Source organism: Ranitomeya variabilis, chromosome 4 (genome assembly GCF_051348905.1).
Source record: "Ranitomeya variabilis isolate aRanVar5 chromosome 4, aRanVar5.hap1, whole genome shotgun sequence".
Taxonomy (NCBI): Eukaryota; Metazoa; Chordata; class Amphibia; order Anura; family Dendrobatidae; genus Ranitomeya; species Ranitomeya variabilis.
This window is the reverse complement of record NC_135235.1, coordinates 731,714,483-731,786,571: the sequence shown is the minus strand read 5'-3', so window position 1 is coordinate 731,786,571 and position 72,089 is coordinate 731,714,483. Positions and strand designations below refer to the sequence as shown.

The following is a 72,089-nucleotide window of genomic DNA, read 5'->3' as shown; positions in this document are numbered from 1 at the left end:
AAAATGAAAAAATTGAGGCTAAAATAATTTTTTTGTGAAAAAAAAGTACTGTTTCATTTTTACGGATCAATTTGTGAAGCACCTGGGGGTTTAAAGTGCTCACTATGCTTCTATATAAGTTCCTTGGGGGGTCTAGTTTCCAAAATGGGGTCACTTGTGGGGGAGCTCCAATGTTTAGGCACACGGGGGCTCTCCAAACGCGACATGGTGTCCGCTAAAGATTGGAGCCAATTTTTCATTCAAAAAGTCAAATGGCGCTCCTTTCCTTCCAAGCCCTGCCGTGTGCCCAAACAGTGGTTTACCCCCACATATGAGGTATCAGCGTACTCAGGACAAATTGGACAACATCGTTCGTGGTCCAGTTTCTCCTTTTACCCTTGGGAAAATAAAAAAATTGTTGCGAAAAGATCATTTTTGTGACTAAAAAGTTAAATGTTCATTTTTTTACTTCCATGTTGCTTCTGCTGCTGTGAAACACCTGAAGGGTTAATAAACTTCTTGAATGTGGTTTTGAGCACCTTGAGGGGTGCAGTTTTTAGAATGGTGTAACTTTTGGGTATTTTCAGCCATATAGAACCCTCAAACTGACTTCAAATGTGAGGTGGTCCCTAAAAAAAATGGTTTTGTAAATTTTGTTGTAAAAATGAGAAATCACTGGTCAAATTTTAACCCTTATAACTTCCTAGCAAAAAAAAAAAATTGTTTCCAAATTGTGCTGATGTAAAGTAGACATGTGGGAAATGTTATTTATTAACTATTTTGTGTCACATAACTCTCTGGTTTAACAGAATAAAAATTCAAAATGTGAAAATTGTGAAATTTTCAAAATTTTTGCCAAATTTCCGTTTTTTTCACAAATAAACTCAGAAATTATTGACCTAAATTTACCACTAACATGAAGCCCAATATGTCACAAAAAACAGTCTCAGAATCGCTGGGATCCGTTGAAGCGTTCCTGAGTTATTACCTCATAAAGGGACACTGGTCAGACTTGCAAAAAACGGAAGGTCATTAAGGCCAAAATAGGCTGGGTCATGAAGGGGTTAATAGCAGCTCAGATTAGAGACCGGGTCAATGCCACACAGAGTTCTAGCAGCAGACACATCTCTACAACAACTGTTAAGAGTAGACTTTGTGCAGCAGGCCTTCATGGTAAAATAGCTGCTAGGAGACCACTGCTAAGGACAGGCAACAAGCAGAAAAGACTTGTTTGGGCTAAATAACACAAGGAATGGACATTAGACCAGTGGAAGTCTGTGCTTTGGTCAGATGAGTCCAAATTTGTGATCTTTGGTTCCAACCACTGTGTCTTTGTGCAACACAGAAAAGGAGAACGGAAGGACTCTACATGCCTGGTTCCCACCGTGAAGCATGGAGGAGGTGGTGTGATGGTGTGGGGGTCCTTTGCTGGTGACACTGTTGGGGATTTATTCAAAATTGAAGGCATACTGAACCAGCATGACTACCACAGCATCTTGCAGCGGCATGCTATTCCATCCGGTTTGCGTTTAGTTAGATATGGAGATCCTTGATGGCCATAAATGGATCAAATCTACTAGTGGGTGAAAATGTCAAACCCTTAGATAACAATTGTAATTCAGTATTAGAGAAACAATGCTCAGATAAATTAATTACCTTTGGTCCATTTTTTTGTTCTTGTTTAGACTCATATGTTCCATGTTTGGCTGATGGTAACTTATGATCTCCTTTCCGTTTGTTACCTCCAAATCTCGTTTTCATCGATTTAAAGGAGTACTGTGAACTGTCAGATGATTCACCAACTGAAGACACTGATGACATGGATGCTGATCTTCTGCTTCGCACTCTAGTATTACAGTGCCGCCACCTATATACCTTATTTTGTTGATAATCAGTAGTATCTCTAGCAAGTTTTTTCGCCTGCAGTGTTTTTATCTGAGTCTCCCACTCTTCCGATTTTTTTGATAGAGATATATTAAAAGCAGAGAGAATCTCAGGAGTAGCATCACGTTTAAAAGAAGTAAATAGCTCATCGATCTCAGTTTCAATTGCAGATATAGAGTCCTTATTGAGTTCGATCAATAATTCCATGAATTGATTAGACCCCTTACTGCAAACATCTTCCCATTTGGATATAAACCCTTTGTTGTCAACCGGGAATGACGGAAAAATTTGGATACGAAGGCCGCGTGGGATATACTTCTTTTTTATATAATTTTCCAAGAATGCTCTGTTCCACCAAATTTTTGTCCTTTTGTGCATTAACCGCTGTATTTTCAATTGTAAAGTGCTCAAATCATTCGGTTCACCTGACCCCATGCAATTAGACTCACCAAAAACTTGGGCTACTTGTGATAGCCAGACATTATCTCTGGCCTTGAAATCCATTTTTGCAAAGAATATCCAAATCTGTGAAAATACACAGTAAACAATATCACATCATATTGATTATGCCAGCGTAAGAATACCTTCAACTATGACACAATAGTTAGAGCACTAAAAAGGTAATATAATGGTATCCAAATCAACACTGATAGAAAACTTGTTCAACGTGAAAGTAGATATAAACATACAAAAAAGCCACGCATCTCAGAACGATAGTAGAAAACTTTATTAGACAACATTAAAAGTCAGATTAAAATCTTATAGTGTTATGACCCCAATGGCGAGGGTCTCAGAGGAATAAGCAAGTCTGCGAAGTACAAAAAACCAGCTCATAGGGCAGTGGTAACTGGGTTGACCATATATCTACTCCTAACGCCAACACTAGAAGTAGCCGGGGAACATGCCTACGTTGGTCGCTATATGTCTCGCGCCAGCCGGAGAACTAACTACCCCTAGAAGAGGAAAACAAAGACCTCTCTTGCCTCCAGAGAAAAGACCCCAAAAGTAGGATACAAGCCCCCCACAAATAATAACGGTGAGGTAAGAGGAAATGACAAACACAGAGATGAACTAGGTTTAGCAAAGAGAGGCCCACTTACTAATAGCAGAATGTAGTAAGATAATTTATATGGTCAACAAAAACCCTATCAAAAATCCACGCTGGAAATTCAAGAACCCCCGAACCGTCTAACGGTCCGGGGGGGGAAAACCAGCCTCCCTAGAGCTTCCAGCAAGGTTAGGATACAGATTATGTACAAGCCGGACAAAAATGCAAACAAAAACAAATAGCAAAAAGCAAGAAAACAGACTTAGCTTAATCTAGCAGGAACCAGGATCAGTAGACCAGAGCACTACAGATTAGCTCTGATTACAACGTTGCCAGGCATTGAACTGAAGGTCTAGGGAGCTTATATAGCAACACCCCTGACCTAACGACCCAGGTGAGCATACAAGGGATGGCAGACATACCCAGAGTCAAATCACTAGTAGCCACTAGAGGGAGCCAAAAGGTAAATTCACAATAGTACCCCCCCCTTAGTGAGGGGTCACCGAACCCTCACCAAGACCACCAGGGCGATCAGGATGAGCGGCGTGAAAGGCACAAACTAAATCGGCCGCATGCACATCAGAGGCGACCACCCAGGAATTATCCTCCTGACCATAGCCCTTCCACTTGACCAGGTACTGAAGCCTCCGCCTGGAGAGACGAGAATCTAAGATCTTCTCCACCACGTACTCCAACTCGCCCTCAACCAACACCGGAGCAGGAGGCTCAGCAGAAGGAACCACAGGCACAACGTACCGCCGCAACAAGGACCTATGAAATACGTTGTGAATGGCAAACGACACCGGAAGATCCAGGCGAAAGGATACAGGATTAAGGATTTCCAATATCCTGTAAGGACCAATGAATCGAGGCTTAAATTTGGGAGAGGAGACCTTCATAGGAACAAATCGAGAAGACAGCCATACCAAATCCCCAACGCGAAGTCGGGGACCCACACCGCGGCGGCGGTTGGCAAAACGCTGAGCCTTCTCCTGTGACAACTTCAAGTTGTCCACCACATGATTCCAGATCCGCTGCAACCTATCCACCACAGAATCCACCCCAGGACAGTCAGAAGGCTCCACATGTCCCGAGGAAAAACGAGGATGGAAACCAGAGTTGCAGAAAAATGGCGAAACCAAGGTGGCAGAACTAGCCCGATTATTAAGGGCAAATTCAGCCAACGGCAAGAAGGTCACCCAATCATCCTGATCAGAAGAGACAAAACACCTCAAATACGCCTCCAGAGTCTGATTAGTTCGCTCCGTTTGTCCGTTAGTCTGTGGATGAAAAGCGGACGAAAACGACAAATCAATGCCCATCCTACCACAAAAGGATCGCCAGAACCTGGAAACAAACTGGGATCCTCTGTCCGACACAATATTCTCAGGAATGCCGTGCAAACGAACCACGTTCTGGAAGAACACAGGAACCAGATCAGAAGACCAGAGCACTACAGATTAGCTCTGATTACAACGTTGCCAGACATTGAACTGAAGGTCTAGGGAGCTTATATAGCAACACCCCTGACCTAACGACCCAGGTGAGCATACAAGGGATGGCAGACATACCCAGAGTCAAATCACTAGTAGCCACTAGAGGGAGCCAAAAGGTAAATTCACAACAGTAAATTTCTAAATTGTTTTTGTCCCTGAGACCCTGTTCATCTGGAGACTCCGCTCAGCAAGTGAAAATTGTTATCTCTTTTTTACGGGGCGACCCTCAGGATTGGGCCTTCTCGCTGGCGCCAGGAGATCCGGCATTGGCTGATATTGATGCGTTTTTTCTGGCGCTCGGTTTGCTTTATGAGGAACCCAATCTTGAGATTCAGGCAGAAAAAGCCTTGCTGGCTATGTCTCGGGGCCAGGACGAGGCTGAAGTGTATTGCCAAAAATTTCGGAAATGGTCCGTGCTGACCCAGTGGAACGAGTGTGCATTGGCTGCAAATTTTAGAAATGGCCTTTCTGAAGCCATTAAGAATGTTATGGTGGGTTTTCCCATTCCCACAGGTCTGAATGATTCCATGGGCCTGGCAAACTGTTATGACCCCAATGGCGAGGGTCTCAGAGGAATAAGCAAGTCTGCGAAGTACAAAAAACCAGCTCATAGGGCAGTGGTAACTGGGTTGACCATATATCTACTCCTAACGCCAACACTAGAAGTAGCCGGGGAACATGCCTACGTTGGTCGCTATATGTCTCGCGCCAGCCGGAGAACTAACTACCCCTAGAAGAGGAAAACAAAGACCTCTCTTGCCTCCAGAGAAAAGACCCCAAAAGTAGGATACAAGCCCCCCACAAATAATAACGGTGAGGTAAGAGGAAATGACAAACACAGAGATGAACTAGGTTTAGCAAAGAGAGGCCCACTTACTAATAGCAGAAAGTAGTAAGATAACTTATATGGTCAACAAAAACCCTATCAAAAATCCACGCTGGAAATTCAAGAACCCCCGAACCGTCTAACGGTCCGGGGGGAGAACACCAGCCTCCCTAGAGCTTCCAGCAAGGTTAGGATACAGATTATGTACAAGCCGGACAAAAATGCAAACAAAAACAAATAGCAAAAAGCAAGAAAACAGACTTAGCTTAATCTAGCAGGAACCAGGATCAGTAGACCAGAGCACTACAGATTAGCTCTGATTACAACGTTGCCAGGCATTGAACTGAAGGTCTAGGGAGCTTATATAGCAACACCCCTGACCTAACGACCCAGGTGAGCATACAAGGGATGGCAGACATACCCAGAGTAAAATCACTAGTAGCCACTAGAGGGAGCCAAAAGGTAAATTCACAACATATAGCCAATAGTGCTTTTTGTGAGCCAAAAATAGCAACAAGAGGCGTCACCATTAGGTGGGCAAAATAATTATAGGACGTAATCACAGGACATACTACAATAAGATTAATGAGGATAATGAATCATAGACAGTGGGGATGAATATACACGTGCAAAACAGTGCCTACTCAAATCCAAAGTGGATCCTCCAAAGCTATGGTCTATAAATCCCCAATATGCAGAAAATAACAGGTATGGACTCTGGACCATGAGTTCTCAAACAAGCATAATATAAAGCCTAGAGGTAGAAATGCCTAGAACTAAGTCTCAACTACCAGAGTTCACAAATCCCTACTATACAACTTTAACCAATCCATGTAGTCAGTACAAGAGTGAATAAAAATAGATAAATCTTACCAACACCTGTATGGAGACGCCACAGCCCCTATGCGCATTTCGGCAAGGTGCCTTCCTCAGGGGGAGTGGCATCACAACTAAAACATGCCCGTTTTATATGGGTAATGGCCAATGAGAATAGAGTGTCATTGGGCACATGACCAGAAGTGGGGCCGCAAAGGATGCCGGTATTTGTAGTAAAAACTAGGCTAGATAGTTTAGCAGCGGCACATGTGACCCGGCATGTCCCCGCCCAACGAAGTCAGCGAGTACGTCATACAAATAAGGTGTCATTGGGCACATGACCGGAAGTGGGATCGCGAAGGATGCCGGTATTTGTAGTAAAAACTAGACTTAATAGTGAACAGCAGCATATGTGACCCGGCGTACCCCCGCCTAGCAAGGTCAGCGGGTGCGTCATGAGGATAAGGTGTCATTTAGGCATATGACCGGAAGTAGGATCGCAAAGAATGCCGGTGTTTGTAATAAAAACCAGGCTTGATAATAAGCAGCGGCGCTTGTGACCCGGCATCCCCCGCTCAGCGAAGTCAGCGAGTGCGTCATGGATGGAGGCGGAACGCCAAGGAGATGCCACCAGGAACACGCAAAAATAGCGTGAACGTGGAGCCCCCCCCCAACCTCCGCCCCCAGCCACTATTAGACACCGTCGCCGGCAACGTCAGCAGGAGTGCCAGTGCACATGCGCACAGAAATATCAGAGGCCGATATATAGATTATAAAGAATAGACAATAAATTAGAAAGCAAGCACCATCCCATAGTCATATCTTAGAGGATCTACAGCATAACCACATATCTGCATTGACTAGTGTATATTATTACAAAAAACACCACAATTATAACTATGAAACAAAGTGAATATTATAGACAGATATGTACACAACTCACCGTAAATAATAAAAAAAAAAAAAAAAGGGGAAAATGTGCTAGACCAAACAAAATACCACCAACCATGATGACACCAAAATAAAAGTGAGAAACAGTGCGTAGATAACAAAACCAAAGACTTTAATAAATATTATATAATATATAGTCATATCATAATAGTGCATATAGCCATATTATGTGCATATACACTCACCGGCCACTTTATTAGGTACACCATGCTAGTAACGGGTTGGACCCCCTTTTGCCTTCAGAACTGCCTCAATTCTTCGTGGCATAGATTCAACAAGGTGCTGGAAGCATTCCTCAGAGATTTTGGTCCATATTGACATGATGGCATCACACAGTTGCCGCAGATTTGTCGGCTGCACATCCCAAAGATGCTCCATACAAGGCAGGATGGATCCATGCTTTCATGTTGTTTACGCCAAATTCTGACCCTACCATCCGAATGTCGCAGCAGAAATCGAGACTCATCAGACCAAGCAACGTTTTTCCAATCTTCTACTGTCCAATTTCGATGAGCTTGTACAAATTGTAGCCTCAGTTTCCTGTTCTTAGCTGAAAGGAGTGGTACCCGGTGTGGTCTTCTGCTGCTGTAGCCCATCTGCCTCAAAGTTCGACGCACTGTGCGTTCAGAGATGCTCTTAGGCCTACCTTGGTTGTAACGGGTGGCGATTTGAGTCACTGTTGCCTTTCTATCAGCTCGAACCAGTCTGCCCATTCTCCTCTGACCTCTGGCATCAACAAGGCATTTCTGCCCACAGAACTGCCGCTCACTGGATTTTTTTTCTTTTTCGGACCATTCTCTGTAAACCCTAGAGATGGTTGTGCGTGAAAATCCCAGTAGATCAGCAGTTTCTGAAATACTCAGACCAGCCCTTCTGGCACCAACAACCATGCCACTTTCAAAGGCACTCAAATCACCTTTCTTCCCCATACTGATGCTCGGTTTGAACTGCAGGAGATTGTCTTGACCATGTCTACATGCCTAAATGCACTGAGTTGCCGCCATGTGATTGGCTGATTTGAAATTAAGTGTTAACAAGAAGTTGGACAGGTGTACCTAAGGCTACGTTCACATTTGCGTTGTGCGCCGCAGCGTCGGCGCCGCAGCGCACAACGCAAACAAAAACGCAGCAAAACGCATGCACAACGCTGCGTTTTGCGCCGCATGCGTCGTTTTTTTCATTGAATTTGGACGCAGCAAAAATGCAACTTGCTGCGTCCTCTGCGCCCCGACGCGGGCGCCGCAGCGACGCATGCGGCGCAAAACGCAAGTGCGCCGCATGTCCATGCGCCCCCATGTTAAATATAGGGGCGCATGACGCATGCGGCGCCGCTGCGGCGCCGCTGCGGCGCCCGACGCTGCGGCGCTGGCCGCAAATGTGAACGTAGCCTTATAAAGTGGCCGGTGAGTGTATGTCAAGTGCACTATACGCATGCACAAAAGTGATAAGAAACGGTGACTAGGATCGAAATATCCTCGAAGAGGAACATCGATATACAAGCAAATACGATGTGAAGAAGAAGAAAGTGAAGAGCGGTGCTAAATCATATACCAAATAAACGTTCATAAATTATACTAGATGGCAGCCCGATTCTAAAGAATCGGGAGTCTAGAATCCATATATACTTTATTTATTCAAATGTAAGAATAATACAATTAATAAATAATAGTAAGAAAGAACAAAAAATGGCTGCACTCACCAGCTCTTGACAATTCTTGTTATTTAAGGTACAGCTACACAGGATCCATGAACATGCTTATGAGGGGAGTGATGAAAGACATCAGACAACAACTTTGCGTGTTGTGGCAAATGCCACAACAACGGTTCTTTGCTTAAGAACAATAATGTAAATAATAAATAATATGTATCAATAACTATGTATATTGGTATGTTCTATGACATTTTAAAATATTTCATTATTATGTGGAAAAGCTCTTAGTACCCATACTGGCGCATACTTGTGTGCCCATCAGGTATTTTCACAGTAATTTTACATCTGATGGGTTGGTATGAAACGTTTTTAATCATCTCTTGGGCTTAGCTAAGCCTTCATTTTAAATAATTCTAATAAGTACAACAGAAATAAAAGCCTTTTTGTGTATCCAAATTTTTTGTGTTTATTTTTACAGAAGTGTAAAATTTAAGAAATCAACGTTCATAGTACACCAATGGGCTAATATAAGCATGCCCATCAACCACGTCACGGTAGCCTTTGAACTGATGGGTCCTAACTAACTGATTCCTATTTCTTAATACTCAAACCTCTTTCACATCTGCATGTTTCTGATATTTGCAGAAGTAATGTTAAAAACAATACAACTTCCACACTTGGCACCAAAGAACTGACCTACAACACACTTTCAGCAAGTGCCATGCAATGTAGATGAAGCTTGGAGTTAACTTGCAGTAAATGCGGCAAACGCGGCTTCGACAATTGCATTAAATGCAGCCACAACAAAAACACTGGTAAGTGGAGATTTTGTGGCGAAAACTGCAGAAACCACATGTGCCGCACCTGCCGCAAGTGAAGTACAAATTCCGTATACATTGCATGCAACTTACAGCAAGAGTGGCGTGGGTCAGCCCTTAGGCAGGAAGTGCAGAAATAGCCTTTTTTCCACCATAAATTCTCCAAATAGCAGAAAAATGTTGATGTGAAAGCAAAATCTCTATTCTTTCCCTATCTATCTAAATATGTACCTATCTATATATCTATTTCTATGTACAGAACACACCTGGAGATAGAGATGTGTGTGAACAGCCATCCCACCCGTCTCTTACCTGTTCACAAAAACCTCACCCTTTTTAAAAACAAAATGAAATCTCTCAGCAGCTATACTGCTGGAGCTTCAAATACAGGTTCCTATCACCAAATACAGGCATTTGGATGATACACATCTTACATCTTGTACTTAATGTGTGTTCTACTTACCTATAAAAATATGTATTGATATATCATATTTCTAAATTTATGTAGATATGATATAGAGTTATTAACCCTATATGCTAATGAGTACGTATGTTATATACGTATTTCCTACATAAGTACTTAAAATCTATATGTCTATGGCTACACTAATTTTTTTTTTGTTTTTTTTCCTTATCTCTATACATAGAATTTGCCTATTGCTGTCTATGTTATTAGAAAAACTGAATAATGAAAAAAAAGAAAAGTAACTTTAAACTAAAATATTTTTGTAGATAATATTACGTGTGAACACTTTAGTACTATCAGCCAATAATTGTCCTTGAAGTGGTGTATTAACCACTTTAACCCTCACATTGCAACATTGCTTCACCCTGGAAAAAGCAACATACAATTGACCATGGGCAAAAGCAGGTTCTGGTAGATAAATGCCAACTCGATGGAGGGTCTGGCCTTGAGATTTATTTATGGTCATTGCAAATGCGGGCTTGATGGGAAATTGTCTCCGTCTTAATTTAAAAGGTAATCCAGTCTCTGATGGACACAAATCAATTCGTGGAATGAATACCACATTTCCTGCTGCTGACCCACTAATTACTTTAGCCAGTATGATATTGACATGTAAGGCAGTGACAATGAGCCGCGTACCATTGCAGAGACCTTTGTTCGTGTTCAGATTACGTAATAACATGACAATGGTGCCAATTTTAAGTTTCAGCCGATGTGAAGGCATTCCAGTTGGTGTTAGTGAATTCAAAAACTCAAGTGGGTATTGATCGAGGTCATCAGCTTCAGCAGGATCGATGGAATCATCACTGATATATTCAGTATAGTCACCTATCAATAAATCCATGACTTGGGAATTGACTTTCTCAACGTACTCATTTTTTGGACATAAAATTGCATGAGATGCAGCTGTATTTATGCTTTCGGTGTCATTCACATCAATGCAAAGATTATCTCCAAAAATTTCACTTATTAAAGAGCCAGTGCATACCATGTCTGGAGGAATTTCAATTACATCATCTCCAAGGTTATGTTCATTAGATAGTTCACCATTTCCCAGTTGAAGCAACCAACTGCTGTAGTGAGGATCAATGGAGCGCATGTTGTTAATAAGTGGCAGGCGAGTAAAATGTTGCCAGTGTTGTGAATATTTTATACAGCTCTCTACAACATCAGTTCTTGTCCCATGAGGGATGAAAGGAAGACATTGTCTAAAGTCGCCTCCAAAAACAATCACTTTACCTCCAAACGGTGTTTTTTCTTTGTGAGCTACATTTGTTGTCATGACATCACGTAAAACTCTATCAATGACATGCAATGCATATTTGGATAGCATTGTGCACTCATCAATAATAAAAAGTTTAGTGCTGTGCAAATCTTTTGCTGCATCGGTATCATTCTTAATCCTGGAAACAGATGTTTCATTCACAGGAATTGGAATCCCATAAAGAGAATGAATGGTTCGTCCACCTTGTAGCAAGTTGGTGGCAATTCCAGTAGTGGCAGCAGGTGACACAATGTCTCCTTGTCCTCTTAGCTGTTGTAGGAGTAGATGATATAGGTACGTTTTTCCGCTGCCACCAGGACCATCAAGGAAAAAACACTTTGCTGTAGAATTAGTGTCTTCTAAAGCTTGAGTGATAGCATCAAAAGCAAAAAGTTGGTCCTCATTTAGAGTAGCTTTCATTTCAGTAGCTGCTGATAACTCATAATCTTTATCATACTGTGGGAGGAGGTGTTGTTTCTTGACTGGACGTGGCAAATTAAAATCAGTATAAGTTTTGCCATGAGCTTTAAGAACATGTTGGACATCTGTCATAGCATAGCCTTCACAATTGACACACTCCAGAGTGTCGGAGTGGTATGCATAGCAGTAGTCTTCTACAAAGTGTTCCTTAAATTCATCCCATAAGTCCCGAGGTTTAGCTGGAGGGCCAAAAATACAAATGTAGGCAAACATGTCACGTAGCTGTGCTGGCATGTTGAGAATACTGGCATCAAGTAATGTATTTCTCCACAGACTATCATCAAATAGTAAACCAAGAGCTAATGCCGCATCTTTGAAGGTTTCATGTGTGACTCCGTGTACAGTTTTTATGCTGTCAAAACTGGTTGCACCTTTGACATGTAACAATAACAATCTTAAATAGTAGCGTTCTTGGTCTTTCACACTGACAGTATACATTCGTCCAATCACAGAACCACCTGCTCGCTTTCTAACTTCCCAAGAACCTTCTTTCCAAACATAGTTTTCGGGAATTTCACGGTATAAATAAATATGAGCATGATGGTCGTTCTGATTAAGCTTGAAGTAGGCCATAAGTGTAGAATTTTGATGGAGCTTTTGTTTGATGTTTCCAATAGAGTCATCCTCATGAAAATAGAGTGGCTGAGAATGCGGTAGATGTACAGCAAGGCGAATGATGCTATGAGATTGTTTATGCATTGGATATGAGAATATTCGCCAAGCTGCCTCTGGTGCACTGACATATCTTGAATCCATGAATTGGTGTGTTTCATCATGTTGGATGTTAGTCTGGCAGATTTCAAGATTGGCTTTATCATGTCCTTTGTAGATGTATTTAAATAAATATTTCACAGCCTGAATGGAACCACAAACTTCGACATTTATATGGCACTTGTATTTTAATAGCAGGAACGGATTATATGGAACCACCCACGAATTGTCAATCATGTTAGAATGGTGTTGAAAAGATGGGCCAAAGTGTCTGCGATAAGTAGGATAGGCGTCCTTAGCTATGATGGTTCTTGGTTGCAAATCTTTAGGGAAACCTTTTGTACACTTCCCCAGATCCATACAGGGAGAATTTGGGTTGTGTTCTCCACACGGACCATGAATCATATGTTGGAGAACAATTTTATGGAGCTGAGGGTAGTGGGTAGGATTGGGAATTTCAGCCCACACTGTATTGTCTATGTCCTCCTCAGTCCTTAATTTGGAGTTGCTGTCCAGAATAATCAAAATGTGAGCGTGTGGAAGGCCACGTTTTTGAAATTCAATTACATAAACCATAGCGCAAACTTTCCCAAATAATCCGTTGTTAATGTCTTTTAAGAGTGCTTCCAGTTTTATTTTGAAAACACGTGCCACCAAATCAGGTCTATGTTCCACACGCTGCCAAGGTTCCAAATTCTCAGTAATCTCATTCCATTTCGGATTACAGGTCATGGTGATGAATAGATCAGGACGACCATATTCAGTCACAATAGCCATGGCATCCTGGTACCGCTGCTGCATATTCCTGGGACTGCCTTCAAACGAAGATGGTAAAATGACCGTTTTTCCAATGGGGATGCCCTTCTCAATGGATTTTTTCTGGAGATGTTCCTGGAGTACACAATAATCCTCTACTTTCAAATCCTTTTGGTGTTGACGGATATAATTTAGGCGATGTGCCTCGATTTTCACATAAGCATCCACTAAGTACTGCTGAGTGAGTTTGCCACCATTCAGGAGTGGATTAAACTGATTACGGACAGACAGCACATAGCAGTAATATTGCAGTTGTGTAACTCTGCGTGGACTTTGCCCTTGTTGCTTGAGGCCATCATGCCAGCCCTGGTCTCCATAAGGGAAAAATAAAGGATAGAGTAAAGCATCTAAATTACTGTGTAGAATGCTGACCTGTTGTGTTCTTGGCGCCAAAGGATTTTTGGGGTCCGGTTGTAAATGTATTAAAATATCACGATTAAATGGTGGCTCTCCATTGTCATTTTCAAATACGACAGCAACTTCATTGACAGTTGGATTATTATATCGGCGAGGGTCTTGATTCCGATCTTGTTTAAGGGCCATGATGATATTTGGCATGAGAGTGCCATTAGCTTCAGCTTTAAGATGTTCTTCATGTTCCACATCTCGTAACATTTTGTAGGCAGCAACAAAGGGATTCACATTGTCTAACTGAAGAGCAATTATACTCATCAAAGTGGGATGACATTTTTGATTTTGTTCACAGTTTAAACGTTGTTCATTCGCGGTAGCGGTATCCAAAATATACAGTTGGGCATAAGCTGGAACTTGATCATCACTGGGATGTAGGGTTCCAGTACGATGATATATTTGTCCATGTATACGGAAACAGTAAGGGCCATGTCCAGGTGGAGGGGATATATTGGCACCCATGGAGGCGAAAGCAAATGAGCTGTTAATACTACGAATATTTTCCATGAGATTCTTACTGAACTCACTCTCCCCTGTCAGCAATCGTTTAAAGACCTCGGGATATTGGGGTATAGGTATATGCACTTTACTCTTGTGACAACACAGAGTAAAATTTTTATCTGCTGGTATCTCAGCATTAAAATGTAATGCTTGACAATGTTCACATAAATAGTTCATAGGACCACAGGAGTGTTCTACTATGGTACTGTCATCATTAGTAAAACCTGTAGGATGTTGAGGTACAGGTTGTGGTAACGGAGCATTGGAATGTTTCTTTAAGCCAACATATATAAAGCGTGGACCTGGTAGAGGATCTTCACTGTCCACAGATTCAATCACTGAGGAGTTGGAAGGTGTATCGTGGTCAGGGTTTATTAATATGGAGGTGCAAGTGGTTTTTTTGCGCCGTTCACGGCGTGCACCAGCTGCATTTGGTAATGGTTTGTTTGTTGCCTTAGAAGAGTCAGGTGTGAAGCATGTCTTATAAGCAGACTTAACGGTGTACAGGCGACGGCATTTATCATTTGGAGTGTAAGTAGGACAGTGTTTGCGCTTACGTGCAGATTTACCAACGGTTAAAGGAGCTTGAGGCTGCACACATTCTATGAATGGAGACAAAGAAGCTGTATTGTGGGCAGAATCTATGACTGAGGACGTGGAAATATTATGTTTGCAACGTTGAGAGCGTGCAGCAGCAGCTTTATTACTTAATCGATTAGTTTTGTCCTCAAAAGACTCATTAGTAATGCGTTTATTGCAAGCAGCATTAACAGTGTCCAGGTGCTTCTGTCTGTCCTCTGTAGTCTCGTTAGCACGCTGTTTGCGCTTACGTGCGGCATCGGCGGCTTTTCGCTCTGCGTCATTGGTATACTTATTATCAGACCTGATGTTACGTGCGCCATCAGCAGCTTTGGGCTCTGTGTCATTAGTATACTTAACAGTGTCCAGGCGCTTGCATCTCTCCTCTGTACTCTTGTTAGCACGCTGTTTGCGCTTACGTGCAGCATCGGCGGCTTTTCGCTCTGCATCATTACCATACTTTATATCAGACCTGATCTTACGTGCGCCATCAGCAGCTTTGGACTCTGTGTCATTAGTATACTTAACAGTATCCAGGCGCTTGCATCTATCCTCTGTACTCTTGTTAACACGCTGTTTGCGCTTATGTGTGGCATCGGCGGCTTTTCGCTCTGCATCATTACCATACTTTATATCAGACCTGATCTTACGTGCGCCATCAGCAGCTTTACACTCTGTGTCATTAGTATACTTAACAGTATCCAGGCGCTTGCATCTATCCTCTGTACTCTTGTTAACACGCTGTTTGCGCTTACGTGCGGCATCGGCGGCTTTTCGCTCTGCATCATTACCATACTTTATATCAGACCTGATCTTACGTGCGCCATCAGCAGCTTTGGGCTCTGTGTCATTAGTATACTTAACAGTATCCAGGCACTTGCATCTATCCTCTGTACTCTTGTTAACACGCTGTTTACGCTTACGTGCGGCATCGGCGGCTTTTCGCTCTGCATCATTACCATACTTTATATCAGACCTGATCTTACGTGCGCCATCAGCAGCTTTGGACTCTGTGTCATTACTATACTTAACAGTGTCCAGGCGCTTGCATCTATCCTCTGTACTCTTGTTAACACGCTGTTTGCGCTTACGTGCGGCATCGGCGGCTTTTCGCTCTGCATCATTACCATACTTTATATCAGACCTGATCTTACGTGCGCCATCAGCAGCTTTGGGCTCTGTGTCATTAGTATACTTAACAGTATCCAGGCACTTGCATCTATCCTCTGTACTCTTGTTAGCACGCTGTTTACGCTTACGTGCGGCATCGGCATCTTTTTGCTCTGCATTATTAGTATACTTTATATCAGACCTAATCTTACGTGCGCCATCAGCAGCTTTGGGCTCTGTGTCATTAGTATCCTTACTATTAGAGCTCATGTTGGCTAAGCTAAACAGCTTTAAGCGTGGTGGTGGCAAACAACAGGTTAATAAGAGGCAGTGTCAGGTAGTAGGAAAATAGCCAGTTAATAATAGGCAATAGTTCTTTGCAGGAATACAGATATTAATAAATAGGCAGTTTATATTGCAGAGAAATTGCTGGGCAATAATGGACAATGTCCTTATGTGGCAAATAATAGAGCAATATACCCAGTGTGGCAAAGAAGAGGTTAATAAACGGCAGTCTCTCAGTATAACAGTCAGTGAATAATAGGCAGTATATGGAGAAAACACCAAACAAAAGTTCAAAATTGGTGTGAAAATGTCACTGAACCACTTCACAACTAAATATATATAGTTTTGGTAAATGGTATTATCATTTTTTTGACGAAATTCGGCAGGAGCTTGAAGAGCGACGTCACTGGGACCGCCTCCACGCAGTAGAAACTTGCTGTGAGGTAAAAATTCAAAAATCACACCAAAATGGCGGGCGGAGTGTGTCACAGTACGGCACATTTCTGATTGGTTGCCGCCTGCCGCGAGCGACCAATCAGAAAAGTGCCACGCACCACGAAGGCATATATCTTTGTCCACCCTGAGCGGGTGTAGGACGCTGGTGACGTCACTTATCTCCGGACATTATCTCCGGACAAAGCCACGGAAGTTGGCACAAATTGCCGGAAGTAGTATTCTAGGCAATTATATATTAGATTTTAATGTTATCAGTGTTTACCTTTGAACGTTTATATTGTATTGTCCTGTCACCAGCCATGTGTACGATTATCGGCCGAAAGCCTCTCTGGAACCAATAATCACCCCATGTAAAGGTATCTTTATAAGTTAAAGATTCAGAATACTATGACTTTTATCATATCCTGAACAGTCAAGTTTTTTATGAACCGTTAAGGTTTTCTGGTTGAAGTAAAAAAAACTCTGAGTGTTTACAGTTTGAAACCATAAAATGTTGAAAAATTATGTCATTCTTGAGTATATCACTCAATGGTGCTCATAAACGTGTCAAATTTGATCTATAATATACTTTAATATACGTTACTTTAATCTTTAATATACTTAAGAACAGGGCCCCAGACATCACACAGGGGGTCTGAAACACCGCACAGTGGTCCAAAATATCGCTGTGCTCTGCCTGGGGCCCCATATGCTGCCTGGGGCCCCTGTGCTCTGCCTGGGGCCCCATATGCTGCCTGGGGCCCCTGTGCTCTGCCTGGGGCCACTGTGCTCTGCCTGGGGCCCCATATGCTGCCTGGGGCCCCTGTGCTCTGCCTGGGGCCCCATATGCTGCCTGGGGCCCCTGTGCTCTGCCTGGGGCCCCTGTGCTCTGCCTGGGGCCCCATGTTCTGCCTGGGGCCACTGTGCTCTGCCTGGGGCCCCATAGGCTGCCTGGGGCCCCTGTGCTCTGCCTGGTACCACTGTGCTCTGCCTGGGGCCCCATATGCTGCCTGGGGCCCCTGTGCTCTACCTGGGGCCACTGTGCTCTGCCTGGGGCCCCATATGCTGCCTGGGGCCCCTGTGCTCTGCCTGGGGCCCCATATGCTGCCTGGGGCCCCTGTGCTCTGCCTGGGACCACTGTGCTCTGCCTGGGGCCCCATATGCTGCCTGGGGCCCCTGTGCTCTGCCTGGGGCCACTGTGCTCTGCCTGGGGCCCCATATGCTGCCTGGGGCCCCTGTGCTCTGCCTGGGGCCCCATATGCTGCCTGGGGCCCCTGTGCTCTGCCTGGGGCCCCTGTGCTCTGCCTGGGGCCCCATGTTCTGCCTGGGGCCCCTGTGCTCTGCCTGGGGCCACTGTGCTCTGCCTGGGGCCCCATATGCTTCCTGGGGCCCCTGTGCTCTGCCTGGGGCCCCATATGCTGCCTGGGGCCCCTGTGCTCTGCCTGGGGCCCCTGTGCTCTGCCTGAGGCCCCATGTTCTGCCTGGGGCCACTGTGCTCTGCCTGGGGCCCCATAGGCTGCCTGGGGCCCCTGTGCTCTGCCTGGGGCCACTGTGCTCTGCCTGGGGCCCCATATGCTGCCTGGGGCCCCTGTGCTCTGCCTGGGGCCACTGTGCTCTGCCTGGGGCCCCATATGCTGCCTGGGGCCCCTGTGCTCTGCCTGGGGCCCCATATGCTGCCTGGGGCCCCTGTGCTCCGCCTGGGACCACTGTGCTCTGCCTGGGGCCCCATATGCTGCCTGGGGCCCCTGTGCTCTGCCTGGGGCCCCATATGCTGCCTGGGGCCCCTGTGCTCTGCCTGGGGCCCCTGTGCTCTGCCTGGGGCCCCATGTTCTGCCTGGGGCCCCTGTGCTCTGCCTGGGGCCACTGTGCTCTGCCTGGGGCCCCATATGCTGCCTGGGGCCCCTGTGCTCTGCCTGGGGCCCCATATGCTGCCTGGGGCCCCTGTGCTCTACCTGGGACCACTGTGCTCTGCCTGGGGCCCCATATGCTGCCTGGGGCCCCTGTGCTCTGCCTGGGGCAACTGTGCTCTGCCTGGGACCACTGTGCTCTGCCTGGGGCCCCATATGCTGCCTGGGGCCCCTGTGCTCTGCCTGGGGCCACTGTGCTCTGCCTGGGGCCCCTGTGCTCTGCCTGGGTGTAGGACACTGGTGACGTCACTTATCTCCGGACATTAGCTCCGGACATTAGCTCCGGACATTAGCTCCGGACATTAGCTCTGGACATTAGCTCCGGACAAAGCCACGGAAGTTGGCACAAATTGCAGGAAGTAGTATTCTAGGCAATTATGTATTAGATATACATAATCATGCCTATTCGTACACAACATCATATGCGTGCATATATGTTGCGTACAGCATATATACACCAAAGGGTATACACCAAAAGGTGACAGACACAGCGTCTGTATTAAAAATATACCACAGAAGGATTTATCAATATCAAGAATAGTAAATATTATGCAAATAAGAGGACATCATATACAATAGAGGATTGTGACAATATACGTGCGAAAACACAAATGAGAAGCATATGAAAAGAGGCATACTGCAGTGTAAGTTATAAGATAAAAAGTAAATGATGCAAACAATACAGAGAAATGTATAAAACTATACACAAACATATAGAGTCCATTAGAAATGAAGAACATGAGCATTAACAGATCAACATGTGCAACGTGGTCCAAGCTTCCATTATTGTCGCTGAATACAATCCCATAGGTAGACATTTGGTTCTGTGACAATTACTCATCCGATATTCCTGCTTCAATATGTTGGGAAAAAGATGTATAACAACGAGGCCATGGTCATACTAAAAGGGCATGTAAAGTAGCACAAATTAGTATAAAGGTAAAAACATATAAAAAACATAAAAACCAAACATAAATTAAAAACAGAAAGATGCCAATATTAAAAACTCATATACATATAATATATATATATGTATATATATATATATATATATATATATATATATATATATATATATATCTAATATATAAAGCTGAATGTGTGTGTGTGTGTATGTATGTATGTCCGGGATTGGCATCTGAACCGTAGCAGCTACAGCCACAAAATTTTGCACAGTCACACGTCTGGACCCCGAGAGCGTCATAGGCTATGTTGTGAGGTGAAATTTTAACCCCGCGCTTTCCAATTCACCAAACAATTTTGCCCCTATCTACATAATGGGGAAAAAGTGAAAGGAAAAGTGTTGGAGGCGTCGCAGCTACAGGCACAAAATTTTGCACAGTCACACGTCTGGACCCTGAGAGCGTCAAAGCTATATTGTGAGGTGAAATTTTAACCCCGCGCTTTCCAAGTCACCAAACAATTTTGCCCCTATCTACATAATGGGGAAAAAATGAAAGGAAAAGTGTTGGAGGCAAATTAACAGCTGCCAGATGTGAACAAGGGGGACTTAAAGAATGACAGCGATGGCACCAAAGAGTATATACTGTACAGTTGCTAAGGTGGGGCCCCAACATGGGATAATCACACCACCACGGGGATATGAACACACACACAAAATGCGCCACACACTACCACGTGCTCGAACACATATACCACCCTCAGTGCACATTTCACCACACATACACCAACCTCGCCACATAAAAGTAGAAACACAAAAGTCGCCGCTCAAAACTCGCCACGCGCAAAACTCTCCACATGCAAAACTCGCCACACGTGCAAAACTCGCCACACGCAAAACTTGCACACGCAGAAAAATTGCCACACGCAGAAAAATTGCCACATGCACAAAAGTTGCAACACATGCAAAAGTTGCCTCACACAAAACTTGCACATACTCAAAAGGCACCACACATAAAACTCGCCACGCGCAAAACTCGCCATGCGCAAAACTTGCTGCACACAACTTGCTACACTAACCTGTCACATGCAACTCGACACACAAAAAGTTGCTACACGCATGTCGCCACACAAAACTCATCTCACAAAAGTCCCTACATGCATGTCGCCACACGCAACTCAACACACACAACTTGACACACGAAACTCGCCCTAAAACACACACAAGTCTGGTATCCTTCAAAAATAAAAATCTGATTAATAAGCAGACAAACTACAAGAGCAACAAATGTACCATATAGGAATCCGGCAGCTGTCAGTCACATGACCAGTCTATTATGTGTATGTGTGAGCTAATATATACTGCCAGGGGGTGGGCTTACTGTTGGCTGGGGATTTATCAGGCTGCCATTTTAGCTTACAAATACTGAGGTAAAAATACTGACCAAATAACGTGTGAACGAGGGCTAATACAGGAGGAGATGGCATACAGCTATATACTATATACAGGAGATGACACACAGGTATATACTATTTACAGGGGAGATGACACACAGGTATATACTATATACAGGAGGAGATGACACACAGATATATACTATATACAGGAGAGATGACACACAGGTATATACTATATAGAGGAGGAGATGACATACAGGTACATACTACATACAGGAGGAGATGACATACAGGTATATACTATATACAGGAGGAGATGACACACAGGTATATACTATATACAGGAGCAGATTACCTACAGGTATATAGTATATACAGGAGGAGATGACACAGGTATATGCTATGTATAGGAGGAGATGACATACAGGTATATACTATATACAGGAGATGACACACAGATATATACTATATATAGGTGAGATGACACACAGGTATATACTATATACAGGAGATTACATACAGGTATATCTAATATATAAAGCTGAATGTGTGTATGTATGTATGTGTGTATGTCCGGGATTGGCATCTGTACCGTCGCAGCTACAGCCACAAAATTTTGCACAGTCACACGTCTGGACCCCGAGAGCGTCATAGGCTATGTTGTGAGGTGAAATTTTAACCCCGCGCGTTCCAATTCACCAAACAATTTTGCTCCTATCTACATAATGGGGAAAAAGTGAAGGGAAAAGTGTTGGAGGAAAATTGACAGCTGCCAGATGTGAACAATGAGGACTTAAAGAATGAGAGCGATGGCGACAAAGAGTATATACCGTACAGTTGCTAAGGTGGGGCCCCGACATGGGATACTCACCACACACGGGGATATGAACACAAACACAAAATGCGCCACACACTACCACGTGCTTGAACACATATACCACCCTCAGCACACATTTCACCACACACACACACCAACCTCGCCACATAAAAGTCGAAACACAAAAGTCACCACTCAAAACTCGCTACATGCAAAACTCGCCATATGCAAAACTAGGCTCACGCAAAACTCGCCACACGTGCAAAACTCACCTCATGGAAAACTCACCTCATGCAAAACTTGCACACACAGAAAAATTGCCACATGTACAAAAGTTGCACCACATGCAAAAGTTGCCTCACACAAAACTTGCACATACTCAAAATGCACCACACATAAAACTCGCCACGCGCAAAACTCGCCATGCACAAATCTTGCTGCACACAACTTGCTACACTAACCTGTCACATGCAACTCAACACACAAAATGTTGCTACACGCATGTCGCCACACAAAACTCATCTCACAAAAGTCGCTACATGCATGTCGCCACACGCAACTCAACACACACAACTTGACACATAAAACTCGCCCTAAAACACACACAAGTCTGGTATTGTCCTTCAAAAATAAAAATCTGATTAATAAGCAAACTACAAGAGCAACAAATGTACCATATAGGAAATACGGCAGCTGTCAGTCACATGACCTGTCTATTATGTGTATGTGTGAGCTAATATATACTGCCAGGGGGGAGGGCTTCCTGTTGGCTGGGGATTTATCAGGCTGCCAATAGCAACCAATCACAGCTCAGCTTCTATTTTGCTACAGTTAATTAACCTGAGCTCTGATTGGTTAATATAGGCAACAAAGACATTCTCAGTATAACAAAGCTAATATATGTTGTGAAATGCTTCTATTTGCTTAGTTTTTGCCTTTTAATAATTACATTTCTATCTATTTGTTTTGTGGTTTTTGTGTGCAGAATAAATTTTTGTTAACACATTCTATTTTGCTAACAGCAGTCATTAACCCGGGCGAAGCCGGGTAGTACAGCTAGTATATATATATATATATAAGTTAATTGCACGAGGTCAGGAATCTAAATGAACGGAGCGAAGCTAAGGGATTCGTTAAGACCATTAGGATGAAGGGTGCGTAGGGTCCAGATCCACTTAGCTTCTTTTTGAGCTAAACAGCGGCTAAAATTACCCCTACGAAGATTAGAAATAATGTGGTCAATACCTTTGACTCGAAGGCCAGATGGATCACAGGCGTGGTGTTGCTTAAAATGTCTTGGAATTGTCTTTAGTTGTTCCAAATCATCTACTTTAGCTGCTGCAATAATATCGCGCACATGTTCCCGAACTCTAATTTTCAAAGCACGTGTAGTCAGGCCTATATAAATTAGAGAACAGGGGCAGGTAGCGTGATAAACTATCGTTTGTGTGGAACAGTTAATTGAGTGCGTAATTGCAAAGGTACGTCCATCAGATGAAAGAAACTCCTTGGTTTTTTCAATATTGGGACAAGCGATGCATTTCCCACAAGGGCTGCATCCCCATACATTGGTCCCATTTTTACCCTTATAGCCGAAGGCCGGAGGTTGGTTAGTCGGTAAATAGTAACTTCTAACCAAATGGTCACGTAAGTTATCACATCTACGAGCAGTGACAACAGGTCTCTCAGGTAAGTACTGTCTCAATGTCTTGTCTGCCAATAGCACTGGCCAGTGTTTCTGCATGATCTCATACATCATCTGCTACTGTGAGTGGTAGCGTGTCACCATTCTTGGAGAATCCATTTTTGGTTTTGTTTTTTTTGAGAACATCAGATCATGACGATTGGCGTTTTTTGCACGGTTATACGCATGTTTGATGGAGCGTTTGCTGTAACCTCGTTCCCAGAACCTATCTCTCATTTCTTTTGCACGCTCTTCAAAATCGAGATTTGTGGAGCAAAGGCGTCTAAGCCTAAGGAATTGGCCAACCGGAACTGACCTCACCACATGTGTTGGATGAGAAGATGTGGCGTGTAAAATGGAGTTAACTGCAGTTTCCTTCCAGAACATATCTGTCTGCAGTAAACCCGTATTGTCTTTCTTTACCAATACATCCAAAAATTCAATTTGACATGTGTGGTATTTATAGGCCAATTTGATATTGCAGGAATTATTATTAAGATTGGAAAAAAACGCTTCCAGCTCAGATGGAGTACCTCGCCAGATCAGGAAAATGTCGTCGATGTACCGGGCCCAAAAAATGACCCGGTCCATCGACGAGCCCTGATCCGACGAGACAGGTCCCTCTCCCACAGCCCCAGGAACAGGTTAGCATAGGAGGGCGCACACGCCGCCCCCATGGCTGTTCCCTGGAGCTGTAGGTAGAAGGACACGTTAAAAATAAAAAAATTGTGGGTAATAAGAAAATCCAAAAGTAGCAACAAAAATTCTATCTCCTCATATGAAAAATTGGTCATGGAAAGGAAATATTTAGCGGCTTTTAGGCCATCATGATGTCGGATACTTGTGTAGAGGGACTCCACATCACACGTGACGAGAAGCATGTCCCCGTCCATGTGTATGGAGTCCACTCTACACAAGAAATCCGAAGTGTCCCGTAAAAAAGAAGGAATGGTTTCGACGAGAGGTTTAAGAAAAGAGTCAATATACTTGCCAATATTTTCGGTTAAACCCCCCACCCCAGAAATTATAGGCCTACCTGGAGGGTTTCTGATGTCTTTATGGACTTTTGGCAAGAGGTATAAAGTTGGAACAGATGGATCCTTGATACAAAGAGTGTTGCATGTCTCTTGGGTAATGACCTCTTTATCCACCGCTGACTGAAGAATTTTGCTAAGAAGATCCCTGTATGAAGACATAGGATTGTAAGTAAGCTTCTTATAGCAAGACAGATCTCTCAGTTGCCGGTATGCTTCACTCTCATACATTTTACATGGCCACACCACCACATTTCCCCCCTTGTCAGCGGGTTTAAAAACCACATCATTAAGTTTTTTAAGACGTTTAAGGCCAGCACGTTCGGAGTTGGTCAAATTGTCCCTATAGATGTTTTTGGGTATCTTTTCAAAGTCTCCTGCAACAAGCTGGACAAAAATTTCAATGTTAGAACACACTGACAAGGGGGGGAATTTTTGAGATTTTTGTTTCAAAGAAGATGGTAAAATACCTAAGGGTGGTAGGTCATGTTCTTTACTGAGTTCTTCAAGAATCCGTAATGCCTCTTGTTCATCTGGTAAGGGAAAATTGCGCCTTGTGTCCTCGTTGTGGAACCATTTCTTAAAAATCAGAGACCTCGCAAAGATATGGAGATCCTTGATGGCCATAAATGGATCAAATCTACTAGTGGGTGAAAATGTCAAACCCTTAGATAACTATTGTAATTCAGTATTAGAGAAACAATGCTCAGATAAATTAATTACCTTTGGTCCATTTTTTTGTTCTTGTTTAGACTCATATGTTCCATGTTTGGCTGATGGTAACTTATGATCTCCTTTCCGTTTGTTACCTCCAAATCTCGTTTTCATCGATTTAAAGGAGTACTGTGAACTGTCAGATGATTCACCCACTGAAGACACTGATGACATGGATGCTGATCTTCTGCTTTGCACTCTAGTATTACAGTGCCGCCACCTATATACCTTATTTTGTTGATAATCAGTAGTATCTCTAGCAAGTTTTTTCGCCTGCAGTGTTTTTATCTGAGTCTCCCACTCTTCCGATTTTTTTGATAGAGATATATTAAAAGCAGAGAGAATCTCAGGAGTAGCATCACGTTTAAAAGAAGTAAATAGCTCATCGATCTCAGTTTCAATTGCAGATATAGAGTCCTTATTGAGTTCGATCAATAATTCCATGAATTGATCAGACCCCCTTACTGCAAACATCTTCCCATTTGGATATAAACCCTTCGTTGTCAACCGGGAATGACGGAAAAATTTGGATACGAGGGCCGCTTGGGAAGGCACCTTGCCGAAATGCGCATAGGGGCTGTGGCGTCTCCATACAGGTGTTGGTAAGATTTATCTATTTTTATTCTCTCTTGTGCTGACTACATGGATTGGTTAAAGTTGTATAGTAGGGATTTGTGAACTCTGGTAGTTGGGACTTAGTTCTAGGCATTTCTACCTCTAGGCTTTATATTATGCTTGTTTGAGAACTCATGGTCCAGAGTCCATACCTGTTATTTTCTGCATATTGGGGATTTATAGACCATAGCATTGGAGGATCCACTTTGGATTTAAGTAGGCACTATTTTGCACGTGTATATTCATCCCCACTGTCTATGATTCATTATCCTCATTAATCTTATTGTAGTATGTCCTGTGATTACGTCCTATAATTATTTTGCCCACCTAATGGTGACGCCTCTTGTTGCTATTTTTGGCTCTCTAAAAGCACTATTGGCTATAAGATTTTAATCTGACTTTTAATGTTGTCTAATAAAGTTTTCTACTATCGTTCTGAGATGCGTGGCTTTTTTGTATGTTTATATCTACTTTCACGTTGAACAAGTTTTCTATCAGTGTTGATTTGGATACCATTATATTACCTTTTTAGTGCTCTAACTATTGTGTCATAGTTGAAGGTATTCTTACGCTGGAATAATCAATATGATGTGACCGCAGAGTGAAGGCAAAAGGGCCAACAAGTGCTAAGCATCTCTGGGAACTCCTTCAAGATTCTTGGAAGACCATTCCCGGTGACTACCTCTTGAAGCTCATCAAGAGAATGCCAAGAGTGTGCAAAGCAGTCATCAAAGCAAAAGGTGGCTACTTTGAAGAACCTAGAATATAAGACATAATTTCAGTTGTTTCACACTTTTCTGTTAAGTATATAATTCCACATGTGTTAATTCATAGTTTTGATGCCTTCAGTGTGAATGTACAATTTTCATAGTCATGAAAATACCGAAAAATCTTTAAATGAGAAGGTATGCCCAAACTTTTGGTCTGTACTGTATATATATATATATATATATATATATATATATATATATATATATATATATATATATACAGTGGGGCAAAAAAGTATTTAGTCAGTCAGCAATAGTGCAAGTTCCACCACTTAAAAAGATGAGAGGCGTCTGTAATTTACATCATAGGTAGACCTCAACTATGGGAGACAAACTGAGAAAAAAAAATCCAGAAATTCACATTGTCTGTTTCTTTATCATTTTATTTGCATTTTATGGTGGAAAATAAGTATTTGGTCAGAAACAAAATTTCATCTCAATACTTTGTAATATATCCTTTGTTGGCAATGACAGAGGTCAAACGTTTTCTGTAAGTCTTCACAAGGTTGCCACACACTGTTGTTGTTATTTTGGCCCATTCCTCCATGCAGATCTCCTCTAGAGCAGTGATGTTTTTGGCTTTTCGCTTGGCAACACGGACTTTCAACTCCCTCCAAAGGTTTTCTATAGGGTTGAGATCTGGAGACTGGCTAGGCCACTCCAGGACCTTGAAATGCTTCTTATGAAGCCACTCCTTCGTTGCCCTGGTGGTGTGCTTTGGATCATTGTCATGTTGAAAGACCCAGCCACGTTTCAACTTCAATGCCCTTGCTGATGGAAGGAGGTTTGCACTCAAAATCTCACGATACATGGCCCCATTCATTCTTTCATGTACCCGGATCAGTTGTCCTGGCCCCTTTGCAGAGAAACAGCCCCAAAGCATGATGTTTCCACCACCATGCTTTACAGTAGGTATGGTGTTTGATGGATGCAACTCAGTATTCTTTTTCCTCAAAACACGACAAGTTGTGTTTCTACCAAACAGTTCCAGTTTGGTTTCATCAGACCATAGGACATTCTCCCAAAACTCCTCTGGATCATCCAAATGCTCTCTAGCAAACTTCAGACGGGCCCGGACATGTACTGGCTTAAGCAGTGGGACACGTCTGGCACTGCAGGATCTGAGTCCATGGTGGCGTAGTGTGTTACTTATGGTAGGCCTTGTTACATTGGTCCCAGCTCTCTGCAGTTCATTCACTAGGTCCCCCCGCGTTGTTCTGGGATTTTTGCTCACCGTTCTTGTGATCATTCTGACCCCACGGGGTGGGATTTTGCGTGGAGCCCCAGATCGAGGGAGATTATCAGTGGTCTTGTATGTCTTCCATTTTCTAATTATTGCTCCCACTGTTGATTTCTTCACTCCAAGCTGGTTGGCTATTGCAGATTCAGTCTTCCCAGCCTGGTGCAGGGCTACAATTTTGTTTCTGGTGTCCTTTGACAGCTCTTTGGTCTTCACCATAGTGGAGTTTGGAGTCAGACTGTTTGAGGGTGTGCACAGGTGTCTTTTTATACTGATAACAAGTTTAAACAGGTGCCATTACTACAGGTAATGAGTGGAGGAAAGAGGAGACTCTTAAAGAAGAAGTTACAGGTCTGTGAGAGCCAGAAATCTTGATTGTTTGTTTCTGACCAAATACTTATTTTCCACCATAAAATGCAAATAAAATGATAAAAAAAACAGACAATGTGATTTTCTGGATTTTGTTTTCTCAGTTTGTCTCCCATAGTTGAGGTCTACCTATGATGTAAATTACAGACGCCTCTCATCTTTTTAAGTGGTGGAACTTGCACTATTGCTGACTGACTAAATACTTTTTTGCCCCACTGTATATACATATATATATAGATAAGGGTGCATACAATAGTTCATAATACATAGAAACTAATCTCATATGCAATATACTATAGAGGTAGAAAAATTGGAGCGCCTAGGAGATAATTTTATAGTACATAGCAGAAAGTAGCAAGCAAAATAGATTATGAGTGCAACCCCAGATCGATCAGCTACATTGTAAATACACAGAGGATATAGCCAGAACTAAAGAAGGGCATATAGATTCAAAAGAATTAAATGCAGTGAGAACAAAACTTTACCAGATAGATAGTGGGTCAATGCAGGTAACAGTTGCTGTAAAAGATGAAAGAATAATAATGATTGCTATGAGTCACACAGCCCCGGTCGAATCTGTGCAAACCAAAGCTCAATGCTTGGTAAACAGGTGGAATCAAACAGCCATTCACCAATATAGTCCTGTGCAGAGGGAGCAAACCATGCTGAGGAAGAAGCACAGCCATGCTTGTGAAAGGGCGCTGAGTCTTCCGGTTTTGTCCAGTCACATGATGCCGGCATGTGTATGTCACCAGAAGTGACGTGAATGATGACAGATGTCGCCACTGGGCGCCATATTGGTGATGAACAAGTAACACTTCCTGCTGTTATATTGTTTCTATGTTTGTTCACATATTATTAGCGTGTCTATATCATCAATGGTGACCTAAACAATGGTGAGTATCGCCCTTAGGTATTATACTAGTGAGAGACCAGAGGGAACGAACAAGTATAGTAAGATTGTGAAGGAAGAAATTAAGAAAGAATCTCCATTTTGTGCTTTTCGACTCCATTTTGTTGTTTTGATATAAATTTTGTTAGTAGGCTAAAGGTTATAGCTGTTATGAGATTTTGATGAGACCTTGATTGTTGCAACCTCGGTAGAACATGAGACTGAGGGTGTATTGTTCTACAAAACTTTGACGCACAGATTGTTCCTGTATTCTTATAGGCTAAGAACCGTGAGCGTGTTCTTATGCTGATTGGTTGAAGTGTAATTTCTATGACTGTGATATAGTCATGCAGAATAAACGGGGGCCAGAGATCAGCTCGATCCCCCATACAGAGACACACGTCTCCGTCTGGTCATTTTCAGTTGCCGGCAACACCTTATATATTAATTTGGAAATCACTGGGTTAACCGTGAAGGATCACTTTAAATCCTCCCTCAACAGTTGGTGCCGAAACCCGGGACCTCTCGCAGGAACGCTTCTGCCCCCCGGAGGACAACAAGACAAAGGACCCTCGGACCGGACGCAGGCACTGGAAAATTGGGACTGATCATCCCCCACAACAACCACGGTAAGTTGGCAGTTATACTGTCCAGACTGACCATTTGGTGTGGTTTTCCTGTGTTTGTTGCTGCAAAGAGGATCTGAGGTTTGTCCCCGGAGTGGGATGATTCTTGGGTGGAATCATATAGAGGTGTAGTTCCGTTGGAAGCCCAGTGCTCGAACCGTACCTCATAAGGGACGGACACCCTGGATTAACCAGTGATGTAATTCTCTTTACAGTCAAAATACCCTGAATTCCTGATCACTGTTAGAATCAGGCGCGGTGAGGTGATCGAAGATTGGGTAGGATGCGTAACTCAGGAATACATAGATATATATGTGTATGTCCAGGGGCGTCCGGAGGGGTTAAGTCTGAGACGCCCTCCTCCTTTCACTGAGTACCGCGATTTGCGCGGTGAGGTGATCGAAGATGGGTAGGATGCATAACTCAGGAATATATTGATTTAAATATTTCCAGGGGTATCCGGAGGGTTAAGTCTAAGACGCCCTCCTCCTTTCACTGAGTACCGCGATTTTGGGTTGTCCCAGAGGGGGACAGGTAAAAACCCCAGTGGAATAGACTATAAACGGCCGCTCTGGTAACTATACACGACTAAGTAGGGGTATTTCGCTTTAAAGGAGAATCAGTCCGTGGAAGAAGAAGACTTTGAATTGTGTGATAAAAATTAGATATTGTTAGCCCAAAGAAGGGAAAAGAAATCTGTCAGGAATGCAGGGAAAATATTCTCAATCTGGTATGTGAATTGTGCGATGAAGATTTTGTAGAAATTAATTAAGTCTGAGAACTGCTGTATTTCCGTGTCTGTGTTTGTCTTTGGAATATCCGATGGGCGGGGGGAGTTATACAGCTGCGTTATGGTTTTTTTCTGTGCTGAGGAATGTTGTGATTCCTCCTATCTCCGTGTTTCTGGTAGGGAGGGGCAGCAGCAGGTCGCTGCGCTCGAGTCTCTCTGTGTTTTCTTAGTGTTGTACGCGCTGGTAGATCCGTGAAATATTGTAAATTGAAAGTGAAATCTGGTTGTGCCCCTCAGTCCTAAGGCACCAATATATATGTTGGGTTGTCAGAACTTAGTGCGCCTCCATCCTGTGATCCGGCTGCGTGGATCTGTGATGTATGCGGAGTTACTAATTGTCAGTGTAGAGAGGTCTGTTACAATTGTGAAGCAAGAAGACCCGGAGTTGTAGCCCCCACCTTTCCCTTGCTAAACGCTGACAGCAATTCCCCGCCCCAAATACAGCCCCCTTTCACAGCTGCAAGGACGCTCATTATCAGCGGTTCATGTAACAGATTCTAGTTTCTGCCCTCCTCCCGTGGTACACAAGTCCAGTCTCATACTAAAATATCCCTTTTAACCCTGTCTGGGAATCTCCCTCCCCAGCCCCATGTCAATTCTCAGATCAAGAGCTTGTTTTAATTAGAGTAGATGACAGACCCAATAAATATACTCTTATAAAACCTATCCCTGTGGGACCTTTCCCTGAAGTTACTGCTCAGTTCGTAATCTCTTCTATATGTTCGGTAAATTTACTGGGGGCAGATTTATTATTACAGTTCTGCTCCAGGATATAATTCCAAGATGATGGTCAGATGGTCCTCACATTATATAACCCCTATGCAGATGAACACAATGAGGAGATCTGTATCCTACACGCCCTTCCCACGGTTATGATGGTCCTGATAGACCCAGATTCTCCCCCAATAATGCCTGTAGAACCAGTAAAAGTGTTTCTCAAACCTGGTGCTCCTTTTTCTAAAGTCCATCAATACCCTTTGAAATATGATCAGGAGCAGTGTCTCAAGGGGCAAATACAAATGTTATTCAATAATGGTGCCCTGATACCCTGTGTTTCCCCATGTAACACACCCTTGTTTCCCGTTAAGAAAAAGACCCCACCCGGCCAACCCCCTGTGTACCGGCTGGTACAAGATCTACAGGCATTTAATGCAGTTACTGTTCCAGAAACTCCGGTGGTGCCTAAGCCACATACTCTTTTGTCCCAGATATCTCAGGATGCTGCTTGGTTCATGGTTATCGATCTTGCCAATGTCTTCTTCAGCATTCCATTACACCCAGATTGCCAGTTCTGTTTGCATTCATTTATCAGGGATGACAATTGACGTGGACAGTTATGCCAAAGGGGGGCCAGTCATAGCCCAAGAGTGTCAGGCCTACCTTGCCACTTATGGCCCCTTGCAACCAGGAGAGGCTATGGCCACCCCACACGATGTATATAGTATCCTTAACCAAGTACAACCTGGCCACATGTCCATGGCTAGACAGCTGCGACTTCAGTGTGCTATTCTCATGCCTACTAATGTGATTTTAAAAAAAAAAGGTGCACTGTCCTGAACCCCGCTACTTTTCCCCTAGTTCCTATGGATCCAAAGGGGGGAGGAGTAGGTGACATGAAAAAGGACACAAAAGGACACTTTTTCTTTCTAGAATGGATCCAGAGGAACAAGATCAGGTTTCCAAACCACATGATTGTCTAGAATTGATGTCTCAGGAAACGGCTGGTCTCTAGTGTGCCTATTCTAATGCTGATTTTGAGCTTTTTGTAGATGGATCCCGTCACCAAGATGACCAAGGACGCTTCTGTACCGGATATGCTGTGGTCTCAGAACATGAGGTAATCAAGGCAGAGTCAATGCCAGCTCATATGTCTGCACAAGAAGCAGAAGCTCAAGGCGCTTACAGAAGCGTGCAAACTAGCAGAAGGTAAGACTGTAAATATCTACACTGATTCCAGGTATGCTTTTGGCATTGCACACGGTTATGGGCCTATCTGGAGAGCCAGGACTTTCCTGACAGCAAATGGCCACCCCTTTAAACATGCTGAGGCAGTCCAGCAACTTATGAATGCACTACAGCTTCCCACCCAAACAGGCATCATAAAGGTAAAGGCACATACCAAAGGCACTGATGGACGGACAAAAGGGTAACACACTGGCAGACCAGGCTGCCAAGAAAGCAGCAAGCACTCCTGTAGCCTCTCAAGTACATCACCTAGACACCCCACCATCTCCACTTGTGTTGAAAGACATCTTAGCCCGGTTACAAGAACAGGCAAGTAAGGAGGAGAAAAATAGGTGGCAAAAGATAGGGGCTTGCTCTGATACCGTCACTGGGCTATGGGGGAGGGGTGAAAAGGTCTGCCTACCACAGGTACTGTACCCAATGATGGCACAGGTTCTGCACGGGAATGTGCACCACTCGAAGACGGCCATGTGTGACACCCTACAGAGACAATGGATTGCCCCCGGGTTTTCCACCTGCGCAGAAAGGCAGGTACAGAGCTGCATGATATGTGCCACACATAATCAGAGTAGGACAGTGAAAACCCCATCCAAACACACTCCCCGGCCCTTTAACCAATTCCAGAGACTGCAGAATGATTATATTCAGTTACCCAGGGTAGGGATGTATGAGTATGTGTTGGTCTGCATTGATTTATTTTCAGGTTGGCCAGAAGCCTACCCAGTTGCCAAAGCTACGGCTAAGACAACGGTGAAGAAACTGATGGCTGAGATCATATGCAGGTATGGAGTTCCTGAAGTCATTGAAAGCGATCGGGGCTCTCATTTTACTGGAGAGATCATGTCAGAGGTAATGGCAGCACTGGGGGTAAGTCAAGCATTGCATACTCCATCCACAGAGCAGTGGAAAAGTGGAGAGACTAAATGGAACTCTTAAGCTTAAATGGCAATGGCAGAGACTGGTAAACCATGGACAGAATGCCTCCCTCTAGCTTTGTTTTTAATAAGACATACCCCAAACAGGAAGACAGGACTGTCACCGTATGAGAATCTGTTTGGCAGGAGCCCCAATCTTGAATGTTTCTTTCCACAACAGTTGCAGCTCAAGTACCAGGACTTGACTAGCTATGTGCAGGCCTTACATGGACACCTTGCCAGAGTGCATTTAACCGTTTTCAGTTCTCTTCCAGACCCAGACAAGGTTCCTGGACACCATCCCTTTGTGCCAGGAGACCTGGTGTATGTGAAAAAGTTTGTGCGCAGAGATTGTCTCCAGCCGAGATTTGAAGGACCTCACACGGTGATCCTGGTTACCCCCACTGCAGTAAAACTCGAAGGAAAGAGCACCTGGATCCACGCTTCACACTGTAAAAGAGACCGAACCAGTGTTTAGTCACAGTAGTGACTGAAGGGAAATGTTGCTGTTGTTTTTGATCCTGGAACTGAGGGCTATCCTCGCCCCTACCTTTTCGGCCCCTATTGTAAAAATAAGAATTCTGGTCCCACTATTCTCTGGGTAAACCTGACAGCCCCGGCAAATATCTGGCGATTTGATTTTTGTGATGTAGTCAAGTGCCTCGAGACTGAACGGGTGGTAGAGGGGATCATCCAGTTTTATATATGTGTTACCAGAAATGACAACAATAACTGTTATTATTGGTCAGATGCTGCCTGGAATACGGGTGATGATTGGGGATATAAATCTAGTGAAGCCATGTTCCCAAGGATGGGACGGGTAGGAGTCTCCATGAGAAAATGCATCTAACAGCCCTTCTGCAACCACTTAGGGACTGTAGATGGGGTAAAAGTTGTCACCCCCTCCTCCTAAATCTCGAAAGCCCCCAATCTGTTGACCTGCAGACATTTGTACTGGGAAGGCATTATAATTATGTATTTAGTAGTGGATACCATGGGAATTTAGGCCATATACAGCTCCAGGATATTAGTTTCAGACCAACCAAGGCCCCTGTTACCAGTACACCTAAAACAGGCCCAGGTGAGCGTTTGCAAAATGTAGTTAATGAAGTGATCCCCATTCCAGGTCTCAGTTGGCGAGAGGTTTTCTCCATAGAAACACAAACAGCCCCAAGGAAAAATCTATGGTTAGAATGGGTGAGATACAATGTAAGAGTCCAGAATATCTCTGTAGGATGTATTGCTTGTGCTGCTGCGAATACACACCTATACACACATGCATTGCTTTTCCTGATGACAACACCACTGCCTGTGTTATGAATCTGTTGAAAGGTTTGAAGCCCACTGATTGCTCAGATTATGTCCCACTAATTCATAAGGAACCCAAACTAAAGGTTCCAGGAGAAGTAACCGTATTAGCTGACAATTATACCTGCTATAATTCCCACGACACCACAGGTACACTAGTAGGGATCTTCGAGACAGGTTTCTACAAAGGGAGCAGTTCTCTAGATACTGATTTGCTAACCAAACATACAGAATATATGTACGACATTTATTGGTTATGTGGAGATGGTAAGCTCCGTCCTAGGTTGCCTAATGCCTGGATAGGCCAATGCACCCCTGTTAAACTAGCCATGCAGTTCAAGATTTTATTTTTGGGATCCAAAGATACCTGATGAACCTACCAGAAAGAGGAGAAGTCTCGATCAGCTCCACATGAGTTATGAAGAAGATCCACTAGTATATATTGATGCTATTGGAGTGCCAAGGGGGGTGCCTGACCAGTTTAAAGCCCAGAACCAGATTTATGCCGACATTGCTTCTATAATCCCACAGGTGCAGATTAATAAAAATGTTGAATGGATCAAATATATATATATATATTACAGTGAACAAAGATTTGTCAATTATAGCTGTGATGCCTTTTAGGGTATAGTTGAGGATTTGGGCACTAACACTTGTATGACCCGTGCTGCAACCCGACCTAAGAGAATTACACTGAATCCTGTCCAGACAAGATCACATGCAGTGACATAAGCTGACACAGGATTGTGGTTGGTGGATACTGGAGACACTAACTTTTGGGAGTAGGCTGACAGTAATCCTTTTGGGAAGGAGCTGTAGACCAGCATGTCATGTCGCCCCCACCACCAGAGAACCAACCACATCAGGTAGGGTAAGACAGATACAGGAGTATTATCCCTGGAGGCCCTCTGACTAGCTATGCAAAAGCAATTGACTGACCCTGAGAACCAACCTTTCTCATTTTACAAACAAATAATGACAATATGATGGACGTATAAGTACACCTAGGCAGGCCTAGGTAGTTAGTGAAAGCAACTCCGATTGGCACCTTCCACAATTAAGAAGTAGACCCACCAGAGTACGATGGTACTGATCCAGGGGAGATCCCTAAGTATGTCCCCCTCAAAAGAGTAGACAGAACCCCTCATTCTCAGATGATGCTAAGAGATTTAGTTTAGGGACAGTGGGAGAACTCCATGTGAGGTTAGTGAAGGGTTCAGCTGCCTGGAGGCCTCTCGCTAGGGGAGAGTTTCTGAGGTGTCTGGATGAAGAAATCCACTTCCCCTTTTCCCATCACATGGACAGTCTCGAAGGATCTTTCTTTAGGGAAAAAACTTAGTGTTTAGGGGGGATTGTCAAGGTGAAAATATATTTTCTTATATACTTTTTGTACTGCTATACTCTTATACTGTGAAACAATAACTTTTTCCTATGCTTGCAGATATAACTGTATTTAAAATGGCTGCCAGTATTCACCTTTATCCTTGTTATGTATGTAATACTAAAACTTGTTTTTTGGTGTATTTCTGTGTGTATTAGGAAATTCTGCACTAGGATAACTAATGATGAAACCAAAAGCGTTGCTATCTCTGCTCTTCTCTACACCGATTTCACAAAGTTATCTGATGAAGATGTTGAAGCCAAGCGCATGGCTGTCTTCAAAGGATCCCCACTACTGTTATCAATAATTGTTATTCGTAAATTCTAGTATACAGGGGGGACGGGTACACCGCAGCAGCCATGGCTGGTAACATGGCACCAGCCATGTGAAGACCAGTACCCCTCGAGCTTAGAGCTTGGGATAGTATCTCTGATGCTGGACATTAATTAACAAAATTTATCTAGGGGGGAATGTGAAGGAAGAAATTAAGAAAGAATCTCCATTTTGTGCTTTTCGACTCCATTTTGTTGTTTTGATATAAATTTTGTTAGTAGGCTAAAGGTTATAGCTGTTATGAGATTTTGATGAGACCTTGATTGTTGCAACCTCGGTAGAACATGAGACTGAGGGTGTATTGTTCTACAAAACTTTGACGCACAGATTGTTCCTGTATTCTTATAGGCTAAGAACCGTGAGCGTGTTCTTATGCTGATTGGTTGAAGTGTAATTTCTATGACTGTGATATAGTCATGCAGAATAAACGGGGGCCAGAGATCAGCTCGATCCCCCCGTCTGGTCATTTTCAGTTGCCGGCAACACCTTATATATTAATTTGGAAATCACTGGGTTAACCGTGAAGGATCACTTTAAATCCTCCCTCAACAGTATCACATGAGCGACCTTTCGCAATGTTCATTTTTGTTATTTTCTGTATTGTAGTTAAAAATTATATACATTTCTCTTCATGTTTTGAATTCGAAAACCGTGTGCAATGTTCCCAATGCTGGAAATCAAAACTAGTATGAAGATTTTGTGACTAACTCATGTTTTTGAACACACTGCTATTATTTTGAACACAACTGTATTGAGGTAATGCTATAGGCAAATAGAGAAAGAGGAAATTGGGGAAAAAATCCTAGTAGGGTGGAAGGTAGGACAGAAGAACATTTTCAGTGAGGTTTGGAGGGACGCATAGTTTAGGATCATGCATAGAGCAATCTTGGCCTTTAATATACCAATATCCAAAATATTAGAAATCTTCTGACACATTGTCCAAAATGCAAACTTAAAGATTCCGACTTACTACATGGATTGTGGAGTTGCCATTAAGTACAAGAATTCTGGAAAGACGTAAAGCGTATATTGGAAAATACGAGTGTTCCTCTATATCTGTTACCATTTCTTTTCCATTACTGGAGGAGTGAGGAAGGTGTACAACAAAAAGAGAAGGAAAAACTAACCCCAATATTCCATACAATCCGTGTAATTGCTACAGAGGCTTCTTACAATATTGGTTTTCTGAATCTATTCCAAATTGGAAAGAGACAATCGGCCAAGTGACGGCCACATTCCATCTGGAAAGGATGAAAGCAGAACGTGATCTGGAGAGATATGGAAAATTGCTTATGATAAATTGGAAAGACTTTGTACTCAGTTATTATAAAAAGGAGGAAGTTCATAAAATCATGAGGCCCATTGACCAGACCAGTTCATATTTACTGTTAGACTTTAGTGGAACATTGAAGAACTTAAATATAATTGATCCAAATGTGGAGGGAAAAGGGGGGAAAGATACCGGCTAACAGAACATTGTATAGAGATTAACCCCTTAATCCCATCTGACGTACTATCCCGTCGAGGTGGGGTGGGCCTTAATTCCCACCGACGGGATAGTACGTCATAGCGATCGGCCGCGCTCACGGGGGGAGCGCGGCCGATCGCGGCCGGGTGTCAGCTGCCTATCGCAGCTGACATCCGGCACTATGTGCCAGGAGTGGTCACGGACCGCCCCCGGCACATTAACCCCCGGCACACCGCGATCAAACATGATCGCAGTGTACCGGCGGAATAGGGAAGCATCGCGCAGGGAGGGGGCTCCCTGCGGGCTTCCCTGAGACCCCCGGAGCAACGCGATGTGATCGCGTTGCTGCGAGGGTCTCCTACCTCCTTCCTGGCTGCAGGTCCCGGATCCAAGATGGCCGCGGCATCCGGGTCCTGCAGGGAGGGAGGTGGCTTACCGAGTGCCTGCTCAGAGCAGACGCTGGTAAGCCTGCAGCCCTGCACAGCAGATCGTCCATCTGGCAGAGTGCTGTGCACACTGCCAGATCAATGATCTGTGATGTCCCCCCCTGGGACAAAGTAAAAAAGTAAAAAAAAAATGTTTCCACATGTGTAAAAAAAAAAAAAAAAAAAAAAATTCCTAAATAAATAATAAAAAAAATATATATATTATTCCCATAAATACATTTCTTTATCTAAATAAAAAAAAACAAAACCGTAAAAGTACACATATTTAGTATCGCCGCGTCCGTAACGACCCAACCTATAAAACTGCCCCACTAGTTAACCCCTTCAGTAAACACCGTAAGAAAAAAAAAAAAAAAAAACGAGGCAAAAAACAACGCTTTATTACCATACCGCCGAACAAAAAGTGGAATAACACGCGATCAAAAAGACGGATATAAATATCCATGGTACCGCTGAAAACGCCATCTTGTCCCGCAAAAAACAAGCTGCCATACAGCATCATCAGCAAAAAAATAAAAAAGTTATAGTCCAGAGAATAAAGCGATACCAAAATAATTATTTTTTCTATAAAATAGTTTTTATCGTATAAAAGCGCCAAAACATAAAAAAATGATATAAATGAGATATCGCTGTAATCGTACTGACCCGAAGAATAAAACTGCTTTATCAATTTTACCAAACGCGGAACGGTATAAACGCCTCTCCCAAAAGAAATTCATGAATAGCAGGTTTTTGGTCATTCTGCCTCACAAAAATCGGAATAAAAAGCGATCAAAAACGGTCACGTGTCCGAAAATGTTATCAATAAAAACGTCAACTCGTCCCGCAAAAAACAAGACCTCACATGACTCTGTGGAGCAAAATGTGGAAAAATTATAGGTCTCAAAATGTGGAGACGCAAAAACTTTTTTGCTATAAAAAGCGTCGCTGGTTTCACACTTGCGTTTTTGTCTGCAGCGTTTTTTGCACAAAAAAATGCATGCGTTTTTTCCCTATATTTAACATTGAAAACACATGCGTTTTTTTTGTACGCGTTTGGTCGCGTTTTCAAACGCATGCGGTTTTTTTCTGCATGCGTTCATTTTCAGAAATACAACCTGCAGTATTTTCTTGCGTTTTTAAGCACATGCGTTTGTTTGCATTAAAAACGCATGCATTTTTATCGAAAAAAAAACAGAAAACACACTGAAAAGCCACCCACCACCAAGGTGATAAAGGGATCCAAACCCTAACCCTAACTCTACCCCTAACCTCACCCCTAACCGTTTAATGAACATTTTCTGACAGTCATAGTGCCACGTATTTCAGTGCCACGTATTTCAGTGCCACGTATTTCAGTGCCACGTATTTCAGTGCCACGTATTTCAGTGCCACGTATTTCAGTGCCACGTATCACGTATTTCAGTGCCACGTGTTTCAGTGCCACGTATTTCAGTGCCACGTATCACGTATTTCAGTGCCACGTATCACGTATTTCAGTGCCACATATTTTAGTACCACGTATTTCAGTTGCACGTATTTCAGTTGCACGTATTTCAGTGCCACGTATTTCAGTGCCACGTATTTCAGTGCCACGTATTTCAGTGCCACGTATTTCAGTGCCACGTATCACGTATTTCAGTGCCACGTGTTTCAGTGCCACGTATTTAAGTGCCACGTATCACATATTTCAGTGCCACGTATTTAAGTGCCACGTATTTCAGTGCCACGTATTTCAGTGCCACGTATTTCAGTGCCACGTATCACGTATTTCAGTGCCACGTGTTTCAGTGCCACGTATTTAAGTGCCACGTATCACGTATTTCAGTGCCACGTATTTCAGTGCCACGTATTTCAGTGCCACGTATTTCAGTGCCACGTATCACGTATTTCAGTGCCACGTGTTTCAGTGCCACGTGTTTCAGTGCCACGTATTTAAGTGCCACGTATCACATATTTCAGTGCCACGTATTTAAGTGCCACGTATTTAAGTGCCACGTATTTCAGTGCCACGTATTTCAGTGCCACGTATTTCAGTGCCACGTATTTCAGTGCCACGTATCACGTATTTCAGTGCCACGTGTTTCAGTGCCACGTATTTAAGTGCCACGTATCACGTATTTCAGTGCCACGTATTTCAGTGCCACGTATTTCAGTGCCACGTATTTCAGTCACGTTTAGGGTTAGGGTTAGGGGTAAGGTTAGGGTTAGGGCTAGGGTTGGAGGTAAAGTTAGGGTTGGGGCTAAAGTTAGGGTTAGGGTTTGGATTACATTTACGTTTGGATTAGGGTTGGGATTAGAATTATGGGTGTGTCAGGGCTAGGGGTGTGGTTAGGGTTACCGTTGGGATTAGGGTTAGGGGTGTGTTTGGGTTAGGGTTTCAGGTAGAATTGGGGAGTTTCCACTGTCCAGGCACATCAGGGGCTCTCCAAGCGCGACATGGCGTCCAATCTCAATTCCAGCCAATTCTGCGTTGAAAAAGTAAAACAGTGCTCCTTCCCTTCCGAGCTCTCCCGTGCGCCCAAAAAGGGGTTTACCCCAACATATGTGTTATCAGCGTACTCGGGACAAATTGAACAACAACTTCTGGGGTCCAAGTTCTCTTGTTATCCTTAGGAAAATAAAAATTTGGGGAGCTAAAAATCATTTTTGTGGGAAAAAAAAGATGTTTTATTTTCACGGCTCTGCGTTATAAACTGTAGTGAAACACTTGGGGGTTCAAAGTTCTCACAACACATCTAGATAAGTTCCTTGGGAGGTCTAGTTTCCAATATGGGGTCACTTGTGGGGGGTTTGTACTGTTTGGGTACATCAGGGGCTCTGCAAATGCAACGTGACGCCTGCAGACCAATCCATTTAAGGCTGCATTCCAAATGGCGCTCCTTCCCTTCCGAGCTCTGTCATGCACTCAAACAGTGGTTCCCCCCCACATATGGGGTATCAGCGTACTCAGGACAAATTGGACAACAACTTTTGGGGTCTAATTTATCCTGTTACCCTTGTGAAAATACAAAACTGGGGGCTAAAAAATCATTTTTGTGAAAAAAAAAAGAATTTTTATTTTCACGGCTTTGCGCTATAAACTTTAGTGAAACACTTGGGGGTTAAAAGTTCTCAAAACACATCTAGATAAGTTCCTTGGGAGGTCTAGTTTCCAATATGGGGTCACTTGTGGGGGGTTTGTACTGTTTGGGTACATCAGGGGCTCTGCAAATGCAACGTGACGCCTGCAGACCAATCCATTTAAGGCTGCATTCCAAATGGCGCTCCTTCCCTTCTGAGCTCTGTCATGCACTCAAACAGTGGTTCCCCCCCACATATGGGGTATCAGCGTACTCAGGACAAATTGGACAACAACTTTTGGGGTCTAATTTATCCTGTTACCCTTGTGAAAATACAAAACTGGGGGCTAAAAAATCATTTTTGTGAAAAAAAAAAAGAATTTTTATTTTCACGGCTTTGCGCTATAAACTTTAGTGAAACACTTGGGGGTTCAAAGTTCTCAAAACACATCTAGATAAGTTCCTTGGGAGGTCTAGTTTCCAATATGGGGTCACTTGTGGGGGGTTTGTACTGTTTGGGTACATCAGGGGCTCTGCAAATGCAACGTGACGGCTGCTGACCAATCCATTTAAGTCTGCATTCCAAATGGCGCTCCTTCCCTTCCGAGCTCTGTCATGCGCCCAAACAGTGGTTCCCCCCCACATATGGGGTATCAGCGTACTCAGGACAAATTGGAAAACAAATTTTGGGGTCCAATTTATTCTGTTACCCTTGTAAAAATACAAAGCTGGGGGCTAAAAAATCAATTTTGAGAAAAAAAAAATAAAATATTTTCACGGCTCTGTGTTATAATCTGTAGTGAAACACTTGGGGGTTCAAAGCTCTCAAAACACATCTAGATAAGTTCCTTAGGGGGTCTACTTTCCAAAATGGTGTCACTTGTAGGGAGTTTCAATGTTTAGGCACATCAAGGGCTCTCCAAACGCAACATGGCGTCCCATCTCAATTCCAGTCAATTTTGCATTGAAAAGTCAAATGGCGCTCCTTCCCTTCCAAGCTCTGCCATGCGCCCAAACAATGGTTTACACCCACATATGGGGTATCATCGTACTCAGGACAAATTGCACAACATTTTTTGGGGTCCAATTTCTTCTCTTACCCTTGGGAAAATAAAAAATTGGGGGCGAAAAGATCATTTTTGTGAAAAAATATGATTTTTTATTTTTACGGCTCTGCATTATAAACTTCTGTGAAGCACTTGGTGGGTCAAAGTGCTCACCACACATCTAGATAAGTTCCTTAGGGGGTCTACTTTCCAAAATGGTGTCACTTGTAGGGGGTTTCAGTGTTTAGGCACATCAGGGGCTCTCCAAACGCAACATGGCGTCCCATCTCAATTCCAGTCAATTTTGCATTGAAAAGTCAAATGGCGCTCCTTCCCTTCCAAGCTCTGCCATGCGCCCAAACAATGGTTTACACCCACATATGGGGTATCAGCGTACTCAAGACAAATTGCACAACATTTTTTGGGGTCCAATTTCTTCTCTTACCCTTGGGAAAATAAAAAATTGGGGGCGAAAAGATAATTTTTGTGAAAAAATATGATTTTTTATTTTTACGGCTCTGCATTATAAACTTCTGTGAAGCACTTGGTGGGTCAAAGTGCTCACCACACATCAAGATAAGTTCCTTAGGGGGTCTACTTTCCAAAATGGTGTCACTTGTAGGGGGTTTCAGTGTTTAGGCACATCAGGGGCTCTCCAAACGCAACATGGCGTCCCATCTCAATTCCAGTCAATTTTGCATTGAAAAGTCAAATGGCGCTCCTTTCCTTCCGAGCTCTGCCATACGCCCAAACAGTGGTTTACCCCCACATATGGGGTATCGGCGTACTCAGGACAAATTGTACAACAACTTTGGGGGTCCATTTTCTCCTGTTACCCTTGGTAAAATAAAACAAATTGGAGCTGAAATAAATTTTGTGTGAAAAAAAGTTAAATGTTCACTTTTATTTAAACATTCCAAAAATTCCTGTGAAATACCTGAAGGGTTAATAAACTTTTTGAATGTGGTTTTGAGCACCTTGAGGGGTGCAGTTTTTAGAATGGTGTCACACTTGAGTATTTTCTATCATATAGACCCCTCAAAATGACTTCAAATGAGATGTGGTCCCTAAAAAAAAATGGTGTTGTAAAAATGAGAAATTGCTGGTCAACTTTTAACCCTTATAACTCCGTCACACAAAAAATTTTGGTTCCAAAATTGTACTGATGTAAAGTAGACATGTGGGAAATGTTACTTATTAAGTATTTTGCGTGACATATGTCTGTGATTTAAGGGCATAAAAATTCAAAGTTGGAAAATTGCAAAATTTTCAAAATTTTCGCCAAATTTCCATTTTTTTCACAAATAAACGCAAGTTATATCGAATAAATTTTACCACTATCATGAAGTACAATATGTCACGAGAAAACAATGTCAGAATCGCCAAGATCCGTCAAAGCGTTCCAGAGTTATAGCCTCATAAAGGGACAGTGGTCAGAATTGTAAAAATTGGCCCGGTCATTAACGTGCAAACCACCCTCGGGGCTTAAGGGGTTAAATAAGGAAGTGCAACATCCGAGGGGTTACTGTGGTCAAGAGAATGATAGGATAGAAGTGAACACTGGAAATATAAATAGTATAGCCTGCATGTCTGGGTGGAGGGAGAAAGTTAGGGAATTATGTTTATTTTATTTTTCAATTACTCCGTTTGGGATCCTTTCATTTTGAAAATGGAAGAAAGGAAACTAAATCTGAGAGTTTGTAAACTAAGTGTATATAATTTTATTATTTAATTATAGATGTTAAAAATCAATAAAAAGCAATTTTGTAAAAAAAAATAGCTTTTTGTTCAGCAATGGAACCTTGAGTGGTGAGCCTGCATACAAACCATGGAGGCTGAGTGCATGCCTTACAGTTTTCTTTATAACAATTGTAGCTGCTGATTCCAGGTCTTTCTGTAGCTCTCCTCAGGTAATCCTTGGCTCTTGGAAAATGTTTTGTCTAAAACCTGGTCATGGCCGGTTTATGGTAAAATAATGTTCTTTCAATTGCCAGACTACTGCCACAACAGTACTCACTAGAACCTTCAGTAGTTTATAAATGTTTCTGTAACCAATCCCATGAGTATATTTTGCAACAATAATGTTGGAAAGGCCTTGAGACAGCTCACTGGTTTTACGCATCATGAGATTGTTTTTTGGGTGACATTCTGGTGAGGATTTCATGTCAATAGTAGATTTCATGTCAAACAGAACTTAATATTTAGTACAGAAACCTTTGTTTGCAATTAGAGGTCAGACGTTTCCCATAGTTATTGACCAAGTTTACACACACACTGCAGCAGGGATTTTGGCCCACTCCTCCATACAGATCTCCAGTTAGTTCAGGTTTCAGGGCTGTCGCTGGGCAACATTAAGTTTCAGCTCCCTTCTAAGTGTTTCTGGAGACTGGCTAGGCCACTCCAGGACTTTGAAATGCTTCTTACGAAGCCACTTTTTAGTTGCCAAGGCTGTGTGTTTGGGGTCAATGTCGTGCTGGAAGACCCAGCCATGACCCACCTTCAATGCTCTTACAGAGGAAAAGAGGTTGTTGGCCATAATATTATGATACATGACCTCATTCATCCTCCCTTCAATATGGTGCAGTCATCTGATTTCTTTTGCAGAAAAGCACTAACTATGAGGTTTCCCCTATCATGCTTCATGGATGGGATGTACTCATCCTTCTTACTCAAAACACAGAGTGGAGTTTATACCACAAAGTTATATTTTGTTCTCATCTGACCACATGACGTTCTCCCATGCTTCATCTGGATCATCCACATGGTCACTGACAGATTTCCAACGGGCCTGGACTTGTGCCGGAGTGAGCAGGGGGAAATTGTGTGCCCTGCAAGATTTTAATCTATGACAGTGTAGTATGTTACTGACAGTAAGTTTGAGACTGTAGTCCCAGCTCTTTTCAGGTGTTTGACCAGGTCCTGCCATTTAGTTCTGGGCTGATTCCTGACTTTTCATAGAATCATACTTACCCCTCGAGACGAGATCTTGCAGGGAGCCCCAAATCGAGTAAGATTGACTGTCATCTTGTGTTTCTTCTATTTTCTAATAATTGCACCAAGGGTTGTTGCCTTCTCACCAAGCATCTTGCCTATTGTCCTGGAACCCATGCAAGCCTTGTGCAAGTCTACCCTGGAGCCCATCCCAGTCTTGTGCAGGTCTACAATTTTGTACCTGGTGTCCTTAGACAGTTTTTTGTTCTTAGCCACGGTGGAGAGCTTGGAGTGTGATTGAGTGTGGGGACAAGGATCTTCTACACAGGTAATGATTTTAAACAGGTGCATTTAATACAGGTAATGAGTGCAGAGTAGGAGAGCATCTTAATGAAAAACTAACAGGTCTGTGAGAGAGAATTATTGCTGGTTGGTAAGTGATCAAATACTTACCATATTTTTTGGACTAGAAGATACACTTTTTCCTCCAAAAACGTGGAGGAAAATCGGGAGTGCGTATTATAGTCTGGATGTACCGGACCTGTTTGTGTTGGGGAGGTGGGTGAGTGGCATCGAAGGAGCAGCGGGTCACAGGAGGCTGGAGCCGGCTGCTGTGGCGAACGAGAAATGAATATTCACTGCATTCCACACGCATGGAGAGCAATGAATATTTATTTCTCTTTAATAGTGTCTTTGTATGATTGGCCCCCAGCCCCGGGTTGCTTTATGCTTGTAAGCAGCGCATGGCAGGGACATCATGCGCTGCTTGCAAGCCGAAGGGCAGCTGCTGTAATTCTCATTGCTCTGCACACCGGGACTATGTGTGTGGTGGGCAGTGAGTATTCATTGCTCTTCAGTAGCGTGCACAGTGTCAGCCGCCGGCTTCCTGCTGCTGCTGGGCAGCCATGTGTGCCACTACTTAAGAGAAATGAATATTCACCTCTACACGCCCAGAGAAGTGAATATTCATTTAACTTAAGCAGCTGCACATGTGACCACAGACAGCAGCAGGAAGGCTCTGGCTGACACCGCTCTACTGAAGAACAATAAATACTCACTGTTCTCTGCGCACACAGTCTCGGCGTGGAGAGTATTGAGTATTCTGGCAGCTGTGCTCTGCTTATGAGCTGCGCATGACGTCCCTGCCATGCGCTGCTTACAAGCATAATGCAGCTGATGGCACCGGAACAATATGCTGCGAGGGGGCGCAGGGAAGGTAAGTGAAATGACTTATTTTTTTATGTTTTCTGATGGGTCATTCATACCAGGATGGGGGTGGGGCCAATCATAATAATCTTTATTTATATAGCTCCAACATATTCCTCAGTGCTTTACAGTTTAACAGTTTCAGACACAACAGTCGTAAGTAACAATGTTAACGATACAATAATTAAAGCAAAATAAGACGACCCGGCTCTTGAGAGCTTACAATCTACAATGAAGTGAGGGAGATACAAAGTACAGGTGTGTATTTACAATGATGGTCCACCAATCTTCAGGGGGTGGGGGATAGATGGAAGTAGTGAATGGGCTACACACATAAAATGACTGATTTGTTGAGAGCGGCTTATCACATTCACTAATGTGTTTTGAGGGAGCGCCTAAAACTATGCAAACTGTAGATGGTCCTATCTAGAGGTGGAGCATTCCAGAGGATTGGCGCAGCACGGGAGAAGTCTTGGAGTTAGGAGTGGGAGGTACGGATTTGTGCAGAGGTTAGTCGAAAGTCGTTTGCAGAGCACAGTGGTCGGTTAGGCTGATAGACCAAAATGAGGGAGATGTAAGGGGGTGCTGCACTGTGGAGAGCTTTGTGGGTGATAACAAGTACTTTGAGTTGGATTCTATAATAAATGGGCAGCCAGTGTAATGACTGGTGAAGAGCGGACACGTCTGAATACCGATTAGCTAGATGGACAACCCTGGCTGCTGCATTAAGGATAGACTGGGACCATGCATACCAGGACCGGGATGGGGGCCAATCATACCAGGATAGGAATTGGGGCAATGCATACTAGGACAAGATATTGACCCTGAATACCAGGATATGGATTAGGCCATGCATACTAGGATGAGATTGAGGCCCTGCATACCAGGATAGAAATGAGTATGATCATTCCTGCTAGGATAGGGATGAGGAGGACCATTCCTACCAGGATAGGGATGAGGGATCCATGCATACCAAGATAGGGATGAGAGGGCCATACATACCAGAGTAGGGATGAGGGGACCATGTGTGTCACGGTTCCCACCGTGCTGCCAACAATATGTCCCGGATCCCAACAATATGTCAGGCATCCCTGATACCTTGATATCAAGGGGGTTGTTTGATTTCCCCTGGTTCCTTCTGAAGGTGATTTATCTACATTACACTTCCCAGTTCAAGTTTGGAACTTGCAGCTCTCGGGCGCCCTTTACCCTCAGGTCAGATCAGGTACTGCACCTAGGGTAATTAGTCGCCAGAAAGGCTGCCTGCTATGTACTGGCTATTGGGCACACTGCAGCGAGGACGATATAACTACTCCCACTCAGGCGGGAACAATAATTATCAAGGCCGCCGGTCGCTGCAAAGACGCCCAATTGCACAGAACAAGGTCGCTGCATCCAGCTCCGATTTTCACCAAAGGTTAACGGGTCCGGAGCCAACCCAAATCAGTAGCGTTATTCACCTCAGTGGATGCACAGTCATATAGAGCATGAAGAGATAAGCTAGTAAAATTGTATATTTTACTCCATAAAAGATAGGCAGTATTTACAAAAATATTAAAAAGATATTATAAAGATGACGAATCTTGTGTATATCACAATTACTAATAAAAAGGGATTAACGGTGAAAATGGACTTCCAATTCTTTTTTATCATTCAAAGGAATGCCGTATGCTGGCTGGGGGAGGGGACCTTCCCCACTTATTCTCACGTCAGATTGCACAGCCTGTCATAGCTGAATCCCCAGGAAAAGACACTGCAAGAATCCAGCTTTACCCAGATATTCCCTGCCTAAAGCCCAGGCACTCCCCCTGTGGTGACATCACTTAGGGGCTGAAACCTCCCCTTTTCTTACAATATGAAAACTATTTTTTATGCATAGTTTGCTATGTGAACCTTGATGCTCATCACGATGCTCATGATGTTCCCCACATCAGGGGCGTTCTGTTAAGTGTAAATTCGGAGCCATTACATGATCTGCTTAAGGAGAAATCCGCACCTTGCACTCGTTGCCCCTAGCTGCTCGCGCTTTCAGTGGTTGATAGGTCTACCGATGGACATCCGGAATATGTAATTCGTATAGTTCCAGCCCAAATCGGTGCCGTGATATGTAACTTTAATAGAACAAAGAAACTCATGTCTTACACTAGTTTCAACTAGTGCTAGATGGAAGGAACGAGCAGCCTTAGCAGAAACTGCTATTTGCAGGGGGCAAAAAAAATACTACACACACACACACACACACACACACACACACACACACACACACACACGCAACCAGCAGAGAAAAGAGGGGGGGGGTCAGAATTGCTCATAGCTTGTGTCTTGTAAAGCTAGGCAGACTCAAACATGGCATGTACACATTATCGTGACAATGTGTATCAGGATGTAGGAGATATTAAAGTACAATTTTACCACATTTTTTGCTTCAGTTTTTATTTCCCTAATATCCTCCTATATAACCTAGGTGAGTCTTATGGTCCGGTGCGTCTTATAGTCTGAAAAATACGGTATTTCATGCAATAAAATGCAATTTAATTATGCAAAAATCATACAATGTTATTTCCTGGCTTTTATTTTTAGCTTCTGTATCTTACAGTTGAAGTGTACCTAAAAAAAAAATTACAGACTTCATTTTTTGTATCTGGAAAAACTTGCAAAATCTGTATAGTATCCAATAGTTATTTTCCTCATTGTATATAATTTTCTCCAGGTCAGAGCTATTTTTGACAGTCAACAAAATACAATTTAAGTAATTCATTCTTTACACTCTAGATATGATAATGACTTCTCACTGTGTGGGATTTTTTTATATTTAAAAGGGTTGTTCTCTACTTGGACAATCCCTTCTCAAGCCTTATGTTTGATCCTGTTAAAATAAAAATAATTATTCAAACCTTCCATGCCGATGCAGTTCCAGCAGTGTCTGCACTTGCGTTCATAAAGCTCATGTAAGTTTGTCACGTCATGCGAGCCCTGCAGCCAATCAGCCCTGATGTGTTATGACCCCAATGGCGAGGGTCTCAGAGGAACAAATAAGTCTGCGAAGTACAAAAATCCAGCTCATAGGGCAGTGGTAACTGGGTTGACCATATATCTACTCCTAACGCCAACACTAGAAGTAGCCGGGGAACATGCCTACGTTGGTCGCTAGATGTCTCGCCCAGCCGGAGGACTAACTACCCCTAGAAGAGGAAAACAAAGACCTCTCTTGCCTCCAGAGAATAGACCCCAAAAGTAGGATACAAGCCCCCCACAAATAATAACGGTGAGGTAAGAGGAAATGACAAACACAGAGATGAACTAGGTTTAGCAAAGAGAGGCCCACTTACTAATAGCAGAATGTAGTAAGATAACTTATATGGTCAACAAAAACCCTATCAAAAATCCACGCTGGAAATTCAAGAACCCCCGAACCGTCTAACGGTCCGGGGGGAGAACTCCAGCCTCCCTAGAGCTTCCAGCAAGGTTAGGATACAGATTATGTACAAGCTGGACACAAATGCAAACAAAAACAAATAGCAAAAAAGCAAGAAAGCAGACTTAGCTTAATCTAGCAGGAACCAGGATCAGGAGACCAGAGCACAACAGATTAGCTCTGATTACAACGTTGCCAGGCATTGAACTGAAGGTCCAGGGAGCTTATATAGTAACACCCCTGACCTAACGACCCAGGTGAGCATACAAGGGATGGCAGACATTCCCAGAGTCAAATCACTAGTAACCACTAGAGGGAGCCAAAAGGTAAATTCACAACATGATGTCACTGTCCCCAACTTCAAATCAAACAATAGGAGGAAGTAGAGAGCAGCCAAAGCTCTGGTTTCCTGTTTATATTCAATACTTCCGAAGGCAGGGACAGTGAAGCCGGCACTGATTGGGCGCAGGGCTTGTGTACTGTAACAGCCTCACATGAATCCTGACACCGCTGAATTGGCACTGGCAAGGGAGCTGTGTATGAGTATTTTTGTTTTAACGAGGCCAAATATAAGGAATGACAAGATGCTGTCCTAGTAGTAAGACCACTGTTTTAAGAAGTTACAATTTTTGGTTAAATATTTCCAACATTCTGAACATGATTAGGGCTTCTCCCCTGTGCAACTTATCTGATGTTTATTAAAGAGTTGAATTCCATGTAAAACATTTCTCACATTAGGAACAGGAAAAAGGCTTCTCCCCTGTGTGAATTCTTTGGTGTCTAACAAGATCTGATTTCCGAATAAAATATTTCCCACATTCTGAACATGAAAAAGGCTTCTCCCGTGTGTGGATTCTCTGGTGGCTATCAAGATTCGCTTTCTTATTAAAACATTTCCCACATTTTGAACAGGAAAAAGGCTTCTCCCCTGTGTGGATTCTCTGGTGGCTATCAAGATTCGCTTTCTTATTAAAACATTTCCCACATTCTGAACAGGAAAAAGGCTTCTCCCCTGTGTGGATTCTCTGGTGGCTATCAAGATTCGCTTTATGATTAAAACATTTCCCACATTCTGAACAGGAAAAAGGCTTCTCCCCTGTGTGCGTTTTCTGGTGCGTAACCAAAACTGATTTCTGTTTAAAACATTTCCCACATTCTGAACATGAAAAAGGCTTCTCTCCTGTGTGAGATCTCTGGTGCTTAACCAATTCTGATTTGTGGTTAAAACATTTCCCACATTCTGAACAGGAAAAAGGCTTCTCTCCTGTGTGGATTCTCTGGTGACTATCAAGATGCCCTTTCTGATTAAAACATTTCCCACATTCTGAACAGGAAAAAGGCTTCTCCCCTGTGTGGATTCTCTGGTGGCTATAAAGATTCTCTTTCTGATTAAAACATTTCCCACATTCTGAACAGGAAAAAGGCTTCTCCCCTGTGTGGATTCTCTGGTGCCTATCAAGATGCACTTTCAAGTTAAAACATTTCCCACATTCTGAACATGAAAAAGGCTTTTCACCTGTGTGAGATCTCTGGTGATCAACCAAACCTGATTTCTGTTTAAAACATTTCCCACATTCTGAACAGGAAAAAGGCTTCTCCCCTGTGTGGATTCTCTGGTGCTTAACCAATTCTGATTTGTGGTTAAAACATTTCCCACATTCTGAACAGGAAAAAGGCTTCTCCACTGTGTGAGTTCTTTGGTGTATAACAAGATTCCACTTCTGGTTAAAACATCTCCCACACTTGGAACAAGAAAATCTATTCTCTGCTGTGTGAATTTTTTGATGCTTAAGAAAAGATTCTTTGAGGGGAAAACGATTTCCATATTCTAAAATTAAAAATGGCTTATTTACTTCAGGACCAATTTGTTTTTTAATGCTTATTTTGTGACTTTGATTTTCCTTAGTAGTCGGTAATGAATCAGAAGACAGGACCTGTTTCAGAAGATCAGACGATAGATCTTTGCTGTGAAGGGATGATGGTATATCTGGAGTAATGGCATTCACTTCAATTGTATCCTGTGGGATCTCAAGATTATCTGATTTAAAAACTGAAGATGTCAGCTGCCCATCGGATCGCCTGGTGCAGTCATCTGTTAAAAATAAAACCAATTAGTTTTCATAAAAAATCCTTGAATTTTACATATTTTAACATTTGTAAGTAAACTGTCCACAACATGACAAGTTATGTTGAATACATAATTATTCACTAAGACAAGACAGCTCACAGTCTAATAGAAAACTTCATAGGATGAACCAGTAGAGCATGGTGTTCAACTGTTTGTTTACTCTATATTTCGAAGGCAGAATGGACAGTCACCAAACAATGTTATGTTGAGGAAAATTATACCAATAAACCTTCAACACAAAAAAAACAAATCCCTACTCAGGTCCATCATCTGTCGGTGAAAAACAGGTTTCTACATTACAAGTGGCTCAAAGGCTCTTGAAAAGCACCATGGCTTCCATACACCAATCCAGCAATATCTGCTCTCCCAAAGTCAAATTTTCCCCTCGCTTCTGAGCCTTGCAGTGTGCCCAAACCACATTTAGCATCCATGTATAAAGCACGTGTAAAGCGTCATGGAATAAATGGCGCTATAAAAATTAATAATGATAATAAATAATAATGTATTTGGCATTACTACAGTGATAAGAGCCCATTTAATTTACAATGTGTGTCTCCTGGAACACAATCTGGGCACTGTGTTGGGTAATAAAATGGCATATTTGCAATTTTCACTCTCCAACATCCACTGCGTGCTAATTTATGGAAAGTGGCTCTGGGGTCAACATAGTCACTACTCCAATACATTAATCCCCTGAGGGTTATAATTTCCAAAATTAAGCCAATTTATGGGGATTCCTACTGTTCTGGTTTTCTGCCATTTTCTCATATTAGGGCTTCTGCATATGGTATGTCCTATCTCCATGGAGGTCTGCTCCTGTGATGTCTGGTTCTGTTACCAGGCACAACCTTATTCATTCTACAGGTGGCACTGGTAATGGAGGAGACATCGAATCCAGAAGCTCTGGGCGATGCAGGCTCTGTCCTGCCACTAAGATTAGGGTGCCTGGGATTTGTAGTACCATCCAGTCTGGCAGTATGGGTTTGTGTTGTCCAGTTCCCTGCTCGAGCCAGTTGGAAAGCACCACACCCTACCAAAGCTCGAAGCATATTGCTGGAAGCTGTCAGATACCACCTTCTCCTCTGGTTAATTCCTCTGTGCTCAGCTCCCGGCTTGTTTATTTGTATTCTGTTGTGATCTCGGCTCGCTTACTGACTACTCTTGTGTCTTCTGATTTTGAATTTTCTCTTGCTTTCCTGGTACTGACCCGGTTACCTGACAATTCTTCCTACATCTCACATCACATAATAGAAGGTAACACCATGGCCAAAGCTTAGGGGGTCTCGGTCTATGTACAGACCCATGTAGAAGGGTTAAAGTATGATGAACAAGGCATGGGATGGGATCTGTAAAATGGAGTAGATAGCGCCAAGTCTGTTCATGGTGGCCATCTTTTGAGCTTCCAGGTGACCACGAACAGTGCCCCCAATGCATCGTGTCTACAAACTATTTCTGCAAGAGCTGCAGTCAAATAGCTAAATAGCTTCTTAACCCTGCCATGTGCCCAGACAGTAGTGTACAACTGTATATAGAGTATTGTCAGATTCAAGAGAAGTTGGAAAATAATTTGTAAGGTCGATTTGTTTCCAATTATCCTTCGTGAAGAATTCCAAAGTGATCACCACAAAGTGACTCACATCAGTTTCGAAAAATTGGGTCCTGATTAGGAACAAAAAAGGACTGCGGGAAGTGGTTAAGTCAAAGGATTTGAGCAGTAACTACTGTAGTAAAACACTGTGACTAAAGACAATAACACATCTACTGAAATGATCAAACTCATCAGTCTTCATCAGTAATAAATGAGTAACTAGTGGAGAAACCTCTCTGGGGTAATTAGAGTATGGGGCTCAGTGGCTCTTTCAAGGGAAACTATTATAAGGGCCAATGGTAGATGTCACATCAGTTTAAAGAAGAAATATTAGACATTCAAATACATTATTTTATAACAGTTTACAGCTGATGTGTCAAAGTTTGGATGGAGGAGAATGATGAGGTCTAGAGGCAAAATGGTGAACACACGATTGTCATACGACTGGGCTACACAACCAATAAAGCAGCCACAGCCGGTGACTGAGAAGAATCTGTGACTTCTCTGCATTTAGTGGATACTACTCACCTGGGTAATCATATGTTGGAATCTCCTCTTTACACCGCTCATCACCCCTCACATATGTCTCTGTAGTATTAATATGGGTCAGATCTTCACTCTGAAAAACATCGTAATAGTCACAGACAGATGAAGAGAAAAGATAGTCACATCTATGATCAGCTCTAGTCCTGCCATCAGTTCCGCCATCAGAGCATTACAGCCCTTACTGGCGAATAGGGCCTGACAAGCAGAGGGGGCCCACAGCAGGCCGCCTCTCCTCTACGGGCCCCAGCGGCTCAACTGATCATGCATTGTCAGACGCACGGCAAGTTAAAATCTGTTGCCTTGCAGGAGATCACAAGCTGGCAGATGTCAGTGGGCACATTGTCGGCGTATATTGATACTCTCATATGATGGTACACGCCTGTATCAGGTGGACTACACCGCTGGACCTCAGCCAGGTAAGGATAAACCTTTTTTTTTTAAATCTGCAGAATGACGCTGAATTATACTACTATGGGGGTGCATTATACTACTATAGGGGTGCATTATACTGCTATGCTAAAACAAGACTGAGCACAAGACCTTCATAGCCGTCTACTCATCATAGGGGAGATCTCATCATACCTTCTCTCCATCTACCTGATGATCCTGAGGAACATTGGGATCTTCTTGCTTATAGTCCTGTGGAAGAAGAGGACGGGGACACCTCTCTGGTGTTGTCCTCCTACTGGATAGAACTGGAGGAAACACATACAGGGACTGAATTCATTCTTTGCATACAGATAATTATAGGCCAAGTGTATTTAGTCCTGTCTATTACCTGGTGATGTGAGGGGCTGGGGAACCTCCATCATGATGTCCTTGTACACATCTTTGTGTCCTTCTAAATACTCCCACTCCGCCATGGAGAAATAGACGCCGACATCCTGACACCTTATAGGAACCTGACACATACAATGATACCGTCATCCCCCCGATCCCTTCATAGTATTACTGTATAATGTCCCAGCATTCTCAGCAGAGTCACCTCTCCAGTCAGCAGCTCAATCATCTTGTAGGTGAGTTGTAGGATCTTCTGGTCATTGATGTCCTCATGTATCAGGTGAGTTGGAGGCCCCGTGACTGGGCTCAGGGGTCTTCCCAATCCCTCAGACACAGGGTCCTGACAGCGCTCACTAGAGGTCTTCTTCACTACTGTGTAATCCTGGTTATGGAGAGACACATTAATAAATTTCACTACAGACATTTCCAGAGTCCTCACCTCTCCAGCTCTGTCCATCTGTTATTCCCATAGATAAGAATGATGTAATGTGACGTCATCAGAATCTCTCACCTCTCCAGTAAGCCGGAAGAGGATCTCTAGGGTGAGGTGTAATATCCTCTCCGCCATCTTGTCTCTGTTCATATCCATCCTTGATGGGTAATTCAAGAAAATTCTCTTATATAGAAGATCTTCACTGAGAGGATCCGGTATTGTAGAGACCTGAATGAGAAGATGAGCCGATGTAACATCATAAAAATCCCGTGTAATAATACAATTATTGGAGATAAGGGAAACATATGAGATTATTTTACAGTATTTAGTTTTCTTCTTTACATCTACTAAAAAAACCTATATACACTACTCAAGAAAAATAAAGGGAACACTAAAATACCATATCCTAGATATCACTGAATGAAATATTCCAGTAGTAAATCTTAATTTATTACATAGTGAAATGTGTTGAAAACAATAAAACATAAAAATGATCAATGTAAATCAAAATAAATATCCCATGGAGGTCTGGATTTGGAATGATACTCAAAATCAAAGTGGAAAATCAAATGAGAGGCTGATCCAACTTCAGTGGAAATGCCTCAAGACAAGGAAATGTTCAGTTGTGTGTGTGTTGCCTCCATGTGCCTGAATGACCTCCCTACAAGCCTGGGCATACTCCTGATGAGGCGGAAGATGGTCTCCTGAGGGATCTCCCAGACCAGGACTAAAGCATCCGCCAACTTCAGGACAGTCTGTGGTCCAACGTGACGTTGGTGGATCGTGCGAGACATGATGTCCCAGATGTGTTCAATCGGATTCAGGTCTGGGGAACGGGCGGGCCAGCCCATTGCTTCAATGTCTTCATCTTGCAGGAACTGCTGACACACTCCAGCCACATGAGGTCTGGCATTGTCCTGCATTAGGAGGAACCCAGGGCCAACCGCACCATCATATGGTCTCACAAAGGGTCTGAGGATCTCATCTTGGTACCTAATGGCTGTCAGGCTACCTCTGGCGAGCATATGAAGGGCTATGTGGCCCTCCAAAGAAATGCCACTGCACACCATTACTGACCCCCTGCCAAACCGGTCATGCTGAAGGATGTTGCAGGCAGCAGATTGCTCTCCACGGCATCTCCAGACTCCGTCACGTCTGTCACATGTGCTCAGTGTGAACCTGCTTTCATCTGTGAAGAGCACAGGGCGCCAGTGGCAAATTTGCCAATCCCGGTGTTCTGTGGCAAATGCCAATCGTCCTGCATGGTGTTGGACTGTGAGCACAACCCATGAGTAAATCACAGCTAGAATAAGATTGTTCCTGTACAGAAAAATTGAACAAAGAAATTTACCGTGTAAAAACTGTACTTTAAAAATTACCTTTAATTACGTCTTAACGCAGTAAGGTGATAACAAGGAATAGGAGAGATACTGAAATGAGAGTTTGTTTGGACAGTATACCACAATTATAGTGACTGAAGAAATTGCTAAGACTGGCACAATAGCAACATGGATCAACATGCACCGTATCATGCAGCACACTATGAAGGGGTATCGTTTCCTTATGTGCTTGAACTCTAAACCCTGCTATTGTGCCGGTCATAGCAATTTCTTCAGCAGCTAAGTAGTCTCTTTATACTATGTATACTTTATTCACTCCTGATGAACGTTGAAAGGGGAAATGCGTTGAGTGTGTTTCAGAGCTCTTAGGTTTGTTTTTTGTTTTTTTATAAGTTCTTGATTTAATGACATGTACCTGTTCTTTAAGCCTGCCATCGGACGTACTGTCCCGTCCATGTGACCTGGGACTTAATTCCCATGGACGGGATAGTATGTCATACCCGATCAGCCGCGCTCACGGGAGGAGCGCAGCTGAGTGTTAGCCGATTATCACAGCTGACATCCGGCACTGTGACCGCTCCTGACACTTTAACCCCCGAAACACTGCGATCAAACATGATCGCAGCATTCCGGTGGCATAAGGAATGATTGCCTTGTGCAGGCATGTACTACGGAGGACAGAGAATGAACTACAATCCAATATTGCAGCCAGCATGCAGCCAGCGTGTAAGGAAAGGGTGAATCAAACACCCGAAAACCCCGCCCCTATGGCTGAAAATTGTTCCCTCCAAATTCAGGTGGCAGAGTCCCTTTAAGGGATGAGTGCCCTGGGATCGTGCAAAATTTATGCAGGCTCTATGATAGAAACAGTTCAGTTTAGTGGGTACAGGCGCCTCCTGGTATCTTTTAAATGATGGTAGTGGTCCTCAATATCACCTTACTGTGTTAAGACGTAATTAAAGGTAATTTTTTTAACTACAGTTTTTACACGGTGAATTTTTTTCTGTGAGCACAACCCCCATCTGTGGACATCGGGCACTCAGACCATCCTCATGGAGTCAGTTTATAACTGTTTGTGCAGACACATGCACATTTGTGGCCTGCTGGAGGTCATTTTGCAGGGCTCTGGCAGGGCTCCTCCTCTTCCTCCTTGCACAAAGGCTGAGCCCCTTCCACATCTCCTGGTGTACAGGCCTGTCTCCTGTTAGCGCCTCCAGCCTCTGGACACTACGCTGAGAGAAACAGCAAACCTTCATGCCACAGCTCACATTGATGTGCAATCCTGGATGAGCTGCACTACCTGAGCCACTTATGTGGGTTGTAGAGTTCGTCTCTTGCTACCACGAGTGTGAAAGCACAACCAACATTCAAAAGTGACCAAAACATCAGCCAGATAGCATTGGTACTGAGATGTGGTCTATGATCCCCACCTGCAGAACCACTCCTTTATTGTGTCTTGATAATTGCCAATAATGTCCAGCTGTTGTCTATTCCATTTGCACAACAGCATGTGAAATTGATTGTCAAACAATGTTGCTTCCCAAGTGTACAGTTTGATTTCACAGAAGTTTGATTTACTTGGAGTTATATTCTGTTTTTTAAGTGTTCCCTTTATTTTTTTGAGGAGTGTATTTTAGGCCGCAGACAACAAGCAGTTTCTTCCTCGGAGTCGGCAGCTGAATACGTTCCTCATAGACTCATCTTCCATAACGCTAATTCTCATCTCATTTACCGACACTGGAATCAGCATTAGCAATACTGCAGTAGATATTCATTACACGTGACAGGAGAAATAACTACTTCATGATGAGGACGACATCTTTATCTACTACGGCTTTAGAAACATATTTGTCCAGAGTCTGTCACTGACTCCATTACCACCGGCCATCTATATGAATGTTTTCTGTCTTCCCCGCACTGTAATCTTCTATCACATTAGATCTCATGTCTGAGTCACACACAGAAGTTTGAGGCTTTTATAAAAGTGTCATTCTGCTGCAGTGCAGTATAATGCAACCTCCACCAGAGGGAGCTTGAGAGGGATGTGACACTGTGTACACAGAGAAGCACTGCAGAGCAGCAGCATAGGCACCACCAAGTGGCGAGAGAGTGGTACAACAATCAGAGTCAAAAAACAACAATAGGCAGAAGTACTAAAGGGATCAGCGATACACGTGGTCAGGAACAAGCCAGGAGTTTCAGTAACGGTCATAAGCGGATAAGAGAAAAGTCAGAAGGCAGAAGAGAGTCCGAATACAAGCCAAGTCAGAAACCAAAGAATCAAATCCGAAACGCTGGAAAAAGGGCAGGCAGAGGGAGTCAACAGACACGGGGCAAGTCAGGGATCACAGCAGGACAAACCAAGAGCTACCAGAGTCAGGTTCACACGCTGAAGGCAGAACTATAGCGGACACAGCCAGCAGGATGTATGGGAGCTAAATAGCAAACCTGAACCCAGAATGAGCCAGAGCAAAATTAACTTGACATGATCTCCCCAGGAAAAAGGGCAGACAGGATTAAACCCTGGAACGGATCATGACAACAAGCTTCTTTGTTTGCACAAACACAGCGGACAGAAATTATCTGATCCCAAATTCTCCATGTACAGTGTTTTATGGGATTTATTTCTGGCCTTAGGCTTTCCTATATTACAGGGAAAAAAAAAACAGATACTAAATTTTTTTTTTGACACGTTAAACATTTGTTTTACTCTTTTGGGCCCCAGGACATAGATTTACACTGCAGGGATGGCACAGGGGCGGCTACAACGAAGCCCTGGCAGTTTAACCACTTGATGCTGCCAAAATCAAACATGGCACCTGAGAAAGTGTGACAGAGTTTGGCTGAATGCCCTCTGGCCCAAAGTACTCGATAGTATGAGGCGTTACTACGATACTTACATGCCTAAAGGTGTCTGGGCCTGAAATGTACGAAGGTGTATTAGGCTGGGCCACAGGCAGCGTCCAATAGGACAACCCCTTCTTGATTAATATGTTTGGCCCCAATTATAATAATAAACCTTATACTCAACTCCCGTGCTGGCGCCGTTTGTATTGTTTAAATGTACCTGTAAATTGTAAATGTACCTGCAATGTTTGCTGAATTAAATAATAAAATACCTGTAAATTCTAAATGTATAATAAATTAGACCAGAGCCACATAAAGGTCCTCTCACGGACAGAGAAAAAACTCCCCAGTAATATATATCTCATACAAAAAAAGGAGTCACCAAACTGTCACTCAAATATAAATAGAGTAACATTTATTAAGTACCATGAAAATTTTAAAGTTAGAAAATGAAACAGAACATCCAATAAAAGGTTTCTAAATACATGAGGAATACGGGTAACAATGCCCACACATAACGCCTATATTAAACGACTTAAGGTCACATGTTCACTGAAGTGTACAAACTGCTGATAGAGCACTTGTCCCAAATAGGGAACGTCCCTAGTGCAAGTATGTTAGGCAATCTAAGACTGGACCTTACCCATGTCAGTCGTGGTGTATGTGTGGAAACGCCAGCCCCTACGCGCGTTTCGCGTAGGCTTCTTCCGGGGGCCGTATAGCGTGTGTCACAAACTTGATATTTAAAGGACTACCGCACCTGCAGGTAATAAAAGGACTCGGTGGTCGGCGCATGCGCTACTGACGTCAGCGCCGGAACTAGCATCGCCGCACGGCTCTCCGGGTGCGGCGAAAAGTCAGGGAGCCATAACCATGGCAACCGTGACTCACACGCCTAACCCAATGGAAGCCGGCCGCGATGCACCGTCACGCCGACGTCACAGACATGCGCACAAGTCCTGACTAAGGAGACACTAAAAGCGGAAAAAGAGTGAGTAGTGCGCTATGAAGGAGTCTACAAAGTGAACGTGTGCTAAAGTGCAGCGTGCGTTATATCGTGTAAACATCATCATTAGTATCTGGCATTTATAATACAAACAATATAATAACATGATGTGAAATAAGTGAAACAGTATACAAATAAATATAAGAAAGGAAAAACGTAGTGTTGTATGATAATCAGGAGAAGTCCATAGCTTCATATATTTCTTCCAGAATAGTGAAGTAATAAGATGAATCAAAGTAATTTCCGCTTTGAATGTCTCATCGACTGGTGAGGTAGACCTCAATCTGAATATGACTCCCATCATGATAAACTAAAAAATATATATATAAAAAACATAAAATTAAAATAAAGCAAGACACACGAATACATTAAAACCTAAGTCCAGGTATTGATATGTGGTACTAGAGAAAAGGGGCAAAACTAATTTGCTCATTGAGCCCAAAGGGAACCAGTGTATTAAGGACGGTAATCCATCTGCACTCGCGCTGATGCAATAAGCGTTTGGTATTACCGCCCCTAATACCTACGTGAATCTTGTCAATACCCCAAATTTGCAAGTCATTGGGGTTACAATTACCGTATATACTCGAGTATAAGCTGACCCGAGTATAAGCCGACCCCCCTAATTTTGCCACAAAAAACTGGGAAAACTTATTGACTCGAGTATAAGCCTAGGGTGGAAAATGCAGCAGGTACCGGTGAATTTCAAAATTAAAAATAGATACTCCATACCGTTCATTATGGCCCCATAGATGCTCCACATAAAGCTGTGCCACATATAATGCTCTGCACCGTTCATTATGGCCCCATAGATGCTCCACATAAAGCTGTGCCATATATACAATGCTCTGCACCATTGCCCCATAGATACTCCACATAAAGCTGTGCCATATATACAATGCTCTGCACTGTTGCCCCATAGCTGTGCCATATATATAATGCTCTGCACCGTTGCCCCATAGCTGTGCCACATATATAATGCTCTGCACTGTTGCCCCATAGCTGTGCCATATAGTGCTCTGCACCGTTGCCCCATAGCTGTGCCATATATATAATGCTCTGCACCATTGCCCCATAGCTGTGCCATATAGTGCTCTGCACCGTTGCCCCATAGCTGTGCCATATAGTGCTCTGCACCGTTGCCCCATAGCTGTGCCATATAGTGCTCTGCACCATTGCCCCATAGCTGTGCCATATAGTGCTCTGCACCGTTGCCCCATAGCTGTGCCATACAGTGCTCTGCACCGTTGCCCCATAGCTGTGCCATACAGTGCTCTGCACCGTTGCCCCATAGCTGTGCCATATAGTGCTCTGCACCATTGCCCCATAGCTGTGCCATACAGTGCTCTGCACCATTGCCCCATAGCTGTGCCATATAGTGCTCTGCACCGTTGCCCCATAGCTGTGCCATACAGTGCTCTGCACCATTGCCCCATAGCTGTGCCATACAGTGCTCTGCACCATTGCCCCATAGCTGTGCCATATAGTGCTCTGCACCATTATTGCCCCATAGCTGTGCCATATAGTGCTCTGCGCCATTATTGCCCCATAGCTGTGCCATATAGTGCTCTGCACCATTGCCCCATAGCTGTGCCATATAGTGCTCTGCACCATTGCCCCATAGCTGTGCCATATAGTGCTCTGCACCATTGCCCCATAGCTGTGCCATACAGTGCTCTGCACCATTGCCCCATAGCTGTGCCATATAGTGCTCTGCACCGTTGCCCCATAGCTGTGCCATATAGTGCTCTGCACCGTTGCCCCATAGCTGTGCCATATAGTGCTCTGCACCGTTGCCCCATAGCTGTGCCATATAGTGCTCTGCACCATTGCCCCATAGCTGTGCCATATAGTGCTCTGCACCGTTGCCCCATAGCTGTGCCATATAGTGCTCTGCACCATTGCCCCATAGCTGTGCCATATAGTGCTCTGCACCATTATTGCCCCATAGCTGTGCCATATAGTGCTCTGCACCATTATTGCCCCATAGCTGTGCCATATAGTGCTCTGCACCATTGCCCCATAGCTGTGCCATATAGTGCTCTGCACCGTTGCCCCATAGCTGTGCCATATAGTGCTCTGCACCATTGTCCCATAGCTGTGCCATATAGTGCTCTGCACTGTTGCCCCATAGCTGTGCCATATAGTGCTCTGCACCATTGCCCCATAGCTGTGCCATATAGTGCTCTGCACCATTATTGCCCCATAGCTGTGCCATATAGTGCTCTGCACCATTATTGCCCCATAGCTGTGCCATATAGTGCTCTGCACCATTGCCCCATAGCTGTGCCATATAGTGCTCTGCAACGTTGCCCCATAGCTCTGCCATATAGTACTCTGCACCGTTGCCCCATAGCTCTGCCATATAGTGCTCTGCACCGTTGCCCCATAGCTGTGCCATATAGTGCTCTGCACCATTGCCCCATAGCTGTGCCATATAGTGCTCTGCACCGTTGCCCCATAGCTGTGCCATATAGTGCTCTGCACCATTGCCCCATAGCTGTGCCATATAGTGCTCTGCACCATTGCCCCATAGCTGTGCCATATAGTGCTCTGCACCATTGCCCCATAGCTGTGCCATATAGTGCTCTGCACCGTCCATTATTGCCCCATAGCTGCTGCTGCTGCTGCTGCAATAAAAGAAAAAAAAACACATACTCACCTGTCTTGCTTGCAGCTCCTCGGCGCCATCTTCCCGGCGTCTCTCTGCACTGACTGATCAGGCAGAGGGCGGCGCGCACACTATATGCATCATCGCGCCCTCTGCCTGAACAGTCAGAGCGGAGAGACGCCGGGAAGATGGCGCCCGGCGTGTGGAACGAGGACAGGTGAATATGCGATACTTACCTGCTCCCGGCGTCCCGCTCCTTCCCCCTGCCTGTCTTCGGTGCCGCAGCCTCTTCCTCTGTCACCGGTCACCGGCACCGCTTCATTAGAGAAATGAATAGGCGGCTCCGCCCCTATGGGGGGTGGAGCAGCCTATTCATTTCTCTAATGAGCGGTCCCACGTGACCGCTCAGGGGAAGAGGCTGCGGCACCGAAGACAGTGTGATAGGCAGGGGGAGCGCCAGGATCGCCGGGACTAGGTAAGTATATGACAGTGCTCACCCGCCGACCCCACCACCGATCATGACTCGAGTATAAGCCGAGGGGGCACTTTCAGCCCAAAAATTTGGGCTGAAAATCTCGGCTTATACTCGAGTATATACGGTATGTCTTTCCCTGAAATGTCTGGGGATGGTTTTTAAATTTCCTACATCACTTTCTTCCCTTGCGGCCATGATTTCTCTCACGTGTTCTCGTGTCCTCACGCGCAACTCCCTAGAGGTAAGTCCTATGTAGATGAGGTCACACGTGCATTTTGCATAGTAGATCACGAATGTGCTCTTACAAGAGATATACTCTCTAATTTTGAATTCGTGTGCCCCATCCGAGGAAGTAAAGGAAGTAGCTCTCTGATGGTTTTTACATGCCAGACAATCCATGCAGGGGAAGAAACCTGCCCTTGGTTGGTTTGCTCCAAAGATAAAAGAGGATTTTGCCACATAGTGACTTTTTACGAGTATGTCACGCAGATTTTGGCTATGTCTAGCCGTCATTAATGGATTCTCTGGTAAATGCTGGTTGAGGATTGGGTCAGTTTTTAGAACACACCAATGTTTAACTAGAATTGATCGTATATCATCCCAACTCGAGTTAAAGTTAGAAATAAACCTAGTCATCCCTTTTTGTCCCTTATTGTCTCCAGACACATGGTGGTATTGGTCCTGGGACAAAAGAGAGGTCCTATTAGTATGTTTGGCCCTTTTATAGCCTTTTTTAATGCACCGTCCACTGTAGCCACGCTCCTTAAAACGCTCCCCAAGGTCCACCGCCTGACGCTCAAAAGCATCTTCAGAAGTGCAAATTCTCCTCATCCGGAGAAATTGACCCACAGGTACAGTTCTGATGGTTGATACGGTATGTGCAGAAGATGCATGCAACAGTGCATTCACTGAGGTCTTTTTCCTGTGCACATCCGTACCTAATGACCCATCAGGCTGCACCTGTATATTGAGGTCCAAGAAAGAAATTTCTTTTGGATGCCAAGAGTAAGTGAGTCTGATGTTGTAGTCGTTGCGGTTCAGCCCGGAAACAAACAAATCCAAATCATTGACCGAACCCTGCCATATAAAAAGAATATCGTCTATGAAGCGGTACCAACCTAGAATTTGGGGGGCGGCATGTGCGTCATCTGGAAAAATTTCCCTCTCCCAAAATCCCCAAAACAAATTTGCATACGAAGGCGCACATGCCGCCCCCATTGCGGTACCACGCTTCTGCAGGTAAAAACGGTCTTTAAACGTAAAAAAATTATGTTCCAGGATGAACCGCAACAAGTCCAACACCAGATCCCTAACATCCGGGTCCAAATTGGACGACTCAAGAAAGAAACTAGCTGCCCTTAAGCCATCATCGTGACTGATGCATGTGTACAGTGTTTCTACGTCAGCAGTCACGAGGAGCATGTCGGGCTCAATATGCAAGCCATCCAGACGTCTCAGGACGTCCGTAGTGTCCCTGACATAGGAGGGCAACGTCTCCACCTGTGATCTAAGATAGTGATCAATATATTTACAGAGTGGTTCGTTAAGCCCCCCTATGTCAGAGACAATCGGATGACCTGGAGGATTTTGAGCATCCTTGTGGACCTTGGGGAGAAGGTACAGCGTGGGTATACGTGGGAAATCAACAGTCAGGCCATCCCGTAGTTTTTTTTTTCTAAATTCTAAATGTACCTGCAATGTTTGATATTGTGCAAAGAAAATAAACATTTATTTAACCAAAAAATAACTGGGTTTAGGATCGGGGTCTATCTGAGGGTGAGATGTGGTGGACCTTGGGGGTGTGGAGCTGAGGATTGGGTGGTAGTTGATGAAGGCGTTACAGGGGAAGGGGCCACAAATTAAAGGATTGGATCATAGATGGAACTAGACACATTGGGAGTAGACAACACAGTGGAATCATGGGAATGGATAGACAAACAGGAAGGGACAGACACAAGGGAAGGTAGTGACACATTTCAAAACAGTGACACATTGGTAGGTGAGGGTGGAGGTGGTGAGTCCAATTTTAGCAGGGTTTTTGGACTCCGGGTCTTCGTCCTGGTGGAACTGTTATTAGTTTTGGACCTTTGCTTTCTTGGCCGAGTGGGAGTGGTGGACTCTGTAGCAGTTTTTTGGCATGGTGCTGGACTGGGCAGCGTGGTGGATGCTGCTGGATGCAGCGGTAACATAGAAACATAGTTATTAAGGTTGAAGGAAGACTAAGTCCACCTAGTTCAACCCAGAGCCTAACCTAACATGCCCTAACATGTTGGTAAAGAGGAAGGCAAAAAAAACCCATGTGACAAACAGTAAGCTCCACATTGGGGAAAAAAAATTCCTTCCATCGACGTCCACCCGCAGAGCCACACTCCACATAGAGAATAATGGAGCCTCCAGGACCGACCTACACCCGCAGAGCCACACTCCACATAATAATAATAATTTTTTATTTATATAGCGCCAACATATTCCGCAGCGCTTTACAAATTATAGAGGGGACTTGTACAGACAATAGACATTACAGCATAACAGAAATCACAGTTCAAAACAGATACCAGGAGGAATGAGGGCCCTGCTCGCAAGCTTACAACCTATGAGGAAAAGGGGAGACACGAGAGGTGGATGGTAACAATTGCTTTAGTTATTTGGACCAGCCATAGTGTAAGGCTCGGGTGTTCATGTAAAGCTGCATGAACCAGTTAACTGCCCAAGTATGTAGCAGTACAGACACAGAGGCTATTAACTGCATAAAGTGTATGAGAACATGATGCAAGGAACCTGATTATGTTTTTTTTTTTTTTTTTTTTTTTTTTTTAATAGGCCACACAGGGATAGTTAGGTTAATGCGTTGAGGCGGTAGGCCAGTCTGAACAAATGCCTTTTTAGGGCACGCTTAAATCTGTGTGAATTGGGGATTAATCGTATTAACCTGGGTAGTGCATTCCAAAGAATCGGCGCAGCACGTGTAAAGTCTTGGAGACGGGAGTGGGAGGTTCTGATTATTGAGGATGGCAACCTGAGGTCATTAGCGGAGCGGAGGGCACGGGTAGGGTGGTAGACTGAGACCAGAGAGGAGATGTAGGGTGGTGCTGAGCCATGGAGTGCTTTGTGGATGAGGGTAGTAGTTTTGTACTGGATTCTGGAGTGGATGGGTAGCCATTGTAATGACTGGCACAAGGTAGAGGCATCGGTGTAACGGTTGGCGAGGAATATGATCCTGGCAGCAGCATTCAGGACAGATTGGAGCGGGGAGAGTTTGGTAAGAGGGAGGCCGATTAGTAGAGAGTTACAATAGTCCAGACGAGAATCAATAAGTGAGACAGTAAGAGTTTTTGCAGGGTCAAAAGTAAGAAAAGGGTGAATTCTAGGAATGTTTTTGAGATGCAGATAAGAAGAGCGAGCCAGTGATTGGATGTGGGGGGTGAATGAAAGCTCGGAATCAAGGATGACCCCAAAGCAGCAGGCATGTTGCTTTGTAGTAATGGTGGAACCGCACACGGAGATGGCAATGTCAGGCAAAGGGAGAGAACACGAGTTCAGTATTTGACAGGTTCTGTTTCAGATAGAGGGAGGACATGATGTTAGAGACAGCGGTAAGACAATCACTGGTGTTTTCTAAGAAGGTCGGCGTGAAAGCAGAAGAGGTGTATAATTGGGTGTCGTCAGCATAGAGATGGTACTGGAAACCAAATCTACTGATTGTTTGTCCAATAGGGGCAGTATACAAAGAGAAGAGGAGGGGGCCTAGGACTGATCCTTGAGGAACCCCAACAGTAAGGGGAAGGTGAGAGGAGGAGGAACCAGAAAAACATACAGTGAAGGATCGGTCAGAGAGCTAGGAGGAGAACCAAGAGAGAACGGTGTCCTTGAGGCCGATGGAGCGGAGCATAGTGAGGAGGAGCTGATGATCCACAGTGTCAAATGCTGCGGAGAGATCCAAGAGAATTAGCATGGAGTAGTGACCATTAGATTTAGCTGTTAGTAGGTCATTAGAGACTTTAGTGAGGGCAGTTTCAGTAGAGTGTAAAGAGTGGAAGCCAGATTGAAGAGGGTCGAGAAGAGAGTTATCTGGGAGATAGCGGGTAAGACGGGAGTGGACCAGACGTTCGAGGAGTGTAGAGATGAAGGGAAGATTAGAGACAGGTCTATAATTAGCGGCACAATTTTGGTCGAGGGAGGGTTTTTTAAGTAATGGATGTATGATGGCATGCTTAAATGAGGAGGGAAAAATACCGGAAGTGAGAGAAAGGTTGAATATTTTTGTTAGGCGAGAGGTGACAGCCGGGGAAAGGGACTGGAGGAGATGTGACGGAATGGGGTCACTGGTGCACGTGGTCGGGCGAGAAAATGCAAGGAGCCTGCTTACTTCCTCTTCTGTAACTGGTTCAAAGTCAGAGAGTGAACTAGATGCAGTGGGGGAGGGAGGACAGTGCATGGTATGAAGACATTGGGAGATGATAGTAGTTGGCCAGATCGTCAGCGCGGAGATCTGTGGTTAGGGCCTGCTCTCTTGGGTTGAGTAGGGACTGGAAAGTGTCAAAGAGACGTTTAGGGTTATTGGACAGCGAGGTGATGAGGGTGTTGAAATAGGTTTGTTTGGAGAGGTGAAGGGCAGAGTTGTATATTTTTAGCATGAACTTATAATGGATGAAATCTTCGGGTAGATTAGATTTTCTCCACAGACGTTCGGCGCACCTGGAGCACCGCTGCAGGAAACGTGTTTGCAGCGTGTGCCACGGTTGTCGCCGTCTGTGCCGAGTTGTTCTATGTATAGGAGGTGCAGCTTCATCCAGGGCACTTTGCAGGGTTTCATTGTAATGCTTCAGAGCAGAATCAGGGCATGAGATGGAGGAGATTGGGGCCAATGAGGACTGCAAGTTCTTCATAAGTTTCTGGGTGTTAATAACCTGTATGTTTCTATAAGTGTGGAAAGTGGGGGTGACCTGAGCGGGATGGTAGTTCTTGATAGAGAATGAAAGAAGGTTGTGGTCAGAGAGCGGGAGAGAATAACATAGAGAATAATGGAGCCTCCAGCACCGACCTCCACCCGCAGAGCCGCACTACACATAGAGAATAATGGAGCCTCCAGCACCGACCTCCACCCGCAGAGCCGCACTCCACATAGAGAATAATGGAGCCTCCAGCACCGACCTGCACCCGCAGAGCCGCACTACACATAGAGAATAATGGAGCCTCCAGCACAGACCTCCACCCGCAGAGCCGCACTCCACATAGAGAATAATGGAGCCTCCAGCACCGACCTCCACCCGCAGAGCCGCACTCCACATAGAGAATAATGGAGCCTCCAGCACCGACCTCCACCCGCAGAGCCGCACTCCACATAGAGAATAATGGAGCCTCCAGCACCGACCTCCACCCGCAGAGCTGCACTCCACATAGAGAATAATGGGGCCTCCAGCACCGACCTCCACCCGCAGAGCCACACTCCACATAGAGAATAATGGAGCCTCCAGCACCGACCTCCACCCGCAGAGCCGCACTCCACATAGAGAATAATGGAGCCTCCAGCACCGATCTCCACCCACAGAGCCACACTCCACATGTATGGCTGCACTGTGCACACAGGACCTGTGATGAGGTCACAGGAGGGGAGGAGTCAGGGGTCACATGATCAGGGGCCTCAGTGTATGCAGGACTCTGCTGTGCTGGTTGTCATGGTGCTGGATGAGGGAATGTTTGGGGTCAGGAGGGGTTTACAGTGTGTACAGAGCGGAGCCGCATGTATGAGGTGTACAGAAGTCATTGAGCTGTAGTTTGGATTGCTGCTAAAGAGGAAAAAACCTCTTTAAGGCCCCATACACACGTTCAGGAATTGATGCAGAAAATTCCTGGGAAAATCCTGACATTTCTGCCGGTTTTCTGCATGAAAACCGCATGTGTTTTTTAATGCGTTTTTTGCGCGGTTTTGACGCGTTTTTGTCGCGGTTTTTCCCAAACATTTCCCAATGCATTAGACAGTGGAAAAACCGCGAAAAAACCGCAAAATTAATGAGCATGTCCGGATTTTTACCGCAATGCGTTTTTCATGCGGAAAAACGCACATCATGTGCACAGAAATTGCGGATTTCATTAAAAATGATAGGATGCTTAATGTATGCAAATTATTTGCGGTTTTATAGCGTTTTTATAGCGCAAAAACGCTAAAAAACCGCAAATAATCTGCACTGTGTGAACATAGCCTAAATCTTCTTCCTTAGCGAGTGTGACCGAGCTGAGTGTGTCCGGAGCATAAGTGCGATCTGAAGTAAGTGTGTGTCTTGTGATTTAGTGACTTTGGATTCAGGGAGTTTACAAGGGAGGAATTACTGAATTACTTTTTGCATTTTATTAATACTCTAAATTTCTTTTTACTTAACGCTTCTGTGTGGTGCAATCCCCATTAGGAAATGTGCTCCACTATTGTTAATGCCATCCAGGGCACATCTGGCCACATGTATGCAGTCCTTGAGCAGCCGGGCGAGGGTGCATACTGCTGTGCGAGATGTGAGCACGTTGTGCATTTGGGAGCCCGGATTCTGGATCTAAATGTGCAGCTGGCAACACTGAGATCCATAGACAATATGGAAAGGAGTCTTCTGCTCACTGAGCTCAATGGGATAGATGAGGGGGGGATGGTAGGATGGAGCTGCAGGACAGTGGAGCAGCAAGCTGGGTGACAGAAGGCCGGGTAGAGGGAAGAGTGCCAGGGAGGCTAGTCCTGATCTGGCACACCCCAATATGTTGGCAGATGAGGGGGGTGCCAGTACAGGGGCAGCACTGCTGCAGCCAGGCATGTCCTCTGAAAGCCGGAGGAGTGTCTGCTCCAGTAAGGAGGGAAATAGGAGAGCAGGGCAGGCCAGACAGGTGCTGGTAGTGGTGGACTCAATTATTAGGGGAACAGATAGGGCAATCTGTCACAAAGACAGATCGTTGAACGGTGTGCTGCCTACCTGGTGCTCGAGTCCGACACATCGCTGATCGGGTGGACAGATTACTGGGAGGGGCTGGTGAGGACCCAAAGGTCATGGTGCACATTGGCACAAATGACAATGAGGTAGGTGGAAGGTCCATAAAGCCAGGACCTCCAAGGTGATATTCTCGGAAATACTGACTGTACCACATGCCATGCCAGAGGCAAAAGGAAATTAAGGAGATAAATAAGTGACTCAGGAATTAGTGTAGGAAGGAGGGGTTTGGGTTCCTGGAGAACTGGGCCAACTTCTCAGTTGGCTACAGGTTCTATGCTAGGGATGGGCTCAGTAGCGTAGCTACCAGGGGGCAGAGGGGACCCACCTGGAGCTACGCTACTGTAACTGCACGCGCCAATACCATTACATTCTGCGGCAGAGCAGGGAGAATCAATCTCCCTGCTCTGCCACTAAGGGGTCCCTGAGCAGGCAGGGAGGGGCTCATTGCGAGCAGTGGGCCCCCTGCCCATCACCGCAAGGTCAGCTGTTTCGGCATTTAGCCAATACAGCTGACTGCATTGATGAGGGAAGGAGCACTACGCTCCTTCTGCCATCATCTCCCTGTCAGTGTCTGACATCACCGATGCCGACACTGACAGCGGGCACGATGACGTCACTACCCGGCGCCCACTGTCAGATGAGCGGGAGCTCGGAGCACTGCTGGAACAAGGAGGAAGAGAGGTTAGTATTTATTTAGTTTTTTTAGGGGGGATGCCTTATACTACAGGGTCTGCCTATGGGGCTGATCCTTATGCTACTGGGTCTGCCTATGGGGGTGCTGCCTTATAATACAGGGTCTGCCTATGGGAGTCTGCCTTATACTACAGGGTCTGCCTATGGGGTGCTGGCTTATACTACAGGGTTTGACTATGTGGGTGCTGCCTTATACTACAGGGTCTGCCTATGGGGTGCTGCCTTTTACTACAGGGTCTGCCTATGGTGTGCTGCCTTATACTACAGAGTCTGCCTATGGGGTGCTGCATTATACTACAGAATCTGCCTATGGGGTGCTGCCTTATACTACAGGGTCTACCTATGGGGGTGATCCTTATGCTACATACAGAAAGCATTTAGAGAATTTAAGGAAGTAGGTAGTGATGAGGCATTAAATAAATACAGAAAATTAAATAAATCCTGTAAAAAGAAAATCAAGGCAGCAAAGATTGAGACAGAGACTCATTGCCAGAGAGAGTAAAAATACTCCCAAATCCCAAAATATTCTTTAACTACATAAATAGTAAGAAACTAAAAAAATTATAGTTTTGGCCCCTTCAAAATAGTCTAGGTGAAATGGTTCTGGAGGATGAGGAAAAAGCCAATATGCTAAATTACTTTTTTTCATCAGTATTTACACAAGAAATTCCCATGGCAGACAACATGATTAGTGATAACAAAAATTCCCCATTAAATGTCATCTGCTTAACCCAGCAGGAAGTACGGCGGCGTCTAAAAATCACTAAAATTGACGAATCTCCAGTCCCGGATGGGATACACCCCCGAGTACTGCAGGAATTAAGTACAGTCATTGATAGACCATTATTTTTAATCTTTAAAGAGTCCATAATATCAGGGTCTGTACCACAGGACTGGCGTATAGCAAATGTGGTGCCAATATTCAAAGAGGGAACAA

General features: G+C 44.0%; 1 protein-coding gene across 1 annotated transcript; it reads right to left on the bottom strand.

Moving 5' to 3' along the window:
- Nucleotides 1–48,572: 48,572 nt before the first annotated feature.
- Nucleotides 48,573–55,570, bottom strand: LOC143767957 (uncharacterized). The gene is made up of 6 exons (XM_077256523.1): nt 55,291–55,570; nt 54,985–55,161; nt 54,778–54,901; nt 54,582–54,694; nt 53,982–54,072; nt 48,573–51,829 (listed from the first exon to the last, which is right to left on the bottom strand). Exons 1-6 carry the CDS (start codon nt 55,366–55,368, stop codon nt 50,472–50,474), a joined length of 1,941 nt encoding a protein of 646 aa, XP_077112638.1. The 5' UTR covers nt 55,369–55,570; the 3' UTR covers nt 48,573–50,471.
- Nucleotides 55,571–72,089: the final 16,519 nt, after the last annotated feature.

Excerpts from the sequence above, each read along its gene's own strand:
- LOC143767957 (XM_077256523.1), bottom strand. The coding sequence starts at position 55,368 with ATGGATATGAACAGAGACAAGATGGCGGAGAGGATATTACACCTCACC. Across the intron at positions 54,695-54,777 it reads CCAGCCCCTCACATCACCAG|TTCTATCCAGTAGGAGGACA; the intron begins GTAATAGACAGG and ends TGTTTCCTCCAG. Across the intron at positions 54,073-54,581 it reads ATCAGGTAGATGGAGAGAAG|AGTGAAGATCTGACCCATAT; the intron begins GTATGATGAGAT and ends GATGTTTTTCAG.